The sequence below is a fragment of the Tetrao urogallus genome (genome assembly GCF_951394365.1).
Source record: "Tetrao urogallus genome assembly, chromosome: 22".
NCBI lineage: Eukaryota > Metazoa > Chordata > Aves > Galliformes > Phasianidae > Tetrao > Tetrao urogallus.
Genome location: NC_136835.1, coordinates 3,465,945 through 3,525,552, shown reverse-complemented (window position 1 = coordinate 3,525,552; position 59,608 = coordinate 3,465,945). Strand labels below are relative to the sequence as shown.

Below are 59,608 nucleotides of genomic sequence, written 5' to 3'. Positions count from 1 at the left end.
TCACTGCTGAGCAGAGGCGTGGGGCAGGGCTGAATGCATTGAGGGCATCCAGAGGAGCAGTGGGTTTCCCAAGTCCCCTTGTTCCTTCTCAGGCAAGCTGGGGCATAGCAGAACTCTCTTTGTCTCCTAAGTGTGTGATGTGCAGGAAGAGCACAAGATTCACCCAAGCCTGCTGTAGGCAGACCTCCTTTCTGTGAAGGACTCGTGTGTGCTGCCTTTCAGCAAGGTTGCAGCACGTCTTCCTCTGGCAGCTTTCTGCAGCTGCCCAACGCTTTGCAAATGGTAAATACTGTCAAAGTGAGCTGGCTTTAATATGATATGAAACATGGTATAAAATCATTATGTGTTTGCAGGACATGGGTTTGAGCGAGCTGGACAAACTGGTTAATTAGAAATACATCATGCATTTCATTTTTAATTTATTAGAACCTACTTCCATTAAATTTTCAGGTGTGTGGAAGCGTTGCTCTGTTGGCATACGCTTGATAAAAGCTGTGGCTTTAACCTTGACATGATCAGTTCCATGAGAAAACAGAGCTGTATGCCATAAAACTCAAAGCAATTAGTTGATTTGAACGAAAAGTCTGAGTGGCTGATAACACTGCTGGATTAAGAGCTCCCAAAAGCGTATTATAGAGGTAGACACTGCCTTACAAAGTCGTGTTTCCAATGCCATGCATCCAAATTACGACAGTGAAGAAACTTTGAGGGGAAAAGCCACGGAGCAGTAGAGACGACACTGAGCCATCTGCCTCCTACCCGGAGGGAAAACCCGGTCCCTGTGCAGCAGGAAAAGACTTGAGAGGGTTTTGTGCCATCTGCTGTCAGATAAACAAACTTCATCTACAGTGAAGGGAGGGGAAAAGAGCTCACGTTCCCCTTTCTCTTCCATGTTTCAGCAGAGCAACGCTTAAATAGGAAGGGCAAGGTGCGGGAGCACATCTTTATTGAATCACCTACGAGCTGCTTTTGTTTGACTTCAGAGAAATCCATTTAATGAAATAAGCAAATTAAAATGCAATGGTTGTTTTAACAGTTGTTAGCACTTGAGATTAAAAACAACCAACCAACCCTCCTCCCCCCCCACCCCCCCAAAAATAAAAAAATACAGATGTCACAGGTAATTACAGCTATTTTTGGCAATACAATTATTGGTTTTTTAAACAGCAAACATTTTTCTCAAATAAATACGATCTGCTCACACTAGAAAACATAATAAACAGAATGGTACAATAGGTTTAAAATGGAAAAAAAAAAATATGTATCCACTGATAACATCAAGTTTTAAGAACTGTCCACAGAGAAACTTCAGAAAATACATTTTAATGGGAAGGAACAGAAAGGAGATGGCTGTGTTTTGTTGTGTCGTGTGGATGGGTCACCATTGTTCCCCATGTGTATCTGGGGAAGTGGTGAGAGCTAAGTGGCAATTTGGAGCCTATGCAACCGATCACAGGAACTGCTGTGTTCTTTTTTCATTCATTCACCATTTTAAGTGTGTTTGCTACCACCATCATTTCATGTCTGTATTTTAAGTCCAAATAATTTCCCCTCTGTTCAAGCGCTGGGCAGCAGCCTTCTAGCAGCTCTTCTCTCCTCTCTGTTTTGCAGAATTACTGCCCGTGTTGCTTTTGGGAAGAATAATTCCCACAGAAATCTCTAAACAACTGCTTCTCAGGTGATGTTAATTATCACTTGCCTAATAAAGCTGATACCAGCAGCTACCAACAGAGGGGAGAAGGCTCCTGCCATCAGCTGATCTTTCTGAAACTGAGCGAGCAAAAAGGGAGGATGCTTCTGTCTGATGGCATCACCTACACCCTCAGTTTGCATGAGTAGGCAAAGCTCTGTTGATGGGAGTACAGGGCATCAATTCACTTGCTGAGAACCTCTCCTTTTAGCTACCACTGCACTAAACGCAGGGAAAATTCATGGAACTTGAGACCTGGCACCTGCATTGAATGAGAAATGCAGAGCTCAAGGCAGCAGGTAGGGGCACACTGCAGTGGGTTCCCAGCCTCCTCAGCACAGGGAGACATCTTGTCCAGGGATACAGGCCCTGTGCAAAGCCTTGCTCAATTCCTCACTTGGTGAAACACACCAGTTTTCCCCCCCTAGTGCCATCCCATCAGCAACTGCTGCGCTAGAGCTTGATTCTGTGCTTTGATTCTTGTATTTTTCTAGCACAACCCTTGGATTATGCTTTATGGAAACACTGAAAGAGCCATGTTCTTGGCAGGTTGCCAGTTTCATTCCTTAATTGGGAAGAGTGGGAGAAATCTGGAAACTGCTGCCTGCCTTCTATACCCTAATTAAACTCCTGGGATCTGATGCAGCTCCCAGTGATGGCAAGGAGAAGACTTGCACCTGCTTTTGGTAGCTCAAGCCTAACGTTCTTCTGTGACAGAACACTGAAGCGACATTAAATACACATTAATGAGCAGCAATGGAGTGAAAGTGAAGCAGCAACTGTTCTGTATTCTTAACATTAATTAAAAATGGAAAATGAACATCTTTTTTTTTTTCTTTCTTCTCCCAATAAGCCTCATCAACATGACATTATTTAACACAAAGCCCCTACAAGAAATCAAAATGCTGGAAGAAAGTAAGATTTTCTTCCTGACATTCTTGACACCTGAAAAATCTAATGCGAGATAAGACTACAATTGTCAAAATACTTTCCCAAGCATCCAAAAATATAGTTTTTTAAGAAGAGAGTATTTTAACATATTTTACCTTCTCGAACAGAACACTTTTGTTTTGCATTACTTACTATATGCAAAGATCAGCTAGTACACTATTCAAATTGTGCATTCAGGTTTTGTTCCCTCTCTGTTCCACGCTTCTGTCTGAATAAACTCTGTAACATTGCTTAACTGCAGTAGGACTTCAGCAGCCTCCACTGCTTTGCATCACGCCTTGCTGACCAAACGCCATCCGGAGAATCACACGCTCATCAGTAACCAAATCAGCTGTCGTGTGATTGTCGCCTCTTCAGTTTTAAATAAACTCTTTGCAAATTTGCAGTGAGTAAGCTTGGAGGAAAACAAGCCAGAAACGCTCTTCAAAACGTCTGTACACAGCCCAGAAGAGTTTAAATTATAGTTAAAAACTCAAGTGACAGCAGTATAACTGCAGAGAAGCAGTTCTTTTCTGTCATCTCGTAAGTTATTTCCCTGACTTTTCAGTATACATCCCTGGTATCGTAATGCACTTATGAATGGCCAACCGTGTATTACAGTCATAAATGTATAAATAATAGATACTGATATGCATTGTGACAATGTACATATTGCACAGGATGAGCTCTCTGCTGAGTCAACATCTGTACAGCATCTGCTGTGTTTGCCCTGGCAAGCTCAGGATCAGCTCGTTAAAGTGGAGACAAAGCTGAGTTCAGCCCCTTAACATCCCTTACACCACAGCTGCAGAGCGTTTTACCTACTTTAGAAACAAGGTGTTGTTGCAATTTACCACTTCTTGTTTGTTCTGACTGCTGGAAGTGCAGCTACATCTTATCCAATGCAAGGTGAGACTACTCCTGCCCCAAAGAAACTTGCCCCAAACCAAGCTCTGATCTTATTATGAACTATAAGCCTTTGTTAAAGTTGGCCTCTATAAACTTCTGTGCAAATGTTTTAAATAAGGATATTAGTGCTTTCTATAGAGGGAAAACTGGGTAGAAGAGGGGTACCCTAGGATGCCAGAGTCTCTTTTCTGGTAAATATGATTGTATTTTATGGACATACTCTGAATAATGGTCCAAATGTAGCCAGCCCTGCAAACACAAGTGAAAGCAATTCACCTGTGAGACCAGAAGGTTCTACCCTCCCTAAGCCTCATTTAAGGGCTAGCTGCCCTAAGGGAAGGGTCTCTACCTGGGGATTCCCTCTTTTGGAGCATTTGGCAAGCTGTGATCTTTGGGACAGGTAAGCAAATCTTTTTTTCTTTGACTGGATTGTAGCAATCACCTTTTTGGGTAATTTAGGCCTGCTGTTATTTTTATCTACACCAAGGAAGGAGTGTGCTCAAGTCTTCTTTTGTCCCATGTAAGCATGTTTTCTGTACCTTCTCAAAGTAAGCTACACAAACATCTGTAGGAGCGTTCTGAAGACCTAGCTGATTAGCTTCAGAGCAGCTTTCTTTCGGTCAATTAGCATTATAAACTCTCCTCTGTGCGGTGTTGTAGCATTCTCTTGTGAAGTAGCTGGTGTTGCCATCTTGCAGGACAAGGCTGCTGCACTATGAGGACTGCAGCTCTGTTTGCTGCAGAACTTCCTGGGATTTCAAAAGCTGTAGGTCCAGATGGAAGCCCTTGCCTTCTCCCAAAAGCTAACTTTTCCCTTACTGGAATGTAGAACAAAGCATACTGCTCCTGAATTTCAGTGCCCTGATTTTTCAGCTCTGCTTTGTCTTAATGACAGATGGCACTTGGAAGGAGAGCAGACAGCAAAGGCTGAATTTCAGTGTTGTTTTGAGTTTGTTACTCTCTGCAGAAAGCTGCTTAGTGCAGAGCTTCACTAGGGCTGGCAGAAAGCCACTGCTGTGTAATGACCAGCACAGAAATCTCAGTAAAGGCAGAACCCCTTTTTCAGGGTCTTCTAAATGACAAAGACACAAATGCTTCATGCTAGGTCTGTGCACAAGAGTGGATTTCAATCCTCTAAATAAAGAGGGGAACAAAACCACTTCATAAATCTTCCATATTTGATTGGAAAAGGTTTATTCCATCTCCACTTAAAAGAAACAGTGCCTGGTCTTTGTTCACCATAGTGCCCTCTTCAGATGTGCAATCTTCATCAGTAAGTGCTGTGAAACTTAGCACTTCTCCTGATGCAGATCAGCATCCCACAGCCTTTGCATCAGCAGTGTGCCCAGCACAGCACCCAGCAGAGGGCTGGACCAGAGGAGAGGAGCATCTGGTGCTGCCTGTGAGTCAGCGCTGACCTCTTGTTCCCGGCTGGTGGTGGAGTGCCCTCTGAAAGGTGCCAAGAACCTGGGGGCTGTGAGTGAGGAGTGAGCACGTGGTCCTGAGCAAGCCTGCTACTGCTCTGCAGAAAATAGCAATGAAAAAGCCCCTCCTGAATGCTGGGCTTTCACACAGAGCTAGCTGTTACTGGTGTGGTGCGGGAGGCAGTGGAAGTTACTGGTGTGATCAGAGCTCCATTCATGGTGGAGAAATCTACCTGAGCTACTGACTGAACAGCCTCCCTGCGGTGCAAGAATTTCAACTTATATTTTAATATTTTCACCCCAATTGCTCCCTTTTGTGTTTGTACATGAGAATTTTGGCATGACTCTGGCCGTGTGAGATATGCTAGAACAGCTGTTTGTGTAATCCACGTAACGCTATGACTATTTTTCCACTGTCAATAAACACAAGAAAGAAGAGACATTCTCCAACGCTTGGAAAGGCCGTGGGTTTTCCTTGCTCGTGTAGCTTTGCTTATTCTTGTAGTAAGGTTTCTCTCCAGTTAAAGCCTCCAGTTGGTCCGTGTGTGAGAGGGAGGATGGGGGGATCTGTAAGCTGCCAGACACCTGTATCTCCTAGTTCTTCACATGAACAAAAACCCAAGTATGGAATCTGCATGAAGAGAGAAGGAAATGAAAGCAGTAAGCAGGGATCGAGCTGTGCAGGCTTAGAACAGCTGCACTTTGTGCCCAGCTATAGGTGAGCATCTGATCCCCCTGCTCTGTTACACATCAGATAAAGCCTCTTTAACCAATCTGCTTTACCCTCCTGACTTCTGAAGCAGGAAACTCAGGAATGGGCTGAATGATCAGGTGAGAGGAACAAAGTGTCCTCTGCCTGGCTAAGCAGGTTGCAAATCTCTCTTTTTTAAAGCCAGCGAGCTTCACCCCTTGCTGCTAATTACCTTTCGGACCATCTGTACAAAGTCCTTGGAGTTCTGTGGCGAGAGCCCTTGGAGCTGGCAGGTACAAGCCTCCAGGGAGGACGCGTGTGCCACTATCAGGATGTTGTTTCCTGAAACAGTGAGAAATGCAGGCTGAGGTGAGAGAGTGTCCCCAGCTCTAGGGACAGTGCCTGAGGTGGAGCTGACCATTAGAAATGTTCAGAGTGGGTCCTGTTCATTGTATGACAGCACGTTAAATTGGCGTATGCAGGGAAAGGCAGGGCTTATCAACATAGAGCACGTCTCAGTTTTTGGGATCAGTTAGCTCAGTGCTGTTTCATTTTGAAATGTCTGGTGAGATTCCAGCTGTCTTGCACATGCTTTTCTTCTAACTGAAACTTAATTCTGATTAAAGCACTTGGATGGATTTCCACCAATTACTTCAGGCTTCCATTTCCAAGACCCTTGACAACCAGCATCACACAGTGCTGCCAAGGCTTGTGGGCAAACACAAAAATAAAAGGTTGAGAGTGGAGCACTTACCTTTGCCTTTACATTCACTGATGATTTCTTTCGTTACTTGGTAGCTTCTACTTATGTATGTATCATAAGATTCAGAAACCACTAACTTGCTGACAGGAATATGAGGTCTGTGAGCAAAACAAGTATGGTAAATTAGAAGAAGCGTTAGAAGTGCTGCTTATGATTCATCTGAAAGTATATGTTCTTTTAACTCTTCCAATCCCCTGGGGACCCAGAGCTCAGTGTGAGGATTGCTGTGATGGATTTTCATGCTGTTACTCTAGGAAGGGAGCTAGCTGTTCCTTCATCCAGTGACCTGCTCTATCTGCAGGAATTACTGTGGTGATGGGAGGTGAACCAGGGGGCATCTCCCAGTCCCACACAAGAACAGGCTCTTCTCTCATGCTGAGAGCATTTGTCATTGTCTTTTTGGAAGGCAGGTGTGTTCTATAGCTGAGATTCCTGTGGTCCAGCTGTTCTGCTATATGGGAGCCATTTGCCACCTTCCCAGGGATAAATACAGTGTAGGGTCCTCTATTTAGATAGCCAGACGTGTTGGAATTCTAGCTGCAGACCAAAAGGACACAACACTGGTGATTTCATGGTATAATTAGGAATGAAAAATATCAGGGTGTTTCTGTTTTATTTTTGTTCTTGTTTTCTTTCTGTTGCTTTTTGCAGTTCCAGCTGCTTATTTCACTTGAACATCCTTACACAGTTGAGTGCGCTGGGACTCCGGGAAACACCAGCAGTTCTGGTGATATCATAACCACAAAAACCCAGAAACGACGTGTTTGTCACCAAGCCCATTTAGGTGGAACTCCTGCGTGTGCATGCTCTGCTATGAAGGTTTTGTTTCGATCTGAGGTTGCTCAGCCCATTATCAGGCTCATGCTAAAGTAGTGTGCCAAGCTCCAGCGATGCGGGTAGTGAGGTGCGGTAGAAGGCTGGAGCCCTGTGGCCTCTGGGGAGTTTCCTTCTTTGTGGGAGCTCTGTGAGCCCGGCTCATATAAAGGAATCCTAAATTTGAGAGTAGGAAGCCCAAACGGATGATCTTGTCTATTCTTTGCTGCATTATGATTTTTTTTTTGCTAGGTTTTATTTAGCCTTTCTCTGTGCAGTTTGGAGTAAAAAGCATTTGTGTATTGGGCTGGAGGGCACCGTGGTGGCAGAGTTATGTGGGCAGGAGCTGGGGATGTGGCATCAGGACTGAGCAGCATGAATGTCGGGGAAAGATCAGTGGTGTTTATTCATTTGCCATTCAAATGTGTTTTCAAGCAGATGGTTATTTTGTTTACTTTCAGCAATCACTTTTGGGGTTGAAAACTGAGAAGACTCAAGTCAGGACCGTGCAGAATTTTGCACTAAAAATATTTGAGATATAACTGCTGAGAAGCGATAACTGTTTTGTGTTCAAACTTTTTGGTGGCAGACCTCTGAATGCTGATGATGCAGGAGACCCTGAATTACTGACAGATGTGCACATGCTCCCCAGGATGATATGAAATTCACAGTTAAGATCCATCATCATGCTTATCAGGATAGACAGACAAGCAATTTTCCCTGGGAAAGGGCAGGCCAGGCATTGCTGAAGCTGTGATGCTATTCAGTCCATCAGTGAACTGAGCCAGCAAAACTACTTCTGCTGTTTCCCCCATACTCCAAAGGTAGGGCTGCATGGCTCTGCCTGAGCCTTAGCTTCTACATTTTAGGAAATGAATCAAAACAAACAGACTTTGAGGGTTTTCTGGTCACTGCCAGCCATGATTAAGTTTAGAAATGCAGCAGTGTCCCTCTTTGAAAACAAAACCAAAAAGCAACCCATGCCCCCCACCCCCCCTTGGTGCTACCTGTAGGTTGTATCAACGCTTAGAGTAGCTGCAGCTAAATCCATGGGGGGTATCCAAGCAGGTAGTGTGTTCCCCGAGACCCACTTGGTCCATTCAAACAAGCCTGGCTCTATCCGAATTTTCAGGTTGTTCTCTTGTTGCATACCTGGAAAAGGCAGAAAAGAAGCTCTGTATCATTGAAAGTGGCTGTGGAGGAGAGCAGCAAGACTGTGGCTCTAATGCTTAGGTTTGATTCTAAATAGCGGGTTTTCTTTTGACACTAAGTAGTCAGTTGATTAATAGTGATTCTGAAAAGAGGGAAGTAGTTGATCTACATACTTGGCATGTGATGTACAAAGGCATGTAAACTGCTGGCCAGCAATTACATGCAATATTCTGAACTTAGGCGTGCCTGCATTTTGGAGCTGTTTTTCAACTGTTTTCAATACCAGGAGGTCTCATGCCTCGTTGCTGTTTCCCTTCCTAGTTTCTGCAATGCTTTCCTCTTCCCGTGGCAGCAACTGCAGAAGCACCATGGCAGCACAGAGCTGAGCTGGATGCACCCCAAACACATTCCTGGCTTCTGCGTGGGGACAAAACCCACCCCAGACCTGTGCTGGCTGCGGGGCTTGCACCCCCCTTGCTGTACACTCATCCCACCCTGCAGAAAGAAGAGGGCTCCTTCCAGGTGGTGTTGCTCTGCTGCAAAGTACACTCCCACGGAAATAATCCTCACCCTAAACTACCATTTGTTTGGCTTTCCCATGCCACGTTGCCTTTTATCTGGTTGGCAATGTTTCTCCCAGAAAGCCAGAGGAATGCAGCCTTTCCTGCTCAATAGGTCCTTACCTTTCAGGATATTGTGTGCTGTCTGTACGCACCGAAGGGACGGGGAGCTGTAGATGTAGTCTACAATGGTGTTAGTTTCTAGCAAGGCTTCTCCTGCAAGCAGATTTTAAAGCCCGTGAATAAAAACTGACAAATGGCATGGTAGCAGCAACAGCAGCATGTAGGTATGTGCCACCCAGCTAGGAGCTGCAGGAGCTTCCCAGCTGCACTGCTTGTGTCTCAGGAAATGAATGTACCCATCATATTTTATTATTATTGCGTGCACAGCTGTGGAACTGGGACATTTTTCTGTGTTTGTTGTGCCATGTGCCTCTACGTACTTAACCAGTATGCAAAAAAAGCACAGCAGCTTTTGCTCTATTTCTTTTTCTCTTGTACTTAGCCAAAAAGTGAATAGTGCACTGAGGGGAAAAACTGTAGAGAGAGCTTGAATTTCATTTAATTTCATTTAAAAGTCATAAATCAGAATGATTCAACTTAATTCAAACCCAACTTAATTCAATTGGCTCGATTCTTTGCTAGTATAAATTACCATTTCATTACACAGGTGGAAGATCACTGAAAATGAGATAAGAATCAGCTCCACTCTTAGGGTTATTAATATTCTCACGAAGCCTAAGGGAACCAAATGAGAACAGGGCTCTGAGCATTGCACAGACCTGTGCTACGAGAGTCATGTTTTTGTTCCATTTGAAGAGGCAGGGCACAAAGGTGGGAGTAAGAAGGGGTTATTAACCTTGACTTCATGTGTTTAATGATGGCTGTAACCATGTCAAAGCAATCTCTAAATCTCTTGGGAGAAGTGGGCTAATTTAGAAAGAGCTGCATGTGTAGCAGCCTTCTGCCATGGGGCTGCTGCTCATTTGCTCAGTTGTGGGAGGAATTAGGGCTCCAGCAAGCACCAAGGTCAGGTCGGTGCTGCAGCAGCACAGGCAGCTGGATGGTGCCCTGTCACGTACACACTTGTGTGCTGGGATCATTTAATGATGGCAGCCAAGTGAGCTGCGATTGCTCCCAGATTTGCCTTCTGTTATGTGCATATTGCAAACCCTGATGCCATGTGGCCTGGAGAGCGCGCGTCCCGCTGCTGTGCGGTGATTTATTTTTGTTTAGAAAGCAAGTATAATTTTAGCTGCCCTACTTTGAATGTGACCAAAGTGCTGCGAAGGATCTGAATTGGAGAAAATGCAAAGTGCTGTTCTCTGTCCTTTGGGGAATCGGGCTCCCCTGGTCACCCGGCTTAATATTTGCTCCTTGATTACTGAATAATCATCTTTCTGTACACAAACTCACAGGATCAGGAGTCAGCGATGAGGATGGGTGAACCCTGGGAGTAATTTGGAGTGTGTTTTTGCAAACGTAAACCCAGATAGGCTGCTGAAAGTACATCGGTGTGGTGAACTGCAGATCACATTTTAAGATTGTCAAAATCAAGGCAAGACCACAGTCTGCATTCATTGCTGCATTTCTCAGTGACATTGGTAATAACACCATCTTCCAGTGCAGCACACTTACAGGGCAGTACTAAATGCACTGCTCATGGCTCATGTGATGTTATACCACAGCCTGGGGGTTTTTGCTTTGCCTTTCATTCAGCTGCAGCACCTGAATGAGGCAAGAAGGGGCTTGCCAGTAAGAGACTTCAGGAAGGTTCTTGAAGCACCGAAATGGTGTTAGTTTGGGGCCCGATTCATTCTTTCTGCTTCGTGCTTTCTCTTTCTGTGTCTGAGTGCGTGGGAGGGAGATAGCAAAGCTTCCTGGGCAAACTCAGGCCTGCCAGGGGCAACTCACCAACGAGCCTCGCCTGCGTACAGCCAAGCACAGTGATGGGCGCATCTTTTTCATAGTCCCTGAACCCGCCGCTCCTCTGAGGTAAGCTGTGAGGCATATTCAGGTTACTGCGCACGTACCTGCCTGCAAGGGAGAGGTCAGGAGCACTTGCTGGAGTTATTAGCTCAGAGAGACAGAAAGCATCGTGCCTATTTCCTCCCTCCTGCGCTGTAACGTCTGCACCTTGCAGGCACTGCCTAGACCTGGCTGCCAAGCAGTGTTTCCTATGTAAAACTAACAAGAACCTGACAAAAATAAGCTGTATTCATTCAAAATCTGCAAGGAATGTTCCTAATGCTTTCAAGTTATCTTTAGGGTTGCCAAAAAGAAAGTGATTTTCATGCCACAAAGACTGAAACACCAACTTGTACACTTCTACGGGGCGTAAAAATATCAGAGCTCTTCAAATGTGACTGGGAAAGAAGGTAACTGTAAAATCATCCCTTCAAATAGAAAAATATATTTTTTTAATAAATTTCCAAACAGCTCTAAAGCTGACAGTGCCTGAGATTATGGTCTGTAGCTGTAGTCTCTGTCTCAAGTGTATGTACATAAAGAAATATATCGGGGACTCGTGGCAGATCATAGTTTGCCTACAGTCATATTACTGGGTTGCCATCTCTAGTTTGCACCCTGAAAGGCACTCAAAATGTACCCTTTTACATTTAGGACCAAGAACAAATATACAAAGTTTTAACAGGTGTTTGCATTGGACATTGACTATCAGCATCACTTCCAAATGAAAATGCTCTTTAGGTGACGCTACTTTAATAGAATTTGTTCTTGCAGTATTTTTCTAAACATTAACAAGTGCAATATTTACTCCTTGGTTTTTGTTGCTGCCTCTGGTGCAGTCCTGTCACAATGTCAAAGCACCGCTTTGGAAACCAGAGTTTCCATCTCAGCTTTGCTCTGGGCAGCTGTTACTGTCCTTCCTTCACCTAAACCCAGAGCCTGAGGGACCCAAAGGAGCCCACTCACCTTTGGCATCAAAACACTGCGACAACCAGTACTTCCCAAAAACAACATCCATTCTCTCCCCATGCCTGCAGACGAAGAGGCAGCGCTTCTGAGGCCCTGGCTGGCTGCTTATTCTTAGTGGCTGAAAGAAAAAATGACAGCATGTTTGGCCTTTATGAAAGTGCAAGTGTTTTTCTGAGATCTGATTTGCTAATGGCACCCAGGGCCGGCCAGCTCTTGCTTTTAGCCTCATGCAGGTACAGGAAGCTCTCTGAAGTTGGTTATGCTGGTGTAAAAAGTCAAATTGAGCAGAGGATGAGGCCCTGCCACATGGCTGCAAAGAGCAGGGCTAGCAATAGTGAAGTCTTCTCTGCATGTGGTTTGTTGTGTCCTTCTAAAGCTTGTAGAGAATTGCAAGTGGAAGCTTCCAGCACAGGCAGTGAAAAGGGACCAGAGAATAAGAGCTGGGGAAATAAACAATTACTGGAAATTTGATGTTGAAAGTGTGTGTGATCTGTGTGTGTGAGGGTCCCTACCTGCACATTTTGGCAGATGATGGTGAGTGGCCCTGCGTCCCCAGGCCCTTGGTCTTCCTGCTGTCTTCTTTCCAGAGCTCCGTCAGTGAATGCTTGAAGGGAGGGGGAAGATGTGGTGTTCAGGATTGAGTAGGACCTGCCAGAAACAGAAAGGTGTTGGCTTTGGGAGTGCTTCAGGCTTTATGCCCTTGGGCCGCTGTCTGCAGGAACAGATGATAATTACTGTAGTTCACATTATTACTTTATTGTATTTTAGATCTGCCTAGAGAGCACCTTGCTAGGTAATATACACACACGAAGAGATGAACCTTGTCTTGATGGGCTTCTTGTTTCCTTAGGAACAGTTTCACTGAACAGCAGTGTGCAGGCGTTGGTCTGTGAGGCCGTCAGACCTTTAATGTTCTCATGGAAAATGCCAGGACATTTCTCACAGCCACAGGGCCAGCATCAGCCCCATCTGGGGACCTGCTGCATGTTACTCACCACGGCTTTGTGGACCAGTTTGGAAGCTAATTGCTACAGAGAAATTTCTCTTGCCTTAGTGGTGTGAGCTGCTGCTAGTTATATTTGTACAGTGCTTGGTATTTGGGCTGGTCAGTGGCTGTGCTACAAATGGGAAATACACATACTAGTTTGTTTACCAGTGTAGTGGATTGCTCTCTGGACCATTACCCATATTAAATAGAACTGGAATGTCCCTTTTGGTACTGGCAAGAAGCAAGCTGTAGGATGGAGAGTCAGCACACAGAATTGCTGGTTACAGCTGACTGCATCTCTCCTTTTGACTGGGAGGAGCAAGGAGAGCATCAGTGCTTTGCTGCTTAAGGGGTACAGTGGAAAGCTGGAGCACAGCCTTGCCTGTCATCCTGGGCACTTCTCATGGTTCCTGTGCACAAAACAGTTGTACTGCCTTGTAGAGAAATGACGTGTTCAGTCTGGGTGGTTGCATCCACATTTTTCAGTGCTGTCTATTCCATTTCCCATCTACAGTGGGAATTTATTCTCACCAGTGCTTCTTCCTGTGAAATGCGGCCAGAGGGACATAATAGATCCCATTCTCCCTCAAGATGCTTATCTGCTGACGCTCCCTCTGAGTACAGCTCTCATGCCCAGACATTCAAAGCCTGTGACCAAGACCCAGGGGAGCAAGCTGACAGGCAATTACAGAACCTGCAGTGACCCTCTGCTCATTCGCTTACATTGAATGGGCTGCACTTGCTTAGTCATTAAAAGGTTGTCATTTAATGCACGTGGTCATTTGCTTTGACAGAAATGGTTGCCTTTGCTTGCACTTTTCAGTGCCTTAAAAACATCAGAAGTTGCTTCCTGATGAGCACCTAGATAGGATAAAATCTCAGAGGAGCTTCTCACTGCTGTTAAAATAACACCCATGCTCCTACCAGTGGAACAAAAGTAGGTCATCTGCATTTTTGTAAAGAACCAATCTGCAAATTCAATCTGTCTTGTGCCAGTTTGAAGATGTAAAAAGTGCTACACTGTTGGTACTGATATTGGCCCCTTATCTGGTGGGAGTGGGGTGCAAGGATGAGTCGAGGTATCAGGCAGACCTTGAAAACCAGTTAAATGTAGGAGGAGATTTGGTGGATAAACTGTGAGAAATTTGACCAGGTGCCGGGGTGAGAAATCCTGTCTAACCCTGCTGTGCAGAGTACATCCATATGATGTATTGCAGGGAGATGCTCAGACTGTGCTTCCAGCTGGCAGGAGAAGGGCAGCTCTGATCCAGCAGCTCTGCGGTGCATCTGTGTGTGCCAAGCCCTGAGCAGGGAGCACAGGCCGGCATTCATCCCTGTGCTCAGTGGTCAGCCCATAGCACAGGCACAACCAGCTGCACATGGATATATCCTCACTAGCCCAGAAATGTGAACATCTCAGGGTGAGAAGGAGCTTAAGTTCTTAGGTAGGCCCATCTTGGTCTTTAGTTCAGTGTTGCAGCTCTCAGCCTCTTACTGCTTCGCCCACATTGCAGTCTTTCAGGAGCACCAGCCAGGAGAATACTGAGGGTTTGCTTCACTACTCCTCTTCCCGAGGAACTGCTGCACCATTTCTGAGACTAATTTTCTCCCTAAGCCCTTGCCGAAAGGCCATGGATGCTGTACTCCCTATAAATAGATGCTTGGATTCACTGCAAGTGGTGATGAGGCAAAGGCATCCTATCTCACTGTGCCTGGAGGAGAGCCACCCCCCTGCCTTCAGCCATGTCTCCTTTCCACTGCTGGAAAACAGAAACCACTGACACTATTTCAGCTTAGTCATCTTCTAAGCATAGGTCATTGTTTGGAAGCTTTTCCCAAAGCCTTGTGGTTCCTCCTCTTGGCACACAGAGACTGAAGCAGACAATAGCATCTACTGTCTTCTAGATGGCACGGGGGAGATGCTTTTCCTTCCTCGCTCCTGGTGACATTGCTGTGTTCTGGAGGCGATGTCATCCTGGCCAGAAACCCCTTGAAGAATGGAGGTGATGGAGGGAAGGTCTCCATCATGACACAATGCCATTAGTGCTCATTGTAGGAAAGGACTCCTCTGCCTTGTCACTCACTGCTATCAGGGTGAGAAGGATCTCCAGGGAAAGTAACCAGATATTGTTGCAGAATGGGAAGAAAACAGTGGAAAAAAAAAAAACCACTGAGGCACAAATAGCTTGAAAAATTAGGGCTCTTTTTCCTCCCCCTTCTACTTGTGCCAAGCCTGATTTCTCAGGCTTATTAAAGGGGCAAGGAATAGCTTTGGCCTCTCTCAGGGAGCCAAAATAGCCTGCTATGTAATATCTATAGTGCTGATATCCATTTGGGGGTGGAGGAGGTGACTATTTCTAGCTTTGCTGGTAATGGAAAAACAGTGCAGGGAATCGTCACAAGTTCTAGCTTTTGGATGGTGCTGGGTGCACAGATGCAAAGATGGCACTTTTTTTTTTCCCTACTGTATGCCATTAAATGTATATGCAAGAGACCTGTGGCATTGAATGCCTGGTTTTTGTGGCTTCTGTGGGGCAAGCCAATTTTTGTACCTTTGCTGGGTTTCCCACTTCCTTGGGGCTCTGTGTGCTGAGGGTGAAGTATTTCTCCTTTTGACTTGGCAGCCCCCTAATTCACAGGCACACAAGGTGGTGTAGAAAATACCCCACTGGGGAGGCTTTAAGGTATAGATGTATACGTGCACTACGCAGATGGGATTTATAGTTCAGATTCATTCCAAGCAGCTTCAGCTCACCAGTAGGTTGTGCTGCTACCAGAAGATTTCTACCTCGGAGCCACAAGGGGTAAAAAAAACCACCAACATTTTGTTTCCAACATAGCTGTGGCCAGGTGCCCTCCCAGGCTCAGTCAGAACAGATCTCCTAACATCGCTACAAATGCAGCCAGTTTTAGCCTAAAGGAGTGTTGAGCTCATTTCAGGAAGGTTATTTTTCACTTGCAGGATGCAGAACTAGCAGCAGAGCAGTCATGAAGTGTCCTTGACTTTCAGATCATAAGATTTAGAGCAAACAAGAACAAACATCAGGCTTCCCAAATGAGTGTTTCTGGCTCATGTATTTTGCTTTTTGAAGCTTTCCTCTTACAATTCTGGGAAAAAAAAAAACAGCTGTTCTTTTTGCATAACCACATAGCTAGTGCTGGGCCTGAAACTACTGCTAGATAACATGAAATTCTTAACACCATCACCCTTCCTGCAGGAATGGCAAGAAGGGGTTACGTAGGTTTAGGATTTAGGTGGGGTTGTATGGGATGCTGGAACAATTTGTCTGTAATTATTTTCCAGCTTATAGCACCAATCAGAGAACAAATATTCCCCCTACCAGACCCTAGCAGGTCCAGTCATGCCACAATGTGCCACAGCTGGCAGAGAAATGCACTTTAGATGCATGGCAAATCTTTGGGGTCTGCAGAATAGAAGCAATGCCATTCCTGTTTTAGGAGACAGGGAAAGGATTCAGACCTGAAGTCTCTCAAGACACAGTCTGGTTTAATGGACATTCTGCCCCATTCTGAAAGCAAAGCCTGTTCTGCCCTAAGAAACGGTTCATCAGATTCGTCTCTTAGTGATGGCAGCCAGTTGGTCTGCAGCTGAAGCACAACCTTCTCATAGGGCAGGGATGCCTTTTTGTTTTGTGTTTGTCTATGGAAGTTTGTGTGCTGGGCTGAGCTCTAGAGGCACAGTTTGGATATCAGCCCTAAAACTGTGTCCTGCAGAGGCCAGAATTCAGCTTCTGCATTGCTTGTGTAGTGCAACAGGGAAATCTTTTTCAGGAGAAATATTCCAAAACCAGTTAATCTGCAGACACAAGCAACCTTATGTTGCTGTATTAAGGATTTGCTCAAGTGTCTCAGAATAGCATTTTCCTTGCCATATCTGTTGCATGGTATTGCTATGGTGCTGCAGCCAGGAATGAGCTGTATTTTAGCAATGGTCTCAATAATGCATGATTTTCACTTGAAGAATGCAGTCTCTTGTGACTAGGAGGGAAAACTCAATGGCTGTTTTTTCTTTCTTCCTCTGCAGGAATAAAGCAGGACGTGGCTGTGTACACAGAGGCAGCACAAAGCACTGCTCACCACCAGCAGCCCCACTCCCAGCTCTGGGCATTGGTCCCACCTCCTCCATGTGGCAGCTCTGTGATCCCGGTGAGTAGTGCCATGCTTTCTTTCATGCCTATGAAATAAAGTTATCTGTGCTCCATTCTCATCTTACTGAGAGGATCTAATGGTGAACGTGTTGACCTGGATGGCAGTTGGACTTTGGTTGTGTTTGGCTTGCTATATTGTTTTGACCAAATGACATTCTGTAACCCAATATTCCCTGTGGGAAGCTGTTGTGTAAAATGAGATTGTTTCCGGGTATATAATAATGTTTTTGATAAATGCTTCATATTGCATGCTCTGGTTCATGATTTATAATCTTTAGCAGTAATCAGGGAAGGGGCATTTCCTTTCTTTGCTTGCCTTTCCTTGCTTGCCTGGAGACAAAGCAGTGCTGGAGTTAGAAAATGTTTGGCTTTCCTTTTAGCTGCAATAATAATTGCTCCCCGTGCTTGTCTCTCTTGGCCTCAAAATCCTTCCAGGTACTGTAAGAAAAAAAGCAGAGTGCAGAACAGGCTGCTGCAGTATTTGTGGATGTGAACCATTTTGGATGGGAACTTTTGGGGGAAGAAAAGACAATTTTTGCTGGATTGCAAATGGGAGGCCCTGGATTAAGTCCTGACTTGAGTCAGACTCGCTGATTGACTTTGTCCGTGTGCCTTGATTGTAATTTTGCTAAGCCCTGGCTACTGGAGGGTTTTTCTTTGCTTATAATGGAAGATGAGTTGAAGTTTGGCAACAGATGCGGGATAGATAGGACTGTTCTGTTTGGCTCACATATGAGTGGAAGCCCTTTATAAGTGGTGACCGTTTTTCACAGGGCAGGCAGAAAAAGAATGGATGGTTGTGACAGAAGGGATGAATGATCTCTTGTTGTGCTTGTCCCTGCCTGAAGGTCTTCTGGGTTGGGGAGGACTCAGGGTGAAACCAGGACTGGTTTACAGAAGCACAGAATGGTCACTGCCATCACATCTGGAAGTGAGCCTGGAAGCTACATTTGCCCTGTGTCTGCTCTCCATCTGTCGCTCACCATGACGTGTGTGTTAAGCTTGAAAAGTCACGAACAAAGAAAAAAAAGCTGGTTTTTTTTTCCTCTTTTGTTTCCTGCATTTTGCTTGGCTTGATGAGATGTTGGATTGATTTCTACTAAATGCTGAGTGAGGTCAGTGCTTGTCCTGTGCTGACAGGGGTGTCATGTGCTCCCTTTCTGCTCTGACACTCTCCCCACAAACCATGTTTGCCCACTGAAATTTGAGATATCAACTGTCTGCATCTCATTCTGTATCTCCATCCTCTCCCTCTGTAATCTGCTGTGTGACCATGCCCAAGCCTCTGCACCTGCCTCGGTTTATTGGACAGACAGCAGGCAGGAATGTGTCTTTCTGCTCTCCTTGTTATCGTGTGCTCTTACAGAGACACCACTCTCTATGCTCCTGTTGTGCCAAAGGTGTTTGGGTGCTTAGGGATGCAGACATCCCTGTGGGATTTGCCCAGACCCACAGTCCAGCAGTAGGCTTTTACTAGGTTTATCTAATTCCTATCAAAATCAAGAGGCATAAATTATAACCTTATTCAAAAGTCAAGGTCTTGATTCTCACTGAAGCAAATGGCAGGCAGGTGATAACTGCTCTGAATGTCTTGCAAAGTGTCTGAAGAAATCTTGCTGATCCAGACCTTTTTCCCATGGAATCATACACAACAATTTATGCACAAATTAATGCACAAATTCAAAGCTTTGTGACCCAGGTCCCACCACAGAGATGCCTTCACTGCAGTGTCTGTGCAGTGGCCATCTGCTCCAGCTCTATCAACCAGCAGCAGCCATCCTATGAGTAACAGTTGCTGTAACATCCTAGCTGAATAAATCGCATCATTCTCAAATCCCATGCATGGCGCCAGCACCTGCGCTTCCTTTGCTTACCAGATGGGGCTTGGTGTGCCAGAATGTTTCCCCCAAAGCCACCTTCTCAGCAGCCCTGAGGAAGTGAAGTGAGACTATTCGCTTACCCAGGTGAAATCTCAGCTGCTGAGCTCCCTTTTTGCAGTGACTAGAATTAGACTGAGCAGCTTTACGTACCCATGGAACACCCAGGTCCCACATTCATCCGCCTTCGTGATGTAATTTTCAGGCAGCAGCCCAGAACAGCCGGTTGCAAGGGAAATGCCATAAATCCAGCCCTCACTTGTACTGGTTTGTTCCACTGGGGACATGAAAATAAAGTCCCCAGGAACCAGTTCGAGTTCATCATCGTTCTGGGGAGTGTAAGGATAGATCACTTGTAGAGTCTGAGGAAGAAACAGAAGCACAAATGAATGAAAGGGTTGTTAATGGAAGGGAACTTCTAGCAGAGTGGGGCAGGGGCACTTCCACCCAGACCTTTAGCCTTTTCATGGTGTAAGCAGCTCTCCTTATCATGCATCTCTGTGCTTTATCCAGGGAAGTGTTACCTTGAGGGAATTCCTACTGTTTCCCACTCCTAGACTGCTGGAAAGCTCTTCTTCTCTCTGATTTCAGTCATGTCTTTGACAACCAGGAGGGGATGTTTTTTAGTGAGGGCAAAGACATGACTGCGTGCTTAAATGTCAGCTTTTGATTGAAATGGAACTGCACTCTTCTTGTGAGCTGCAGTTCACAGCAGTTCTGTGCTCAGTGGCCATTGCCAGTGTAACCACTTGCGCTTGACCTACAAGAGCAGTTCTCACTGCTATTGCTTTTGAAGTCAAGGCAGAAACAGAGCTGGGGCTGACAACAGATCTGAATCTGTGACATCCTGCTCTCAGAACTGTGTGCTAATAGCTGATGAGTAATACTGAGCTGTGACCACCTGCTTTTCTTTGTGCTTTCCAATGTGAGCAAGATAAAGTAAAAAAAAAAAAAGTGGGGTAAAGATCTGTAACTATAATTCTGTGATCTGTTCTGCTCTGGAGCATGAGGAATCCACATGTGTTGAATGTCTACCAGTGACTTTCCTTAGGAATGGCTGTGGCAGTCCTCACTGAAGGGGAGAACAGGCAAGCTGCTGGCCCTGGCAAGTCTGATTCCTTCAGTGGTATCATGCAAATAAAAAACAGGATCATCAGCTCTGATGCCCATTTGCTCATTAATCCTCCTAAATATCTGTGGTATCTTCAAAGGGAGTCAGCTAGTCACTGTCACCTGATAGCACAGGGCCAAAGCTCTGGCACATGGCTGCCTTCAGTTAGATAGGCACAGATGTGAGCTGGTTTTCAGCAGCAGCTCCCTTTGTGATTGGTGATAACATTGACTGCTTGCAGCTTCTAAAGGCCGAGTTGGCTCTTCACATAGGGAAGGAGGATGGTGCTCTTCCTGGACGTGTCTGTTTCACTGCACTGACTGCAAAGGGGGCCTCAAGTAGCTGGCTCAGACTTAGACATCTGACTTGGGGAAGCACACAGGAGATGAGACCAATCTCCTGTCTGTTTTCTCTGTACCCAAGGTCCCAATTTGCAGAATAGAAATACATAATTTTTTTTTCCATATATTGTGTTGGAGAACGATAACCATTTCTTTTTGGACTGAAACAAACTCTACAGCACGTACCTCGTGGTTAACAAAGCGTATGTCTCGGGAGAATATGGCAGCCACCCAGTCGCAGCCCAGCTTGACATCGATGTTCTGTGCCAGCTTCTCCAGCGTGGGCAGGTGGCTGGTGTGGAAGTGATAGGCCAGCGTCACGTGGAGCTGCTTCTTGTGGGGCTCCACGTGCACATCTGCAGCAGGAAGATGTCAGTTAGCAAGACAGGGCTGTTGAGATTAGCAGCTTTTCTGAGGTGGGAGAGCGGCTGTGGGCCACGAGCAGGAGGTGGTAGTGCAGCTTTTTAAGATAGCCTGAGCAGAAGATATTGGAGGTGAGTTTCTGAAAGGGCTTTGGGTAAATCAGACGTGGGCTCCCTGTGTGTGCTGTGCCTCGGATCGAGCCATGGGATTTGTGGTCTGATTCAGTTCTTAGTCACACCAGGGTGGTAGACCAAACATCCTTGCCAAACTGCCAGAAGTCATTTGAATTCAGAAAAGGGGCTCTTCTGGATGGTGTGATAACAACTGTTGTAATGCACACACACAGGCCTTCTGCTGAAAGAGACTTGCCCAGTGAGGAGCAGCCTTTCTGTCACTGGGAGCTGAGGATCTCCCCTAAATAAGCAAGTGAAACAGCATTATTTCTACTGTCCCTCCTCTCTCTTATGGTAGAAATTACAAATCCGTGTATCCATGGATATCCATATTCATGTAAATTGATTACATCTTTTTCATGTACTTTAGCTGGATTATTAGCTCACTCACTGAGGGAAAGGTGTTCCCAAATTGTGAAAGCAGAAATAGGTAAAATAATGATTCAAAGTGATCCTGCAAAAATAGAATCTAAATCAGGAAGAGATTCAGGGAAGCAGAAAGGTGGAAGTATGTGGAAAAACTGGGACTCTCCCAGTGGATGTGGAAATCATAGGATGCATTGTTTGCATGTAATTTACTTTTGCTTATTCAACTGAAAATTGCAATTAAATTTGACTGATTATTCAGTCAGAATTGCAGCTATTCATAGACTTGGCTGTAAATGCCAGCCAGGAGTAGCTTTGCAAGTTCATCCATCTTTTTTTTTTGTTTTTTGGATCAGTGAGAGACAACGTGCTCTGCGACTCCAAAGAAGCCCCACAGACTTCAGTGTGATAAACTGACCAGGCTGCACCCTGCAGTGCAGCAACTGGCTGCCCCTAAGAAAGAACTGATGGGTTGGGCTGGGCTGGAGGTTGGCTGGCACTGAGCAGGGCTGGTGGAAAGGCTCCTTTAAGGTTGTCAGGGCGCTCTGGGTCTTCCCTCAGAGCCCCACGTGCATCTCAGAAGTGCACAGCAGCCCTTCTGAGGCTGAGGAAGGTTTTGTGGCGGTGAGTGGAGCAGGAAATGCTCAGCCCTGCAGGCTGCAGTCTGTCTGAAAGGTTAAAGAACCGCCAAATGTCAACTTCCCTTTCAGGAGCAGCACTCGACACTAAGTGTGAGGTGATCTTTAAAGTGAAAACCTGCTGACAAACAAGGCTCCCGGAGGGGTGCTGCTCTCAGACCACCCTTGGTTCAGCTTACAGGTATCACTGCTCCCCTATGGGCAGCTCTGACATTTAAATTCCTGTTCATACTTTATATTAATTGGGCACTATCCCTTTGCCTGCGCATGGAAGACTGCCAGGTTAATGCAGAAGATGACCTCTGAAATGGCCACTATGGGAGAAGTGTGGGGTTTCATATGATGTAGTGTCACCCACCTGCTTTGGAGGCAGCCTCTGCAGCAAAGTCTGCAGCAAACTTCTTGAGCACCTCAGCACTTTCCTCCTTGACAAAAAGCCCGATGAAGTTGGAGGACGTGTAGAGCTCCAAGGGCAGAGGGGCAGGGAATTTGCATTTCCAGCGCATCACGGTGGCCTGCAGGGCTTCAGTGAGAGCATCGACCTTGCTGTCCTCGCACTGCCAAAGGAAACAGGACAAGCACTGCTCAGGTGGAGAGCTGATCCCTGTGCCTGCACTCAGCTCTGCTGTGCACTTGGTAGAGAAAGAGAGGCTCAAGTGGGTGAGTGTGAATGGTGTTGTATGTATGAATGGTCTGCCTCTGCTGGCACACAGTGAGAAAAAAGCAGGGGATCACAGAAACAGGCATCTTCAGAAGCCCTCTGCCCATCCCTTGTCCTCAAAGCGGGATCAGCTATCCCCAAATAACCTCCTGAGCCTCACCCCCCTGCACACACTCTTCTCATGCTAACAATCATTTGTGATTACGTGATTTTGGTCTGCTGCTCTTCCCTGAAAACAGCTCGTTTAGAACCCAATTACCTCCTCACCAAGCCCAGGCACTTCTTGTCATAACCCCTGAATTCCCTTCTGCAGCAACTGAATGAAGTGTGCAGCATCTCCAGCCTGAGCCTGACAAGGGCTGCTCATGCATGCATACATAAAGGCGGCAGAAAGAGGAGCTCTGGTTTACCATAAAGAACTGGCACAGGGTGATATGTGGGAAAATGTTGTGAGCTTTGTTCTTCCCGCAGATCTGCTTTGATTGCTGCCAGAACTCAGAGAGCTTCTGAGCCAGGGGGCCAGTGGGGCGCAGGTAGAGGACGTACTCCCGAGGCAGGGTGTCATCCAGGAATGGATCACCCACATGGGAGAACAGCCTGAGAGGGAGAAAGGAGGGTTAGATTGGCATAGAAAGGTGTTTTCTTCAGCAAAATCAGTTTCCCCTGTCCTTGCTCTGCTTCCATCTCCCTTTATAGAAAAAAATCAACTCTTGGGGGTCAGGCTGAGGGCTGCGCCATCTCTCTTGCAGCCCCTTACCACTACTAAGTAATACAGAAAATTGGATTTTAGTTTCAGACTGAGAGTCTGACGATGTATCCTCACTCACTGCCTCCGTCTTTCCGACATTCAGTGTGCATAACGTGGTGGGGAAAGCACTGAAAATGGCTCAGCATCTCTGAAAAGGCGGCTCTCAGTTTTCCCTTTGGGCATTGTGGTGCAGGGAGGACCGGTTCCTTTCTCTCCCCCTTTTTTGCTATTGCTGGAGATCTCCAACTGTCAGACAAGGCTTTTTTCTCCATTGTTTATTTACAGCCCTCAAACACTGGCTCTCTAATTGCAACTGTGTTTCAGGCCGTGTTCCTATCAAAACATCTGCAGTAACATTCTGCTTTCTAATGGCTAAAGTCTTAGCCACTAAAGCTGCTGATTTCTTGTACTCTTTTCTGTTTAACATGTATTACTTCATACCAACCAGTCGCATGCTGCTTGGACGCTTCTTCCACCTGTTGATGCCAGTGCTTTTTGTCTGAAGGGAAAGCAAAACAAAGAGAGCATTTCAGTGCTGGTGATATATGGATAAAGTCACATCTGCTTTCTGGCAAGATAGACATCATTAGCCCCACGTTAACTGCGACCTGAGTTCTGCCTGAATTCCCTCTAAGTAGGGTTACATGTTGTGCATACACACAGGAAAAACTAGGAGTCAAACTTTGGGAGTGAAGCTGAGGATAATTAAAAGTAATAATTGCAGCCGCACATCAAGCATGCAAATCATGGGCGTCCTGTGTTGCAATCTCGTCGTGCAATTATTTATCTTGGTCCTAGGACTGCTTTCTGCTGATGTGACCGTGGGTGAGGCTCAGCCCTGACGTGCAGGCATTGCAGCAGCGCTGAGGACAGGAGAGATGCAGTCGCCACCAGGGGGCACAAACCTGAGATTTTCCCGGTTAGAATAACCTGGCAAAATTTACTAGCTCCCTTCGTCCCTTGCTACGTGAATGTGCTCTTCTTTTGTTTATTTCCCTTCGGGGTGCCTGTATATCCCTTTGCACTCCAGCGAACAAGGCCGAAGTCTTCTGGTAAGCGAGTTTTTGGGTTGCAGAACAAACCCGTGTGGTGCTGCCTTTTTTCCCTGTAGTGTTTCCAAGTGCTCAGCACTGAAATGCAGCTGTGGATCAGCTCAGCTTTGTAATGCTTTGACTGCCAAAGTGAGGAATCCACCCAGAATCCAGAAGGCATAAATATTTAAGAAAAAAATATGAGTGAAGGAGGCAGAAAAGGATAGAAACGTTAAGAGTTTGGGGGCAGAAGTCAGACCTCAGCTGAGTGTCAGGAGGCCAATGCACCTTGAATTCATTTCAAAGCTTCCTGCTTAAAGGAAAAAGGGCGGCGTTGCTCTTAAGAGCTACAGATGTGGTAGGAAGGAGGTCAGACTGAAGGGGATGTTGGTTTAATCTAATTCACAACAGATAATCCCTCGGCACGCACTTGTGCAAAATGGTGTGGGAGGAGGAAGGGCTGAGGAGAACACAGCGTTGGCAGTGGGGTCAAAGGCAGCCCCCTCCAAAGACAGGGGAAGAGGAGGGATCCCATAGATGGCAGTGCCAGAAACAGATGGGGTGTCTCAGAGCTATTAATGACAAAATCTGGCTGAGGACAGAAAAACTTCCAGCTTACAGTGGCTGGCCTCAAGCAGTAACCTACTAAAAATGGTATGTTACAGTTTAATGATAATTCAGAAAGCTTGCTGACGTCGTGAAGCCAGAGGGAATGTGTCTGACCAAAGGGACAGGATCAGGGCACCAAGCACCCCATGTTATGTGCTGCAGGAGGGCTGGCTGTAGGAAATGGTCCAGGTGAGGGAAGAGGGTCATGATCCACGGCTCTAGGATTAGGGCAGTGGGGACCCTCCAGCATAGCAGCTTGTGCCCATAGGGCCACCTAAGACATTCATCTGCTTACCCGTTGCCCTTTCTGTCTGCAGTGATGACTTTTGCGGGTGCTCTGATAACCATGCAGCGATGTGAAATGTCACCCACTTGGTCACAGACGCGTGTTGTTGACTCAGCTGTGTTTCAGCTCTGCCACTGGCTTCCCCACCCCTTGAATATACGTATTTTTGTTCATTTTGAGAGTAAGAGGAAGGCAGAAAGATAATGCTGCAAAAAAGGGCTGTGTTGCAAATATGTGACTATGAAAATACTTCCTCCTGAAGCGCTCTGCTGCCCTTATCTGCCAGCGCTCATCTGAGATCCGCTAGTCCCAGCACCTGCCTCTGCAAGGACGGGCCAGCATCGCGGTTGGTTCTGTTCTGCCTGGCTGACCTTTGCCTAGGCTGGCACAGATGCATTTTGCACAGCAGCCTCTGCTTTGCTTGCAGTAGTTCTGCAGAAAGCTCTCCCTCTGCACAGCCTGCAGAGCTGTAAGGGAGGCCAGCTGCCTCTGCTGACCGCCTGTGGGTTTTCCTCACTGCGGTTCTATCCAACATTTCTGTTGTGTTGCTTTGCTTGTTTGACCTCCTCCTCTTGCTGAGGCTCTTTCCTACTAAATTCAACTCCCTAACCTTTGCTAGGGAACGCGTCTATCTGTGCTGTGTCCGAGGCAGCGAATTCAGAATGCCCTCCCAGAAAAGCTCTGGCTTGGAGATGAGCAGTTTCTCCTGCTGCAGAGTGCAGGCAGACAAGCTGCTCTCCCTATTTACTCTCTCCAGCCCCCAGAGCAGATCTCTGAAGGAATCTAGCAGGGCAGACGGCTCTGCCACCCACCCTTGTTAACTTGTTGGCTTCGTGAATTGATGTTGCCTTGGAAAGCTGCACAATGGAGCTCTGTTGGGTTTGACTGCGGCTCCCTCCTCACTGCCTTTGTACTCCCAGGACCCCAAAGGGTGTCAGAAGCACAAGGCTGGGCCCCACACACTTCTGTTCATGAGCAATTTCAGAAGGTGCCTATCTCATCCACGGGGACAATAAACTCCCTTTTCAAATTAATTTTCCGTGCAAGGAGGAAATACTGCATAAAGCAAACAAAAGGCAAGGTATATTTTTATCATGGGACCTGAAGCTGAGAAATGTTCTTTTTAATTTACTGCTAGGAATGCTGCCGATGACTGATAGCTCCTGGTTAGGGCAGGCACTGAATCTCTCCCAAGTGGCATTTTTTATAGTCAGGACCTGGAGAGGACCCTTCCTCTGGCTGCTCCTGCTCTGAGGCCCTGCTAGGATCTGCTTCTAAGAAGCTGAGTGCTCAAAACCCATCCCAGCTATGCTTGGCCACTTTGAGAATTGGCCTGATTTTCCCAGCTGCTGAGCGGGAGCTGGAAGACAAAACTCAGATCCTGAGAAAAAATCAGGTCGTTTAACTAGGTGACTAGCTGTGGCTTAGGTGCTCAGATTTACCCATGCTGGGTGGCAAGTGCTGGCTGCAGCACTGCAGCCAGGGATAAGAAGTGGTGTTGTGACACGAGAAAAGAAAAAAGCAAGAAAATAACTTGTTTTTCAGAGTCCATCCAACTGCCATCACACTGTGACCATTTCTGGTCATGTCAAAACTGCAGCTGGATTCAGAAAAGGTGAGAAGCCTTGTGCAGCATTAGTAGCCGCTCATCCTCCATATCTCAGCTGCTGCTGCCTCTGGAGACGAAGTACAGGATGCTCAATCAGCAATGCACAGTAGCACCAGACAGCAAATAGAAGAGAAAGGGAAGGAGATGCTACATCCAACTGCAGGTGTGCAGAGGGGGGATGCCAACAGCAGCACCTTCCAAGAGCGCTGCAGGGATTTTAGCTACTACAAAGAATCAGGTATTTTTATTGTTCAACCTCACTCTTCAGTGTCTAGTTGTAAGGAAAGTTTGGTTGAATGGCACTGAGGTACTGTTAGGAAGAGTCCCAGCTAAACAATTGGTCCCTTAGCCTGAGTCATATATAGTATCTACTCTGGAATGCATATTAATGTGTAAGTGGTGCCCGTTTTAATCCCAGCCCACTTAATGGGAGAGTGCAGAGCTCTGCATACAACAGAATTTAACTCATTATTGTTGAAGGATTTTTGGCTTCCTGCAATTTCAGGGTAGGAAAAAAAAGAGCAATGGAGTAATGTCAATTCAGCTAGGAAATATATATCAATAAACATAAAGTATAATGGCAAAATCCCATTTACTTCAGAGGAAATGGCTGTAATGGGGAATGATGCATTAACCATAAAGAGAGCCTTTGGTCTCAGTAGCACCACACAGAAATCCTTTGTAATTGCTCAGCTTTCTTATTCCAGTCCAATTTCAAAAAGTAGGGTGGCATTGCTGCCAGCAGTGCCTTGCACACAGGCTAACGAGCAGCAAAGTTAATGCAAATTGCACAAGAGAGGGACAGAGGGACGGGGGTGAACTATTAAGAGGTATTTAAATGCACGGGTTCCATTTTCTCCCTACTGTTGAGATGCAGAGGGCAGAGAGCAGCGGACGCACGGCTGTGCTGGGGGTGCACACAGTGCTGGGGGCAGGCAGTGAGCGGGGATCCCCATGCAGGGGCTGAGTCATGCAGTAGGGCTGAGCCCTTGGGTGCAGAGCAGCCATGTCTAATTCATAAGGAGTTGGCCTCTCTGGCTGCTGCCCGGGGCTGAATTTCCCCCTTCCTGTTGGCTCTCCTTTTGCTACGATAAGCAGAGATCCTAACCCTGCCATAGGCACAGCTGACCCTTTGGTTTGTAGGAAGGAGCCGGCCCTGTACACTGCTCACAAACGCCAGCAGCAGCCTCTACCTCAGATCCACCTACGAGCTGTCTGCCTACAGAGGCACCAGGGATTTGTGAATGAGCAATGGAAGGACGGAGGCAGCCTGTAAAAGAAAGGGAATGACTAAATCTTCCCTTTCATCGTGTACCTCAAACCTAGACAAACTTCTTATCCGTGAACAAAACCCCTCGGAGGGATGAATTCATCATTTCAAGTAGCCCCGAATCTTTGGCCCATAAAATATTTAGCTGTGTAAATAAAGATTTGCTGGAAACTGCATTAAATATGATGGAAGAACTTGGCTCTCTTCATCATTAGGTTCAGTTTGAAGCTGCCTGACATGATAAGATAGGAATTATGGATCGTAATTTATGCTAAAAGAGTTTGAAAGAGGAATGCTGCCCCACGGAACGTTTTTGTTAGGTTATAAAATAGCCAGTCTTATTTTTGCTTGTTTGTGTGTGCACATAGAATAGGCATTTATACAACCAAGTGTTCAAACAGGTGCGTGTAGCTGTTTCAACCCTGACATTTTTCAGTCTGTGTTGGTAGATGGTAAAGGAATAACAAATAAAATGCTGGCTTGATGGGAGGACACCGGGTATTTGCAGGATGGGGCTGCAGCTGCTGCTTGGAGCACGGCTGTCGGTGCAGAACAGGCTGTAAGGCCAGCACTTAGCGCCCATCAGCCTACCTGAATCTGTATCCTCTGTTATAGCACTAATTAAAGGGAAACAAATATAAATTCTTTGCAAACAATGAAATTCCCAGCTTTTCTGTCTTTGTTTTGTCTTTGCCCCTTCAGTGACATTTGCAGATCCCTTCGTTTTTTCAGTTTGCATCAATTGTTTGTACTGTTAACAGCACAGTAGTAGAAATGTGGCTATTTTGGACTTTCAATAAACAATTGCCCATTGAAGAACAACGTTGCAAGCAAAACTTCTGTCCATTTAATTACTTGATGATTTGTTGTAGGGGAAAACAGCCAAATTCCAAATAATTGACTGCTTGTCTGAAGATTTGCTTTGCTGTCCTACAAACAAAACCAGCCACGTCGAGGTGTTCTTTCCAAACGTTTTGTCTCATGGGTTATTCAAATGCGTTCCTCAGAATTCTCAATATTTCATTCAGTTGGTCACCAAAAATCATATGATACCGTTTCTGTTCTCATTCGAGTGACCTTACAGTTATAAATAGGGACGGGACAGGAAGATATCACTAGGGATCATGTTCCTGTTTATGGGGAGGGGGCGGGTAGGTTCCCTTTCTGCAGTTTGTGAGGAAAAAAGAAAAACCCGAGTGCTTTTGGAAGGAAGAAATCACTCTAACATAATAAGTGCGTGGCAGGAGTTATTTTTTCTTCCCTTCAGTCCTTCAGGCACTACCTCAGCTTTTCCTTCTGCTGCTTTCTGCACACGACAGAGGACATAAAGCCCTCGCTGTGTTTGACAGAGTTGCTCTCCTTGAAGCCACGTCCTCCCCAAGCTGCACACTGCGAACACGCGATTCGGCACAACACCCCAAGTGAGGTCAGCAGTGCTATAAGCAGATCACAGCCAGGCAGAGAACCAGGTCCTGTCTGAAAGATGGGAGCTCTGACAGGAGCTGCAGTGCTGCACGGTGGCTGCGGAGACTGCAAGACGTCAAACTGTGCTGTATCCTGTAGGTCGCATAAATATTTACAGAAGGTACCTGACAGCATGACAGGGCTCACTGGTTCTCTTCCTATTCCTTCCGGAGCAGTGGCTGCTTGCTCCCAGCTGGCCAACACTGAGTTTGGTTATAGGAAAGAGAGAGCAATGGGAAGCACCACCAAAAGGAAGGTCGGGAAAAGCACTGCTATGTAGTCCTAGTTTCCATCACTTAAACGTTCGTTTTTCAGAGGATGGTCCAGCTGGCAAGCTGCAGCCTGGCTGTACCATGATGACCATTACTTTTAAGTGCAAAGAATGAGGGCCTGGGTGTGTGTGTCTGCTTTGCGTGTTGGGTTTTTATGTTATATAAGATTTTGAAGGCGTTTTTTTCCCCTCCCGTAGCACATGTGTGCTAAGTCATTCCCTTAATCCTCAGCTTAGCCAGCTTGTTAAAGCAGAAGAAGAGGGAAGTACAGACTCGTAAAAAGTGTCCGGGATAAAGAAAGGAATGTAGCAGCCATTTAACATTTTAAAAGAGGTATACAGTTTAAAAAGGAAACAGGATATTATTTTCTTTCAAACAATCATAGCACAGCTTTTACGTGGGGCATGGGCTCAGATGTTGGAAGCCCAGTGCTCACTGCCACAGCCTCTCCATTGGGTCCTTGTGTGATGGAGAGATGGGGTGTGGGTACAAGCACATGTAGGGATGTACTGCTGCTGAAACAGAGCCTGGCAGTCTCTGAAAATAACACAAGTCCTGCAGCTGGATGTTTAAGAAAACGCCATCCCCGTGTTCTGTAACAAAGTCATGAGAGCTGGCAGCAGCTCAGCTGGATGATTCACAAAGGTTCAGCGTTTTGCTGCAGAGTGAGAGCTGGGAAAGGTGATAGGGATAATGACTGCGGCTGGTAAAGGGCTGCAGAATTCTGAGGATGTGCGAAACAATCAAATGCAGATCATACAAATCAATTCAGATGAAATAGTTGATAACTGAAGGCCTTTCAGCAGAGGCCTGTCCCATTCAAACACCTCATTTAATACCAGCCAGAGTGCTGCAGGATGACTTAAATGTCATTATTCAATACTCTGTGCAGCACAGGAGGGCAGGAACTTTCATCCCAGTGGCTTTCATACATTTCTAGCTAGCCAGGAGCCAAGTTAGTGGTTTAAGAATGCTGAGATGTATTATCTAGAATTTCAGATAGCTGGATAAGGGATTCTGGACGACCAGAAAGGGAAGCAGTTGTCATGCTGATTGGAAAGAAAGAAGTTCCCGTGCGTTGTTCAAGACAAGCACGATGCTTTCTTCCTTCTCACTACTGCTCTTCCTATATAGAAGTGAGCTGCAGAGAAACAGAGATTTGCCAATTCTCTTGTTTCCTGTCTCCTGGTTCTATCATTGCTGGGGCCTCCTCTCCCCATCCAAGTGGGTTTCCCAGGGTGGGATGGATGGAGCTGGGATGCTGTGTCCACCAGCACCTGCCCCACCATCTGCCACATCACCTCCTGCTTGGGCCACTGCTTGGTGACAGCACAGCAATGAACAGAGGGCTGTCAGAGGCTGGTGGTGGCACACAGCCTTCCTGCCCCTGTCCCCGCTCTCCTCCTCTCCGTGTAGAATTTGCTGGTGCTGTGTAGATCTTTAGGAAGAAGAAGAAGAAAAAAAAAAATGCCGCAACTAGCACTTTAAAGTGCCGGTGTTAACATTTTCCAGCTTCTTGGGGTTTCAAAACAGGAAGTTTGGGGGTGGTGCAGTTGCACAATTTGCCAGAAAGCTGCTGTTCTGTGAAGTCGGTGACACCGGGTCTACCAGGAACTGCCCTGCCAGCCGCCAAGCGCTGCGCTTTGGGGGATGGATCCCCAGTGCAGTGCTGGGAGGTCTGGATGTGCTGCTCCCAGGAGGTGGCTGTAGCCCCCAGTTAGAGCAGCGTTGGCTGGGTGTGTGCAGAGAGCACGGCCCGGAGCTAAGGAGAGATTTCCCAGCCCCACAGAGGGAAAGGGGTGGAGGTAACATACACCAACGTCAACACGATGTGGCTGAAGGCTGAAAGCAAGGCTTTGAGCAATGCAGTTTGGATCTTGTGATGAAGCTTCCTCAGAGGGAGAATGAACAATTTTCTGAACTTGCTCTGAGTTGACAGCGATGGAACTGTCATTATAATGTCAGACATCAAGGATGAGGCCCGTGTGGCCAAATCCAGTCCGTGTCAAACCCTCTCCACGTTGGTGGATGGAAGAGAATATACAACAAAATCCATCTGTGAGCTCCACAGTGAGGTTTTGTGGGCTTGTCTGGAATATAACATCGGTCACTGTGTGAGATGGAATTATTTTCTACCAAAAGAAAAGGCGACGGTTAATAGCAAAGCAGTGATATTTTGTGGTCGGTGTGCATACCTGTCTGCCTGAGATGGATGAGTTCAGACACTCATGTTTGACAGCTGGACTTAGCAACTTTGGCTGTGTATGTAGGCTTTGCATTTGGAAAAGCTCACTCCACCATCTTACTGCCTTCTGCAGTAGGTATTTTCTGTTCTTTCTAGGCAATGTCTGTTTATCTGTGAGGGACCTTAGACTCACAACTTTGCTGAAAAGGCAAAGCCCAGAGACAGAAAATGAGAAGTAGATGCCCAGGGAGAAGCTAACCATAATCTCACACCTAAAATAGACTCACAGAAAGCAACTAGAAGGAAGTCTAAGAAATTAAGGAAGGTGGAAGGAAGAAGGGTGGGGTGTTGAGATAGTTGGGTTAGAGGCAAGAAGAGGCTCTCAAAATAGCCTCTTGCTCTAGACAGCTCTGTTCAGGAATTATTTTAAGCCTCAGTTGTTTTCAGCAATACAACTATTTCACAATTTTTTATGTAAATCTTCTTTGCATACTGTTTCTTACCATCTAGGTAGGTCCAAGTTGTCCACCATTGCTACGGAGAAGGTGGGCAAGATGCCTGAAGTGCTGTAGGACACGGCGGACAGGAGGGTGAATGGAGCAGACAGCGAGGCAGACCTGACACCGACTCAGGGCTGAAACAGCCCCAGATAGTGCTGGGGGCTGGGAGCACCATGGTACTGGTCGTTAGGTGAGACATCACGTACAGGTCTTGGTCTTGTGTCTCAGAGATCTATGAAGTGTGTGGTTAAACCAGTAACTAAAGCTCATGTCAAAGTTTCCATTAGAAAACACAGCTAGTTAGCAAGCCCCGGTCTGAATTTCAGTGCATCAGTATTTGGTCTCATCGTTCTTTAGCCCTCAGCTACTGTGAGTCTTTGCCAGTTTTGGTGAACTCTCTAATATAACCTTGCAGACTGCGGCATTAGGAAAAGTGTAGATAAACGAAGCCGTAACAAATGCTTTGATGGAGATTTCTAAATGATTTCACCTTTAGTTTGCCTATTCTTGTTGCAAGAGGAATAAATTTAGGCAAATGTAGCTACTTCTGGGAGTCCTGCACGCTAAAGTAAGTTGGCTATCCAAACTGGAAAGAAGCACAGCTGTGTTGATGTCTGCCTTATCCCACCTGACCAACTTCTGATAGCATAACAACGCCTGGTATAATTATTTTCCTGTTACAAAATCAGTTGTTGCGGGAAGTCCCAAATTTCAGATTAAATTATCTGGCATTTGTATGTAAGGTCTGGCCAAAAGGCTCTGAAAGGTTTGAATGTCAGCTGTGGAAGGGTTAAAAAAAAAAAGCCACGTGAAGACACATAGAGATGTATGTATATATATATATATATATTTGAACTCTGAAAGGGAACAGGAAATGAAGAATTGTGATAAACTGAGAAATGCCGAGATAAAGAAGGATCTGAGAATGTAATGAGAAAACTTTATCTCACAGAGGGAGCATTTCCCTGCAAACTTATTGATTTTATATGGCCTGCCAGCTCTAACTCTATTCCTCTATCTGATCATATTCTTGCTGAATAAATAAGTGGATTACAAAGAAAGAAAATAGGAAGACCTTGATGATACCTGGATTTTGTAATCATCCCTACACCAAAGAGTAATTATGCATATATTAACTTCAAGCAGGTACTTACACACTTCAGTGAGATATAAGCAGACACCAGCTGCTCTTCTGCAAAGAAGAAAAAAAGCGAACAAAGAAGTTCGCTGAAAGGTTATTGCAAATCAAGCCTTTGGGTCTGTTCTTCCAGCAGAATTTCTAAGGATTTTAGTCAAAGTATTTGCCAAAATAGAAGGAACTCTTTTCAGTACACTGAGACCTAAAGATGTGATGCCAGCAAGTAACAAAGGGATGTGCATTTGCTGGAGCAGTACTGTATTTAACATACCCCAACTCGCTCCTCCAAAAAGCAAAACTCAACACCTTCCCAGAGCTGCATCCCCCAGCACTGCACAGCCCCACTGCCTCCTCCCACCATGGCATTCTCCTTGATCAGTTCCCTGCCTGCAGTGAAGGGCTCCCAAATCCAGCAGGTATTGGGATGCACTGGTCCCTTTAGTGTTCAGCTCTCCTGTTTGTAGGGAGTAACTTCAGTGGTTTGTGCTCTGAGGTGGCTGTTTGTCATCGCAAAGTGCTCCGTGCTGTTTTACATTCCTGCACATGTGAGGTGTCACCCAGCCCTTCCTCTGCCTCTGGTTTTGTGATGGGGCAACATGACCACTGACTTTCTGGGATTGCTCAGGTGTCTAAACGCTGGGAGATTTGGTTCTTCCCTTTAGCAAAGACTTTTGACCATAAAGGTTTTCAGACAAGATGTGCTGTCTGAGGCCGACGTGGTTTTCCTCACTGTTTTTCCTTTGCCATTCATTCACCAGAGCTGGCTGGCACCTCGCCTCAGCGCTTCACCAGAAGCCTCTCCCATGTGCAGGCACACCTCGTCCCAGTGCCAGGGCTGTGTGGGAGGCCGAGTCTCGGAGGCTTGCCTTGAAGACCTTGCTATCCAGATTGATCTTTTCAGGCAGGTATTGCTGAGCAGACAGACACAAACACGTTGGCATCATCTCCTTTCCGTAGCGTAGATCTCCCCCGCAATGGAGTATCAGAACTGATGTGGGGGTGTTTTTCTAAAATTATTCGTGATGCAAACCTTCTACAACCGAGCTCCATCTTATCTATTCTGTGTGTGCTTGATGTCTTGAAAGTGTGTTTTTCTTTGTAAGTGCAACGAATGTGGCAATAATATTTCAGTCTTTCCATCAGGCCAACAGGGCAAGGTTCTGTGCTGTATGTATGTGACAGGGCCTTAGACATCAGAAGATCCTCCCAGAAGCAAGCCCTAAGAAATGCTGCAGTCATCGGCCGTCAGGCAGACGTGCACAAAGTGTGGCCTTGGGAGTCCTGGCACTGCTGGAGCTGGATGCTCACAGACATCAGGGATCAAATGCATGCTCTGCACTTCTGAGCCATGGGTCCATGGGAGCAGGCAGGACTTTGGTCTGAAAACTGTTGTACAACAGTTGAGATTTGAAAGTGGATAAACTATTCCCAACAGAAGCACTTTTATATGGCTACAACTGTAGACATACTGGGAAAGTTTAGCAGAAGTGATTATCCCGGGGAAGCCGAAAGAGCAGAATGTGTTTTGACAAGACATATGTGTCTGGGGATCTCATGACTGGAGGAACTGAGGCGTAGAGAAAATCACCAACTTATTTCAGCGCTGCAGATCTGCAGCATCCTGTGCTCCCAGTGCTGGCAGCTGCTGCTCCACGCGTGCAGGCAGGTGAGGTGATACCAGCCTGGCCTCAGCCCTTCCCTATTCCTTGAGCTGGCCTGCTCCTGCTCACCACTCCTGCTCACCACCCCTGCCTCCCTCAGCCGTTACACAAAACCATTTGCATGTGGTGAGGCTGACGCGAGTATCTGGGCAAATTATTCAGTAGCAGACAGACTTCAGTACCTTTCCCTCCTCTTCTAAACTTATTCTTTCCTACGTTACGGTTTTGGGATATTTGGGGATGCTGAGCCCAGTTCTGCATGGATTCCTGCATGGCTGGAGCTGCATGGAGGTGACTCCATCCCGTGTGATGTGCTGAACTGCATCAGGAGCACGAGGCTTTCAGAAGAGCTCAGCGTTAGCCTAATTTGGCTCCCAGTGGTATCGAATGAGGCAGAATGAGGCTAGAGCTGAGCTTCTGAAAGCTGTATCCTATCTTCCTCGTGCTGTACTTGTCTAAAAATAAGGAGTCCAATTAAATCAACGGCAGTACAAAGTATGAGGGAATGCATAATTAATTAAAAAAAATCAAAGGCCGCCTTAAAGCACTGATCAGCATTTAGCAACCCTGCCACTTGCTCTCACTCTTTTCATTCTTCTTTTTGTCACTGATTGCCGTTGTATCTCTTCCCACTACAATCACATATTCTGATAGTACTGCAGCATGGCTGTCTTTGCTCCCTGACTTCTTTCCCTATTGCTACTGTTCTGTGCTCAACACTTCCAAATAATTTCTTTTTGTCCAGTCTACCCTGTGAGCAGAGGATGGCAAAAGATGTGAGTGCAGGGCTTTGTCACTTCCCCAGCAAGAGCTCCATGCTTTCAGCGCAGTGCAAAGGGAGCTGGAGAGGATGTGCTGCTCTCAGTTATCCTGGCAGCAGTCCCCAGAAGCTGTGCTGGATTCACAGCCAATCTGGAGTGGGAGCAGAACCCGGCTGATGGTTGGAGTGCCAGCAGTTAGTGGGAAACTAACACAGCATGGAAGGAGAATCGGTGCTGTTTGTTTCTGGGTGGTTCTCCACTGCTTTGCACATAGATTTCTTCATCTTCTCTTCTCCTGGCTGCATTTCCCATTGAATCTGTTTCTTTGTGGCAGTAAATGCAGACAGCTGAAAAGGCAGCTGAGACAGGAGAAGCAGAAGGGTGAACTTAAGCTTCAAGCAAAGGTTGAAGGGTTTTGCTCTGGAAAACAAACAACGCTGGCACCAATTGCGCTGGCACCAATTGCTCATTTGGTGGGTAGTTTCAGTGAAGTGAACAAATCTTTCCTTTGAAATACACCAATTCACTGTGTGGGTACCTGAGGGCAGGCATTTAAAATGGGTCAAATGGCTCATGCTGTAGAAGTGACTGTCCCCATTACCTGGAGGAAGAGTTGAGGCTACTGGCCCAGGCTGGGGCACTCAGGCATTGCCTGCTGGCATCTGAGGCACCTGGCTTTCTGTGCCCGTTCTCTGCCTCTCACAGTAGCCCATCATCCACCCCTATGTTTCAGCATAGCAGTACAGGTGAAGACAGAACCTCTGTCATTTGATAATTGGCTGGTACGGATGAATTCCTGCACACCACCCACATCACAAAATCACCATCAGTTTCCAAGAATTTTACCATGTTTGGTAGGAAAGGCAACAAATAGCCTCAACTTTCGATTGCGTTGTTAAAATCTGTTTGTGAGGACCCTATTTTGTTGCTTTTTGTTTTGCTTTCTATGGGTGCTGCTGCTTCACTTAACGAACCTAAGCCTGAATGCCTCTGGCGTTAATATTTCTAATTAAATGCGTGGGCATTTTGGATAAAATACCACACTATTGGTATAAACTTGGCTTAAAGTTAGTAATACCAATTGTAAAGTTCATTAAAATGGTAGAAAAACAAGCTGTATGTTGAAAAACAACAAGAAGGACTGAAGCGTTACGGCAGCTCTGCATTGTGGATGACACCTATAGGTAACTGAGCTGCTCTGTGCTGCTCCTCATTACAAAAAATTGAAAAATCCCCTTTGCCTTACAGTATATATAGAGGTAAAATAGGGATATGGAGGGGGGTGGCAAATAAATCTAAAGTGGGATGTTTTTCTTAATGTCGGAGGCAACATCAGCAGGTTTTTAAGCACGTAATTTGTAGGGGAAGTGACTCAAATGAAATGATGCACTTTAAAAAATCAGCAAAGTGCTGAGGGCATAATAACCTTAGAGAAAATGTAAGAGCTATTCCATATTCATAACACTGGAGTTCCTCACTCCTCTAATTTCGTTTCGCGTTTCTTTTTTCTTTAATGGCACGGCTCCTAATGTCGAGTGATTATTTCAGAATCAATGAGTTTCGTTAGAATACAGAGTGCCAATACATATGCTATCCTAAAATACTACAGACCATGAAGGAAAAATGCATTTTTAAGTTTTAGTGGTGCGCTTTTTAAATCCCACTGTCTCCTGATCTTCTCTTCTTAATCTTAAACCTTAATTTCTGCAGTCCTCTGTTGGAAGAGGTGTGGGATGGAAATGAAATGGGGTCAGAAATTCCAATTCTCCCCCTCAATCTGTGGCAGTTCCTCCCACGAATGAGAAATGGGTGGTAGTTGATGGTGGGGAGGTGGCTAATTATCATTATCCCTCCATCCTGTGCATTCATTAACAGGGAGACCCGCAAGAGCACTTTTGGATAACCCTCTATCATTTGAAGGTCTTTAAAATCCCCAGCATTTTCCTCCTCTCTTATCCCAAATCAGTGCAGCTTGAATGAATTCAGAGCTTCACACCTTGTCTGCGTCCATGAGGTTTAAGCATCCTATATGGCCTGAAAGCCAGCTTTTCCTTCTTTCTCTTTCTTTCCTTTAAGAACTACACGTTTGCAAACAAAATGTGTCACTGTTGAAAACTGCTGAAATTATTCTGCTTTCAAACCAGGATTTATTTTTAGGGGGTGGCTTTTCTGATGAAAATAGAAAATTCTGAGCTACTCTCTAGTGAGGAACTTCCTCCAGCCCTTTCTGTTCTCTCTGATAGAAGCGGTGGGCTGTTGGGGTGGTTCTGAAGGGTCACCTGGGTGCAGCTTAGTGACCTGCAGACCTGGTGGACCAAAGGTAACAAGCGCTACTGAACAACCCCCTCTGCAAACACTCTGCACGAAGGGGATGGAATTTGCTTCAAAAGAAGTCAAACAATAACCTTTCAATGGATTCCATCACTTCCGCAACAAACAAAACACGATTCGCTTTCATGCTTGTCTTTGTGCCAAGTTCTGTGCTTACAATACAATAGCTGTATTGTTCTTGCATGCTGCAGGCGAAAATGTATTTTGGTAACTGCCGCTCTTTGTAACACAATTGTCTGATGACAGTTTTTCTAGCAAACCATTAACTCCTTCAGCATGAGAGCACCTCTTCCAAGCAGAGCACGCAGCCTCGGGAGCCGGGTTCTCCCTCTAAGAACGTAGTATCAGCTCGGGACTCTCAGTGTTAGATAACATGAAAATTGTGGTGACTCATAGTGGAAAATCATACATAAAAATTACACAAAGACTTATTTAGCCACCGTCTCATGATCTTTTCCTGGTACACAAGTGTGTGAGATATGCTCACACACTCCTCCAGAATAATGCTACTATCTGTCCTGCTACCCCCAGCCCCCTGCAGCTGTCTTGGAAGATATGAGATACAGAGTAAAAATGGACATGTATATTCATATTCACATCACATTCCCTGTTTAGAAGTGAATGAACCCTGAAACAGTTACAATGACTGGTTGGTTTCTGGCAGATAGGCTCGTTCCCCCATTTCTGCTCTCACAAAAAGGCGTGCTGCTTTTCAGTGGCTGGGTGACGGATGGGATATTCCCATTCAGTAGATTGCAAAACAGGTATGGAGGTAAGAGACAAAAAGAAAGACTTTTCTGGAGCCCATCCAGGATCAGAGCCACGTTGTTCCCTCTAATAAGAATCCAGTGGGTGATCTTAGCAGTGAAAGACTGGAGGTGTTGGCTTCCCTCATGGAATTAAACTGCAGGAGCCATGCAAGCCTACACGGTCTGACTGGAGGGAAGGCCGGAGCAGGCAGAGTAGCTGGCTCTTCATGGCAGGAAACATTGAGAACAGTAGTGTGTTTTTTTTCAGTGTGTGCATGTGGTATTTTTGTAATTCAAGATGAAGTCACAGCCAAGCTGAAAACAAACCAAAGAGAAGAGCCAAATGTGTTAGCAAGAATCGGAGAACAATTTCAGCAGTGACTGGGAGTTTAGGAACAGGAGATATTTCATTCTGCATTGATAAAGCTCGTGCTAACATCCTGTCTGTGCTAAGGAGACATGCCAGAGAGGAGAGAGAAAATGGCTTTGCAAAAACAACAAAAACAAGGTTTTCATTTCTCATGAGCACAGGTTCATAAATAAAATGCCAGAAACCGTGCCTGGACTTCTTGAGAAGGACTGAAAAAGTGCATTATCTTGTAGAAAAGGCGTTTCCATATTACTCATCCTGCCCATCTCCCAGGCAGCGCACAACTGTTCCCAGCACTCCAGTCTCCTATGCTTCCTTCAGCTCAGCATTCAGAGGCTCACGGAACGAGGCCAGTGGACCTTACAATTAGCAATGCTCTGCCTAATATTCTGCTGCAGTTTGTCTTTGCTTATTTTCATGCATTAGCTTTTATGAACCGCACGAGGCAACCTTAATTGCATTCCCTTCTGACTGCTTAGGGAAGGACATTTTTCACATGGATGGAAGCCAGGGACCTCAGAGATGGAGCACAGAGCTTTGGCAGCCACAGCATGGGAGCACATCCACTGCCCAGTACAGCACAGGGCTGCCAGTCCTACACACCAACTGTTTTGCCAGGTGTGACCACGAGCTCCGTATTTGTCACTCAGCCAGCCAAGGTTTGATTCCTTCCATTCATTCATGGCAGCTTTTTACTCAGTTTCCATGCTTTATGAGTAGCCCTCTGCTGCACATCCTTCAGCAGAACAAAGGCCTTTCTCAGGGTGGGCCTGAGAAAACCCTCCAGTCAGAAGAAACTCTTGCAACCCCCCAGAAGTTTGATCAAAGTCTGTATCAGACACAGGAATTAAAAAGGAAAATGAAAGTGCTTGTGTAAAACCAGGGAGAAATGTAAAGGCTAAAGGCTGCTCTAACCACCAACTATCAACTTCAACTCCCACCCACCTCCCACACACAACTAGAAATAACTTTAAATAATTTATTTGTGCCTATATTGCAGTTACATATTTAATGACTTAAAGGGAGAGTGCTCCACTTAGGAAGATGTTGGGTTTTTCCATAATTCGGAGGTAAATGTTGCCCTTCTGTAGGAATTTCAGATTAAGCTTTGCACTGCCATCTCAGGCAGTCACTGCCCTCATTAATGGAGAGAAAGGCACGGCCTGAGCAGGATTACTAGCTGAACTTAGAACACATCAGATTCAGTAGGAGAACAAGGAAAAAGGGAATCCTCCCATCCTACTCGCTGAACATTAGAAGCAAAAAATCTTTCTCAGCTCCCATCCACTCCTTTTGTTTGCTGCATTTTGTTTTTCGAATCATCTTCACAATTAGTCTGTGCAGTCTTTCTGTGCAATTAGTCTGCGATGTCTTTCCATAGGTAATAATATTTCAGGGGCTCAAGGGGCAAAAATATAAGCAGGAATGTGGCAGGGGCAGGGTGATGGGGGGCATCACTTATAAAGGAAAGAAAATCAAGTGAAGCATCTGCAGTAACATTTCATGTTGGAGTTATCTAAACTCATTAGAGATGAAAACATTATCCAAGCTCATTAGAGATGAAAACATCCGACTGAGTCATGTTCTCAACTTTAAAAATAATGGTAAATAGTTCATGTCTCTGGCATTGCCTACCCTTTTTGTAAAGAGCATCACCTTGATAGCGATCGCTTTGGTCCAGATGCTTGCAGGAAATTCTGATGTCATGCATTAGGCATATCAGCAAAACAGCACATTTGTGGAGATTAATTTGCATCTTATCAGAGTGAGAAAACTGCTGGATGAGTTTATGGGTTCTCAGCCTTTTTCACCTTGCAAAGGCCTCTCACTGTGCAGGAGAGCTGTGAAACCAAGTCCTGACCTGTTTGCTTAAGCTCTACACTTAGATTAAGACTATTATGCAAGAATAAGTGCTGCTCTTGTTTGTAGGCCGAGAAAATACTCTGTATATCGTGGGTATTCCCACATGGACTTAATTCCCCCCTGGCCCTTTGGTCTGAGCACCGTGGGATGCTTCATGAGCCCTGCCTTGCTGAGTTGGCTAGGAAAATACTGGAGAACCACTTCCTGTTCCATTGATGGGGTGAGACGAGCGGTTCTGCTAGCTCTGCATTCATCTGAGCCCTGGAAGACTCAGCAAAGAGCAGGCAGCATGTGGCACGACCATTTTGTTAACAGAGGAAAGCTCATGATCTTTAAAGCACGGTTTTCCCCTGCTTAAATACATGGTACAGAAAAGCTAATTATAACCCCAAGGCTGACAATTACCGATGATAAACACAACCCCCCAAACAAACCCAACATCTACTCCTTTTCGAGGAGCTAAAGAAATGCTCTTTTAATGGCACAATACCTGGACTACTCGTTGGATTTCTTTTCCCCCCCGATGCTTTCCTAGAGCAAATCACTGCTTAGTGGGAGAGCAGAAAGCAAGGATGTTGCCAAACCCTGGCAGCCGTCTGCATCTCAAGCATCTTGCTTTAATTTCCCTTCCTTGGTGGCAGATGGTAGCTTTGCAGAGGTGTTAAATCTGCTTATAACTAATAGGGTGCTGTTTCTTCCAGTGCTCCATCTATTTCCACAGGAACAAACCATCAATTCTCACTCTAACACGGCACAGCCCAACAGCCAAGAAACTACGGTTTGACTGAAAAGAATAATAAAAAAAAGACCAAACCACCTACATCTCAAAGAAGCTCCTACTGAACAAATGGTGATAGCCCTGCCTTGTTTACTATACTTTCTCCCTTCTCAAGTATTGTTAGTTGCAGAGCTGAACCTGGAGTGCCGTCCTGCAGAGCACCTCAGGCATGCTGAGATATGCAGGCTGAGAGATGCTGTGACTTCCTTCAAGCCTGGAGCTGTTTGTTCAAAGGATGAGGTGCAAGCCCTGCCCTGACATGTGCAGCTTAAACAGAAAACGGGAGAGTGGAGTACACGTGGTCCCTGGCATCAAAGGAAAGGTTGGGTGGCTTGCAGTGGAGGAGGTGGTGGTTACAGACTGTCCAAAAGTGGGTGCTCGCAGGATTTTGAGCTTACCTCCAAAACTGAAGGTTTTTTTTTTTGCTGCTAAGAGGAAAATCGCCGGAGATCACAGCGAAGCAGCTTCCAAATACTGCTGAGCTTTGACCTGACCCATGTTTAGATCATCTTCTGCCTTCCCAGGGCCACAGGGAGAAGTTCCAGCTTTAATTGCAGCATCTGGCCTGCATTCGGTTGTAGAATAGAGATTCATTCATACTATATGGGCAGGTTTCAGTCTTCACTGTCCAAGTGCTTCCGCCCAAACTCATCTGGGAGTCCTTGTCCTGGTGGCCCCCAGCCTTTCGGCCTCTCCTACGCATTCTGCCCAGGGTCAACTTTTTCTTGCAGATGGAAGGAAAGCCCTCTTGCAGTTCAAGTCAGGTTCTGGAGACAGGGGGCTTTCCTTGAGCATGGCTTTTACAGCAATCCCTGGTACAGGGTGCCTGGCTGAATGGATAGAAGAAAGCCATAAATTAGGAGAAACAAGGAGTTTCTCACTGTCACAGTGAATACAGTGACACCTTCTTCTGCCATCAAAAGCTGCTTATTACAGGCAGTCACTTTTACAATGGAGAGGCCGTGACCTTTGTACACAGGTCTAAGGAAATTTAATGGCAGCGATCCTGGCGATTGCACAATTTGGCTCGTGTTCCAAATGTAGATTACGTTAACTCTGGGGCAGATTCTGAGGTCCTTCCAGTTTCTTGCTCAGTCTTTGCTTCCAGCTATTCCTGCGTGGCTTTCCCTGAAGCTCAGTCATCCCCCTAACAATAAACTCAGCTGTGAATCAATGAAATTAGGTGCCAGGATCTGCTTATATCACACCCTTACATGAACGGGTTTATAACTCTGTTCATCCCGGAGCTGCTCAGAGAAGAAACACATGGCTGCTTGTCTTGCTAATGGCTCACTCCTGGTCTTGCTCACAGACTTCTGGGCTTTTAACTGACCACTTCCATGGGATGCTTTTTTGCTTCCCAGTACAAGAAAACACAGCTTTAATAGCCACCAATGTCCATTTGTCTGGACTCTTGCGGTAACTTACATCCTCAGGGTCTCTCAATTTCCTTCAAAAAATCAATAAGACCAGTCTCATCCATACTGTATTAGCTGTGATTTGATTACAAGTCATAACTGTGCTCCCATTGATTTTTATGTGGCTTTGTGGCACTGCCTTTGAGACCTCTCCAAACCTGCTAGTGGCCTTGCTGTAGGATTTGGTGGGGTTACAGCAAGCACATCAGCTATGGAATTAAGGCTATGATCAAAACATATCTGACTCTGTACCTATTTTGTCAAAACCTGAGCTAAAAGTAATAGCTAAAGCTTTGCCAGAAGTGTTTAAAACAACTAAGAGTGTGCCAAGTCTGTGCTGTTTCCACGATCTGTCAGTCTTTTAAATAGACCAGCAGCACCCACCTTAGTGGCTTAGGTGTCTTTTTGGGTGAGCAGACATTAGCCTTCCAAAATTCAAAGTCCTCTCTGCTGAACTGTGTTTCTAAACTCAGGATGCTTCTCACATAACTGGGTAGAATGCCTAAAATAAAAGCTTAGGAACCTGGGGCATTCTCTGGAGTTGCTTGAGATGGTTATGTAGGGAACCCAAGACCTGAGCTTTGAAGTCAAGAGCACAGGCTGCCCAGGGAAGTGGTGCAGTCACCATTCCTGGAGGTGTTCAAGAAATGTGTGGATGTGGCACTAAGGAACAAGATTCAGTGGGCAGTATTGATGGTAGGTGAACGGTTCGACAAGATGATCTGAGAAGTCTTTTCCAACCTTTATGACTCTATGATTGTAAGGCTATTTGTGCTTGAAAAAATAAGCAAACAAACTGAGGTACTTTTAGGACAACGTGTTGTGGAGTGGTGGAGGCCAAAGCGTAAATAGTTTAAGAAGATGAAATATGAATTAGGATCGGCTTGGTGATGGCCATCAAGCATCGGAGGCCAAATGCAAAGTTTGGCTCACTGAATCTCCGAGTCGCTGCTTGGCACAGAGTAGGAAAAGAAGAGGAAGAGCTTTTTAGTGGCATATTAAGCCAGAGAAACATTTCATTTAATGGGCTGTGCAAGCCTGATGCTTTTATTTATGTGCGTGCATTAAAGGAAGGGCAAGCTGTTACTTCTTGCAGTGTGGAAGAATGACTTCTGGCATCCCATTCGTATCATAGCAGGCCAGGGCTGGTCGCTGAGCACAGGGTGATAACGGTGGCAGAGCCCTGCTGGCTGCAGGGCCTGGGACTGCTCATTTATCACCGTGCAAATGCGATCAGAATTAAGCCCATTCATTTCCTGAAACCACTGGCTCACATCCTGTACATGTTCAGCCATGCAGTGGTGTGCATCTTTTAAGTGAAACCACAGAAATGGGCCTTGCAGGGCCGTGTCTACACACCACTTTCCCCAAAGCTCTGTTCTTCTCCATAAGGGACTGAGGATGATTTGCTCAGCTTTGTGAGCTTTCATGCCCACAACAGCTCGCTCTTAATCCGGGCCACAATTTGCAAAGCATGAGTGTAACAAATGTAAGACACTGTGCAAACACAAGGCATTATTCGCCAGGCATTGCCTTGCTGTGGCTGTGTGCAGGAGGACATATCCACTCAGAGAAGCTGTCATGGGACAGGTTTGCACGTGCAGCAGCTGGACTCGCCCGCTAGCCCTGCAGCAACATGCAGCTCAGCTGCTGTAAGGCTCAGGCCATCCTACAGGTTCCTCTGTGAACCAACAGGCTCTCCTGGCTTCTGCTGCTAATTCTGATGGTTTGGTTTGTGTTATAGGGGAAAGGAAAGAAAAAGAAAAAAAAAAAGAGAAAGAAAACCACGCGTTGACCACATATTGCTGCACAGTGTCAAGTGTACATATCCTGCGTTGTTCATTGTATACATTATAGGAGTGCATGCTTGTGTATGCATACATAAATGTGTGCATAGGTGTGTACATACATATATAGTAGGTGTATGCATAAGTAGGCATATTTCTTGCCATATATTCTTACTATTAGCCCTAAAATTCTAGGAGGTCTTCAGCATTATAGAGTAAGTGCACTTCAGTAGGTCTGCAGTTGGGCTAAGATGTGTAACCTGGAGAGCTGCAGTAGGGTTACAGAAATGGAAGAAGCCCTCTCCTTTCTTTCCCAGATTCAGAAATACCTCTGGTACAGGAAACAAAACAGTGCCCCAGGGAAGGCAGAGCAGCATTTGGGTGGAGCAAGGGGCCTCTGTCTCCTGGATGCTTTGTGCTCCCGGTAAGGCCTGTGAAGGTTATGGAAATGGTAAAAGGAGGGGTGCTCCAGGGACTGCCCTGGTCTTGGTGAGACACCGTAAGAATAGGACTTATAGAAAGTCATAACAGGTTTAAATCTTGCAGACTTTTGGGAAGTTATTATTCCTCCCCTTTGAATGCATCATACATAGCAGGGGAGAGGAAGAGATTAAAATTCCGTATTTCAACATTTCTTTTCACCTAAGGTAGGGCAGTGGGAGGAAAGTCTCGCTGCACGTTTGCACTAATTAATGCCAAGTGACCTTTGCAGGGAGAGAGGTCGCCATGGCCACGTCTGTCTGCTCACAGAGACAAACCTCTGCAGAAATGCTAGCTGGCGTGGGAAGCTCAGGGGGCAAAAATGGCATAGAGGTGAGTGCTCAGCGTGACTCAGAACCCTTCTCTGGCAAAGCTTCTAGTTGCTGGGCTACTGTCTGAAGAGTATAAGCAGAATTGGTACAGCTCATTGCTTTCTGAAACCCAGAGGGTTGGATTTCCCACTGTCATTTCCTTCATGCAGCCATTTTAAGCAGACACAAAGCAGGCGAAAATATTGCTCTGACAGGCTGACCGCTCTGCTTAGCCTGCAGAGAGAGCAAAACCTTCCTGTACCTCTGTCCATCCCATCCATTGGGACCAATGGGATGTAAGCATCTGCTTAGGGCTTTCTTCAATGGGAAGCCAGTGTCCTCTGCATGTCTTAACAGAACCCATTCAGCCATCAGCACAAACTGTCACCCACCATTGCCAACACTGACATGTCTCAGCCTGGAGTTCTGACCTGGCACACTCTGGCAGGCTGATCACATTTCCTGGCTGAAGCTGGTTTATAGATTACTTGGATATCAGTAGCACATGAGTGAGGGAGGAAAATCGATGCTTACAATCCAATTCAAAGTCTACTGAATCCAAGGGAATGATTCCTCTTCAAGTCAATACTCTCTGAATGAGGCAGGACAAAGGAGAGCTTTGACAGCAATTGATTTTCGAGGGAAAGGAGCTGTGCCTTTCGCTAGGTTGGAAAATGACTTGTTGCAAAGTAAAGGCAGAATCCACGCTGAGTTGGGGAAGTGATTGGAGGCTGTGCAAAGTCTGCAGTGATGAGAGGCAGACCGGCTTCGGTCTCTAATGAAGGGAATTGAGAGGGGCTGTGTGTCACACACAGAAGTACTCTACTGTGAGAAGTGAGACGGTGAGAACTGATAATGAGAACGAAGAACTTCCTTTGATTATTGCTTCTCCTGTCCTACAATGCAATCTACGTCTTGAAAGAAAGCTCCTCGTTTAGATGTGAGATCCCCTTGCCTCTGCGTGCTTAGAAAAGCAAAAAGAAAGGTTAACCTGAGTGGGTACAGTGTGAGCCTCTTCTTTGTATTAAGCTCTGCACGGATGCAGTAGAACCACAGGTATGAGGGGCTAATTTGAGCTGCAGCAGGCAGGTGCTGCACAGACGTGCTGAGATGGGGCTGAGAGAACTGCTGAGCCCCAGCAGGCAGTGATGGTTGAGCCTTTCTGGGGCAGGACTGGGCACAGCAGCTAGAGCCAAATCATGGCACTGCACATCTCAGAACTAACGGGATGCACGCATACGCATTAAAATACCAAGAGGAAATGAAATCAGGGAGACGCCAATCCGGATAGCCCAACTGAGCACTTGTAAGGTGGAATGGCATTTAGCTACCTTAACAACAGCAGCGAAGGAATGGCTGCACAAATCTGCCCTGTGTCACAGCACTCAAAATCAGAATGGCTGCAAAGCCCCCGAGACAGCCATGCACTGGGTGATATCAATTAAAACCCCCAGCCCTCCTCCAGCAGCAGTAACAAATGTGCCCAGGGCTGCCTGGATGCTCCTGGAATTCACCACTTCTCACCCAGACCATCAATAACGATAGCAAATGAGTGAAAAAGAAGTATTTTTCGGGAATTTTTCTTCCAACTGAAAACTTGTCTCTGCTTTGACGTGTACCTTGAAGCAAAGGAACAATTATCTAGTCACAACACTCAATGCCATTTGCATAATGTCAACTAAATTGCTCAACTGCTTCGAATGCTTTTGTCATTAGAAAGATATTCCACAAATAAACTGACTGCATATCCCCGACACTCCAAACTAATGGGTTACAAGTAAGCGAAAGATAAAGCAGCATGCTACAAGAATTCTTCCCTTGCCATTACTTACACTCAACCTACGGAATCACAACATTTCATGGCTATTACTGAACTCATTTTTAGTGCCCCATTTCACTTCTGTATTCTGAGGCTGCATTCTGTAAAAGGTGTTTCAGATGAGCATCAGCAGCTTTGAGGCAGGAAGTGGTGGGAGTCAGAAAGAGACACTGACCACAAAGAGGGTCTCCATGGGAGGTGAGTTCCTCTATCCGAAGTGGCACCTGATGGACCTGTGTGGGACGCTGGATGACGAGATGGAGAATTTGTATAAATGCTGACATTTCCCTTAGCAAGCAGAACATTTTACTTCAGGGAGAAGAAAGAAAAAAAATGTGTGTGTATGTGTGTGTGTTTGATTTTCCTTTTGTGTAATGGCACTGCCTTTATCAAACCAAAGTGAGACTTTGAACAGCATCAGCTCTCCTGTGCTACTTCAGCTCAGTCTGTGTGATGGAGCTCTGTGGCCCAGCCTACCCCTGTAGCCCCAGTATAGAAGTGAAGGGAACCCAAAATTTCTGTTTTTCTTCCAGAGGCCTTGACAGTGATTCTTACTTGCACACGGGCTCCATCTGAAGGGTGTTAAGGCAGTATCTCCCTAAAGGAAGCTTTTGTAGGAATGGAAGTCAGGTTATGTCTGGGTGCAACCCTCAGTTGGTATGTAAGCATTGCTCCAACAAAGTCAATGCTGCTGGGCTGACTGATGCTACTGGAAGGCTTTGCCCTTTAGAATGTGAACGCATTTATGACGCAGCTCCTCTGTGGGGGGTTGAAGAGGCTGTGAAGGGAATATAAATGTGTCTCATAAGGTGCAGCTGTAATCACATTTATCCCAAGGCTTGCTTGTGTGGCCTGTGGACCAGAGTAAATATGAACCTGATCCAATTCTTGTTTAGTTTGAGATTTCTCTGAACTGCGCCTGGGAGAACTGACTGCAACTTATCCGTGGGTAATGCATTGTGATTTGACACTTGCTAAGAGTTGGCAGCCGCTCTCAGAAAGAAATATCGATTGCAACGAATAAATTCAATATCGTAGTGGAACAAGGGAGTGGGACATCATTGACACCACTTAGTCTGCAGTTTTGGAGCACCCTTTGTCTTGAGTGGATGGCAAGCATTCATTAAGGTGCCTTCTCTGGCATCAGGCTATATGGTCTCGTTTTCAATTCTGCTGTCTGTAGAGTAGGAACGATGCTTGTTTCAGAGCAGCTGTTCACAGCACTGGCATTCTTACACAGCTGTGAATGTCGCCCATCAGTCTAACTCGCTGTAAGCAGGGGTAACAACCAGGAGTAACAGAACTGGGGGCCATGCTGAGGCTGGTGCCTGGCAGCGGGAGGTGAGGATGGTGCTCTCGTCTTCCTCTCCCCATGCTCCTCTCTGGCAACATCTCCTCTCATAGCTCCAGTGTGTAATTTCTTTCTTTCTATTTGAACCAGAAAGCTCTCAGGTCCCGGCTGGATGCTGCCACATCTCTGCACCCAGCTCTGCTGGCTGTGCTCATCTTGGTTCCTTTGGGAATTTTTAGGGAAAAGGCTGAAGCTTCCTGGGGAGCGGAGGAGCAATGGCTCCAGGTGTGAGGGTGAGCATCACTTGGCTGCTTACCGTGAGTCATGGGGGGAGACCTTAAAAAGTGCCTTTTGCAGCTGGGACATATCAAGGCTTCAGGAAAAATACCGGAGGAATGCATGGGCAGAGCAGCACCTGTGTCTCATGAGCAAACAGAAGAGGTACAAAACATCTAAATACTGTTTTTGGAGCTTGTCAGTGGTTCTGTTGCTTTCAGCAATTCCCCCAACCTATCCTATTATTTCTTGCAGTTCCTTTTTTTTTCCTTCCAATTTACACCTCTCTCTAAATTCAGCCTTTGTGCAGGAGATGGCAGGGACAAAATAATGCCCAGGGAAGCCAAGGCCTATTCTTTTCAGGTCTGTTTATACAGTGGTGAGTAAAACACAAGCACCATGGTGCACCCCATTGTAATGCACAAAGCCTGCAGAGAGTCTTGGTGATGGAATCCAAAACGCTGTCAGCTGCTGAACTACAGCTCTTTTGATGACTCTGCTTGTTGAGGATAATTAGGCTGGTGCATTACAGACACACACACGGATGTCTCTATTCTTGTTGCAGTCACAGAACACACGCTGTGCATCCACTATGAGCACCAGTTAAACCTAGGGCAACATTTGCAAGCGCACACAGGACTTGGGAGGCCGGTTTACCATCAGAGGTGCCTTGAAAACACAAGCCTCAGAGAATCCAGCAGGGTTAGCAGCATTCAGAAGCATTCAATTTTGGTTTTGAAACTTTCGCTCGAAACCTCTCAGAGGATGGAATTTCCCCAGTGTCTGTCAGTGTGTCTGTGCAGCAGCTGGCTGTGCCGATGGAGCACGGCTCTCACATAGCAAACACCAGGAGAAATGGAAGGGTAAACTTCCAAACGGCTTTATCAGGAAGTACTGCAGAGTTTTGCAAGAACAGCCCAACCTGCCCTGTCACCGTGCCTCCCAGGGGAGGAATAATCAGCATTTTATGCAAGCAGGGCTTCATTCAAATCCCTTGTGTTGGGTGTCTGAAATCGCAAGTTTCTCTAGCGAGCTTCTGTCTTGAGAATCTCAGCAGTAGTTTGTGTGGTCTCCTGACAGTGACATTGAGTGTGAGAGTGGGAGAGAAAGGGACAGAAAGCGAAAAGGTAACAGCGATATCTTTATGTCACTCGGCAGCTGATATGCAGCTTGAAAGGGAACTGCATCTAAGGATGGAGTTATTAACGCGATGGGTTTTGATTCTGTGAGCTGAAGGTGACTCTGTGCCCTGTCCATGACCTGGGGATCTGCAGCTCCTGTCCTCTCTTGGGCAGGGCTGGGTCTGGGATGCGGTGTCATCACAGAGCCATGTCAACATGCAAAGTGTTTTGTATTTTAATACCAAAACCAACGATGTACTCGGGGCCCAGGAAGGTTTCTAACAACTCTGTCTGAAGTTAGGCAACCTGGAGAAGCACAGAACATGGGGATAGCTGTCCCCAGGCTGACTTGCCATGGAACCAGGAACTCATTGCATACAGTGATGCTACTTAGATGTGTGGCTGAAGGCACTGTAGGGTTCTTGTTTCTCCTCTTGAACGCATGCAAGTTTGCCTTCTGTGCAGTGAGTGCTGATGCAGCAGGCACTGCAGTGGTGTGCTGACCTTGGCTGCATCATGAGCAGTCTGTGTCCAGGGATGCTCTGCTCCTGAGCAGCTCTTAGTGTTGTGGCAGGAACATTTCTTTGATGATATCAGCCCTGAATATCTGACTGTTCTGCTCTCCCAGCTGTCAGATACGATTAATGGCAGTCATGGATCCCAAATGACTGAGGTGCTGTGGAGCACTGCTGCTGCCAGTACCTTTTTAGATTGAGACCTGATCGTGAAATGACTTCTTCAGCCACTGGTAAGAGAAGATCTCTCTCCATATGAAAACTTTATACAATGTCATGGAAATAGATGTTATATTGAGACCAGATACCCAAGCCTTGTGGTTAAGCTAATAGACAGAAACTGTGCAGACTGAGGTGCAAGTGCCAGCCTCACTATGGTTTCCAGCTTAACTCAGCTTCCAGAGGAACAGCAAACGTCAGGAGTGCTCTATGTTTTATCACTTAATATCTTTAAAGAAATGAGCAATCTGATGGAGATCTCCCTGCACCAAACACACGGAGTGCATAGCAGCCCAAACTCTGCGGAAATATTCTCTCAGTCCCACAGCAGAAATCTACAATAAAGCCAATGAAAAAAATCCATATGTAGAGCAGCCACGGGACCTGGTCCCAAACGCGTGTGCTCGAACTCTCCTCCAGCACACCTTCCTGGCAGCTGCTAACTCCATTCGTGTCCTCGGTGTGCTGCAGACCTGTTGGACCCCTTCCAGCACAGATGTACGATTGTTCAGAGACCTCAGTGCTGACCCAAAGAACTGCAATACACAACGAGAGCACTTAATTGCTCAAACTGTTGCTCAAGTTACAGTGCAGAATCTCATCCGTTAAACCCTGGCGTGGGCAGAGCTGTGAGTTCCCAGCTCCCCTGGAAGATTTCAGCAAGCACCAAGAGCAGGAGGGTGGCAGCAAGGAACAGAGGTCTCCTCTGAGCAGTGTTCCACAGTACATGGTACAGAGTTCACAAATGCTGCCTGTGAAGCATTTCCACTGCTCTGATGGCTGATCTGCAGCACTACAAAGAGAAGCCTTGCGATTCAATGGTGTGTGGCCCAGTGGCTCAGCCCAAAGCCACTGCCCTGTGAAAGATGAGCACAGAGGGCATTGGAGAAAGCTTCTTCCTCAGCCCCTGGGGCATCAACTCCCAAATCTTCTGTTTGGAAGCTGAAGATTTCTTCCAGCGCTGTTAACAAGCTTGGAAATGCACTTTTAGTGCAGCCTTCATAGCAGTGTGTTTTTGTGTCCGCTTCTTCGTGTGAGATGGAGTTCCCCTCCATCCCCCGGGCCAACACACGTCACTATGAATCATGAAAATGCCAAGGTTGGGCTTAACTGGAGCCTGTGTGATGCCAGTGTTTTGGGCTGGCCCTTTGTAGTAAGATGAATTTCAGCCAAGAGTATTTGCAGAATAACACCCTGAAGGAACAGAAGGAACAGAAACCACTTCAAAATCCAAAGATTATCTGCAGCACTTGTTTGCGTGTGCAGTATTTTCCCAAATCCAGCACAAACCCTGGAGGAGCGAGGGATTTCACAGCCTTTCCGTGCTGCAATACTGCTATGTTGCTAAGCCTGTTACTAGGCAAAACATGTTTGAGCAGCAGAGAAAACATTTTCAAAACACAGGAGAAGATATTAGCGTTTGTAAACTGGACTTGAACTTCTTTTCTTTGAGAATAATGAAATTGATACCCCTAAATTCTTGTAGTTACTGGGAAGTAAATCAGACTGGCTCTGTTCTGCTCGGGTCCAAGAAGATGCGGTGCAGCTCGGTGAGCTGATGCCTCTCATGCATGTGGGTGTGGAGTTACGCCCAGGTGATGTTCTGTGAGAGGGAGGAGGAAGGAAATATGTAACAGAGGGAAGTGGTGAAATGGGTTCCCTGGTAGCTCTGTCACATTCCTGGCTGTGTGAGCTTTGTGAGCGAGAAGTGTTTGCAGTCATGCCCAGCGCCTCAGATCTGCCCACTGTGCTGTGAGCCACAGCTATGGGCAGCCTGTCCACAGGGATGGCTGTGGTGCTTCAGGCTGAGATGATGGGAAGGAGCATCAGCTCAGTTCTGCAAAGTGTTGTCACTTGTGTCACTTATCTCTTACGCTTATCACAGAGCCTGGCAACCAAAACAGCACAAGGGCTGCAATTTCAGCGTTCCGTTTGTGGATGGTGATTTACCTAGCTTGAGTAATGACAGGGGCCTGACACTTATCTTCATTTCTCCACATCCAGTTCTCTTCTGAAACAGCACGTGGGGTTGTGGCTTGAATTCAGAACCACAAGTAACATTCTAAATGTTACATGTTTATATATACACGAAGCACTAAGACGCAGAAGGCAGGATTTCTCCTCATATTACATTTCTGACTTTCTGTTTCTGAGGATGGCTTGGAGGAGCTTCAGCTGTGACACAAAACTGCCACAACTACCGCCGAGCTCCCAGCTCCTGGCAGCACTGATCTCTGTGCTGTGCAGGACGGAGGATTTCAGCCTGCAGAAGCGGCCTCCACCTCTTAGATTTTCCCATGCTCAGCATTATACAGAGATATGAAATATGCAATAGATTTTTTTTTTTTTAATTATGCATACATGTGTGATAGTTTTGGTTGTTCCCCTGTGGTTTCAATGGCCTGTAAACTACGTAGTGCTTCCCTTGTGCTTGCTCTCAGGAAGGCTATCAGCACGTATAAGAGGACTAACATGCAGCAATGGGATGCCAGGCCAGGTCTGTGGGTGCGAGCACTGGCAGCAGACCCATAACAAATGAGTGCAACATCACAGGACTGTTGGGAAATGTATGAAATCTCTTTCTAAAGGAAGATGTTGTTGCATTGAGGGTCTTGAGACACTGAGGATCTGCTTGGATGGCGTGTGACCTTGGGTAGAATGTTTGTCTGAGTGCCCAAATTGCAAAATGGCAACGATAGCATCGCCTCTGCCCTCCTTCCTGGTTTAAGTCAGAAACTGTTTGGGATCAGGACAGTCTCCTTTGTGACTAGACAGTACGTAATGCAATGGGCTAATTACAAAATAAAAAAATAATGAACCTGTGCTCAGAGGAAAAGCCCAACAAATACTTCTCACAGTAACAGCCCGAAACGCTGGCATAGTGCTGTGGTTTCAGCAGCTGCCATCCAGAGGTGGTGTCCCCAGTTTTCACAGCACTGCACCACAGCTCACAGCAGCTCAGCTGAACTGCGGCTGTTGCTGGGAAAGAGGAAAAGAGACCAACAGAGAAGAGAAGCCTCAGGGTCTCATTCTGACCTGTGGTAGGAATTACCTGAAATTGCTGGAATTGGAAACTAAAGGTTAGGCACTGTGGGTGCTGGGCAGTGTCTCGGCATGCTTTCAGTACCAGGTGTCACCTGAAAGCAGCACTCATGCCATCTCCAGGCACCTCCCCTGGCCCAGCTGTGCCATGCAGCCCAGGGAGGTGCCAGCAGCGATGGCCCTCAGCATCACGCCTGGCAGACGAGTCTGACAGCTCGGAGCTCTGCTGTCACAAGGCTTTGGAGCAGATGGTCGCCCCTTTGCAGTGTCAGCCTGCCTTCTGCCCAGCACAGAGCTGCAGCCCCGCTTCACCTGGCTCCCTCTGCCTGCCGTTATCCCGGCTTTGAGATGCAGAGTGGCTGGGAGAACTTTGGGCCAAGACTCACCGGGGCTCTCTGCTAAGGCTGTTGTGCCACAGTGACTCTGGGGGGGGGATGGTGTTTTGCCTCTTTAGCAACTTGCCAATCTCCTTCATTTACACAGCACAGCAATGTGGCAGGAGTTAGAAGGCAGCAGAGCCCCTTGGGGCAGGTCCTGCTGCCTCACTGCCCGTCTCACGCTTCTGAGCGCACCCTCGGTGGCAGAGCCTGGTTGTCTGCTGTTATTTCTGTTTTGCTACTTATGTGAACTTCGGAGATGAACTATTTGCAGGATTTCCAGCAGGCTGGAACAGGGCACTACGAGCTCCTTCCGATGGGGAAAGCAGACCCGTCCCAGCAGACAGACACGTTGTCCAGCAGAGTTACAGCACAGTATCCTGGATTTCGTATCCAGACGGTTTACCCTGCTGCCTGGTGGCATTTCCAGTGAGCATTCCTTGCAGCAGGGGATATTTTGCCCCTCTCTCTGCTTTGCATTCTGTGTTTAAACTTTTCTATCCTATACACGTGAAGCTTCGGTTTCGTTTTTATCAAACGTTGGAGTTTTCTTAGGCAGGAATATAAACCACAGCACAGCTCCTCAGCACATGGAGAGGTGCAAGCAGGGCTGCCTGCCAGCTGTGACGGCACTGTTGCACAGGTAACAGCCACTTTCATTCACACTCAGCCTGCTTCTCCCTCCAGCTACTCTGGAAGCTGCACATCTGTTTTTTCCAACAAGCGCAGAGCATGAAGTCACCGGTTTTGTACTATCTTCATTTGCAGGCATTGTCTGTAAGTGCTGTACGTTGGTTTCTGTACATGACTACAGATCACTGACAGGGAGAAGGAGAGTAAGTAGGACAATGGAAAGCACACGGGACTTGATGGCTGTGCCAGCCGGTCCACAGCAGCCTGACATTTGTCCTTAGGACTGCATGTGTGCATCTCTGTATTTATGGACAAAAACCGCACAGGGATGTCTGAAAAAACCAACGAGTTCTGACTGGCATCAACAACAACAGGGAAACTTAAGCAGATCAAGGAAACGTCCAAATCCCCCCCGGACTCATTTCCATCCTAACGCACAGTCCCACTTTAGGAGTCACTATATTTAAACCGGGAGAATCATTAAGCTATCATTAGGTGCCGTCTCATTCATTTAAAGCACGAGCAGGAAAATTAGAGCGGGGCATCGCTAAATTAGACGAGAAAACCCTACCGCTTCGCACTACTGACATCTTCTCTTTCCTTTCTTGTGTGTAACGCCAGCGCTCAGGCAGCGCTCAGAGCGCAGGAACGGGCTCCGCTTTCAGCCAGGGGGAACCGAAGCATCGCTCCGCGGTGACCCCGAGCTTCCAGCGGCTCTGCCCCCAGCGGAGCCCACCTGCGCCCGGGACCCGCAGCGGCCCCACGGCTCCGCTCGGCCGCAGCATCCCCGCCCGGGCGGCCCGGAGAGCGGCGCAGCCCCCAGCCCGGCTCCGAGCGCACATCACCGCGGCGGGGAAAAACGAAAAGGGGGTGGGGGGGAGGAAGGGGCCGCGCGGAGACTTACGCCCGAGCTTTGGGGAAGCCCATTGACAGCAGGATTTCCAGCGACGAGCCGTGTTTGATGGTCCCCGCGCGGTGCTGCCGGTTCCGCCGGGGGATGACTTTGCTGTACAGCTCCTCTTTGGCAGCCATGGCGTGCGGTGCGGGCTGCCCGCGCTGGGCCATCACGCAGCCATCGCCGGCCGCGCAGGGCCATGCACACCGCAGCGCCCCGCCGGGGGCCGCGGCCGGGGCAGAGCCGAGGGGCTGCGCCCTCCTCCGCGCCTCCGCTCCGCGCTGCTCCGCGGCCCCGGGGCCACACGTGCGCGCCCGGCGGCCGCTCCGAAGCTCCGGGAGCCGAACGCCCGCGCCGCGGCCCCGCGCAGCCCGCCCCCGCTCTTAAAGCCGCCGCCCGGCGCCGCGGGCTCCGCTCGGGAATGGGAGAGGAGGGGGGGGGGGGGGAAGGAAGGGGGGTTCTCTTTCTGCTGGAAGAGCGCACGCAGCCTTGTGGAAAGCGGGGAAGGTGCGCGCTGTTATTTTTGTTTGCTTATTTATTTATTTTCCCGGAGGAAAGAGCTCTGCGCGATGCTGCCCTGAGCGCGCAGGAGAGGCGGCGGAGGGGGGAGGATGGAACTCTGGGGCTGTGGTGCTGTGTGGCTCCAGGGCTCGGAGCCGCTGGGTGAACTGTGGGAACACGGAGCTTTGAAGCGGGTCTAGTGAGAGGCAGCAGAATTGCGCTCCGATTTTTTCACCTCCATCCTCGGTTTCTGCATCCTTTGCAGCCCTCTCCGGGCCATTACATGCAGTATGTGGCCTCGGAGTTCCCCCCTGGAGGACTTTGCACCTCCGGTCAAGAGTTATCCTCTTTCCCTCCTCTCACCTCTCCTTTGCCTTTCTCCCACATCCCCTCCTGCCCCAGTTCGTCATCTGAAGGCAGCCGGGTCCACACTGCTGGGCACCCAGGAACGCAGGGAGCGGTGTGAGAGCGGAGCCCTGCACATAAATAAAAACAGTGAAGATGCTGTTCTATAAAGTGCAACAGTTTATGCTGGGAAAGGAAGCAGTGTTGGCAGTGACAGTCCTATCCCTATCATAGCTGGTTTGTAGCATCAATGAGGCATCAGTGAAACATCCTCCTTCCTGCAGAGGTGAGGTACCGACCCAGCCTTCACACCTCCCCAGAACCTTCCAGAATCCAATCAATATCCAGGAATTCACACCAACAGAACCTATGAGGGAGGAGAGCGTTGCTGTGTTTTGGCTTAACTCGATGTGCCTCATTTCTGCGTGCTTTTTTGCTCTCTCTGTATTACTCAGTCAGGAAGTAACAATAAAAATGCAATTTGTTATGGATGTGGCTTCCAGGGACTTTGCCCAGATGAGAATCCCTTCCCTCTGGCTGCTCCAGATTCATCCAATCAATTAAGAAATCACATAATACAGTGTTGAAATTCATAAGCCGTCGGTTCAAGTGGCTGCATAGCTGATTGGAATGGCTTTTCAGGCCTGCTGAAACAGCCTCAGGTCTTTGCAACTTCGGTGAGTGCCTCTGCATTGGATCAAGGTGAGGCTTTTTGCATTAGAATGCGTTCCTTGAAATAATACTTTTGTGTGTGTGTGTGTGATTGAAAGCTGAAAGTGAAAGTGTTTCAATGATCAAATAGGAAAGGGGAAAGAAAAATGAAAGGAAAGCAAACAGGAAAAGCAAAACAGCCGGAAAATTGTGTTTCAGTCCCCAAATGAATGAAAAAATGGGTACAGGTAAAGAAATTGTGGGTACGTGACACTGGGGATACACACTTCATGTTAAGATGCTGTCAGGTTTTCATGTGAGACCTTCCTCTTGTCTTTCACCTGGCACAAACACAGCACTCCATGTGTGTGCAGAACTCGGTGCTGATCATCATTGTCCCACCTTGTAGGCGCTGCTGCCTGGGCTCTGCTTTAGGAGTTCCTCTGTGAAACTCATACATGTTCCCTCCAACTCCAGGAAGATGCATTCTTGGGGGATGTTTTACATCACTTCCTTCAATGCTGGAAAAAAAAAGACAACACAGCATTAATTGGAGGGGGTGTAGGAATACCACGATGGACAGTGAGTGGGAGTGCTGCTGTGTGCTTCCATAGGAGGCGATCAGGCCCTAAGGAATCTGAGCCAAATTTCGCTGTCTCTCCAGCCTGATGCAGCCTCCTTGTGAGCACACAGCAAAGGGTCCATTCCCCAGCAACGGGAATACTCTGAAATAAACAGCACAACAGCAGGAAGCGGAGCAGAGGCTTTGCTTTCCTTCTCAGCTTCCCTCCCAGGAGCTCAATGCCATCAGAGAGCCCTGACCCAGGGCTGAGCTGCCGACATCTCCCAGCTGCACTGGGGCAGGAGGGAGAAGCAGCAAGGAATGGCTGTGCCTCCCCCCTGCCTGTCCCTGGAGAAGAGAAACACCGAGTAAAAGCTGCACAGAGCAGGGCACAGCAAGATCACTGCTCCCCAGCCTTCAGCCTGCTCTGGCAGTTATTTGCATGCTGAAGTCGTTTCACACACACGGATTGTCCCCATGGCCCATCTGCAGCTGCAGGAGGGTGACAGCCTCCCCCCTTATCTTGCTTTGGCACCCCCTGTGTTATCTGTGTCAGCTTTTGGGGCCGAGCATCTGAAAGCATTAAATAATTAAAAATTGAGTCTGCCCCAAGCACTTTTTCCCCTCTTATTTTGTCTCCGGCGTTCCCAAATGTCGAGAAACAGTGATTTATCACTGAGAAAAGTGAACAGCTGCCTTACCCTTGATTCAAAACAGCATGAAAACTGAGGCAAAATTATTATTCAGATTTCTGACCGAGTTGAGACGCTGCAGCAAACTTCAGCCCATTTCCTCTGCAGTTCACAGTTGCTCTGCGGCAGCGCTGGTGACTGCCGGGCTTTGTGTCCCAGAGGGCCACATTCCTGAGAGCAGATCAGTCTTAAAGCTTAAAACACCTTTCCCCAGGTGTTGTGCCTCCAGTAATGGAGCTGCTCGTAGCTGCAGCTCTGTCCCACAGGGGTGGTCCCCTCGCTTTGCTAAGCATCCATCTGCACAGGGAATGGGTGGGGGTGGAGGTGTGGGGATGCGTTGGGCCCTGGGGGGTCCCAGCACTGCTGGCTTCAGCAGAGAGCAGCTGGGCCTTTGGCCTGCCAAGCTGCCCACAGGGAATGGAGAATTGGCTTTTCCAGCTTGGATTTTCATCAAGTTTGGGGTGTATTTTCCTCATTACAAATAAAATCCAC

At 46.9% G+C, this 59,608-nt stretch overlaps 1 protein-coding gene across 1 annotated transcript; it reads right to left on the bottom strand.

Moving 5' to 3' along the window:
- Window positions 1–5,446: 5,446 nt before the first annotated feature.
- On the bottom strand, window positions 5,447–56,535 carry UBASH3B (ubiquitin associated and SH3 domain containing B; the record flags this gene model as incomplete). Its single annotated transcript, XM_079545741.1, has 14 exons — window positions 5,447–5,584; window positions 5,877–5,986; window positions 6,399–6,505; window positions 8,228–8,372; window positions 9,056–9,148; window positions 10,847–10,965; window positions 11,863–11,987; window positions 12,382–12,517; window positions 19,057–19,265; window positions 20,542–20,711; window positions 22,254–22,452; window positions 22,967–23,153; window positions 23,750–23,803; window positions 56,375–56,535. 14 exons carry the CDS (start codon window positions 56,533–56,535, stop codon window positions 5,447–5,449), a joined length of 1,953 nt encoding a protein of 650 aa, XP_079401867.1.
- Window positions 56,536–59,608: the final 3,073 nt, after the last annotated feature.